Source organism: Hemitrygon akajei, chromosome 25, assembly GCF_048418815.1.
Source record: "Hemitrygon akajei chromosome 25, sHemAka1.3, whole genome shotgun sequence".
NCBI classification, from domain to species: Eukaryota; Metazoa; Chordata; class Chondrichthyes; order Myliobatiformes; family Dasyatidae; genus Hemitrygon; species Hemitrygon akajei.
The window spans coordinates 33,120,407-33,192,495 of NC_133148.1; the positions used below are offsets into that span (position 1 = coordinate 33,120,407).

A 72,089-nucleotide genomic window follows, 5' to 3' on the forward strand; every position below is an offset into this window, starting at 1 on the left:
GTGACCGTCCTGCACGTTTCCTACGCTGAATCATTGACTGCATTGCTGCTGCTTCCTGCACCCGTGCTGAACTCGCCGACTTCATCCACTTTGCCTCCAACTTCCAACCTGCCCTCAAATTTATCGGGTCCACTTCTGACACCTCCCTCCCCTTTCTCAATCCCTCTGTCTCTGTCTCCGGAGACAGCTCATCTACTGATGTCTATTATAAACCCATGGACCCGCCCAGGTACCCGGACTATCGCACACTGCTACTTGTAAAAAAACTCCATCCCCTTATCTCAACTCCTCCATCTCCACCGCATCTGCTCTCAGGATGAGGCTTTTCATTCTAGAATGAAGGAGGTGAGCTTCTTCTTCAAAGAAAGGGGCTTCCCTTCCTCCATCGTCAACTCTGTCCTCAACTGTATCTCTTCTATTTCACGCACGTCTGCTCTTACCCCGTCCTCCCGCCACCCTACCAGGGATAGGGTTACTCGTCTTCACCTACCACCCCTCCAGCCTCCGCATCCAGCACATAATTCTCTGAAACGACCATCTCCAATGGGATCCCATCACCAAGCACATCCTTGCCTGCCCCCCACTTGCTGCTCTCCGCAGGGATCGCTCCCTATGCGACTCCCTTGTCCACTCGTCCCACCCCACTGAACAAGCAGAACGAGTGTTACACCTGCCCCTCCACCTTCTCCCTCACTACCATTCAGGGCCCCAAACAGTCCTCCCAGGTGAGGCGACACTTCACCTGTGAGTCTGTCGGGGTCATCTACTGTGGCCGGTGCTCCTGGTGTGGCCTCCTGAATATCGGTGAGGCCCGGCGTAGATTGGGAGACTGCTTTGCCGAGCATCTGTGCTCTGTCTGCCAGAATAAGCTGGATCTGAATAAGCGGCCACCCATTTTAATTCCACTTCCCATTCCCATTCTGATATGTCCATCCATGGCCTCCTCCACTGTCAGGATGAGGCCACACTCAGGTTGGAGGAACAACATCAGGGCAGCCTCCAACCTGATGGCATGGACATCGATTTCTCCAACTTCCGGTAATGCCCCCCTCCATCCCCTTGTCCCTCTCTCACCTTCTTGCCCACCCATCGCCTCCCTCTGGTGCTCCTCCTGACTTTTTCTTTCTTCCATGGCCTTCTGTGTCTCTCACCAATCAACGTCCCAGCTCTTTACTTCATCCCTCCCCCTCCAGGTTTCACCTATCGCCCGGTGTTTCTCTCCCCCCTCCCCCCACCTTTTAAATCTGCTCCTCAGCTTTTCACCTCCAGTCCTGCCGAAGGGTCTCGGCCCGAAACGTCGACCGTACTTTTTCCCACAGATGCTGCCCGGCCTGAATGTGTGTTGCCTTGTCAAAATGCCTTTCTTCATAAGATTCGAGATTCAAGATATTTTGTTGTCATTTCCCCTTAACCATTGTAAAGGAAAATCAAGATGATTGTTACTCCTGATCAGAGGCACAAAAAAAATGTCAAAAACCAATAGATATAAATGTAAAATTTAATTATCGCTTGTTAGGCCGCTGGCATCTGGGGCAGCAGTGAAGGTCCTCCATCCCTGGGCTTCGTTCATCTTGTCTGTATCTTCCTCTCAGCTTTCACTCCCGTCAGCCACGTAAATCCCGAGTGGAGACTCAGGAATACCGTCACACTCGGATGTAGAAGGATTCTTCATTGTTTCCATAACGGTTTTGCTTGACCGGTCAGGGTTGCTAGCCCTGAGCTCAACCCCTGAACCTGGAGGACCGGTGGGCCTCTATGTGGTGAACTACGTATACCTGTCTGGACACGCCCCCCCCCCCCCCCCCTGCTGACTGCTCCTGTGGCTCCTCCCACTGACCCCGGTATGAAGGCGATTGGAGACACAGCCCCGGCCTCAGTCTCCAGGATGTAGTGTGGCGGTCACTTGCTGCTTGTTCTTTCTTCCAGCCAATAAAAGCCTATATCTCGCCTCACATCTCCGAGAGTTATTGATGGTACATCACACTCTTAGTCTGGCCTCTACCCTTTGACCTCTTTGGCATGGGTGACCCTACCAAGAGCCAAAGCACAAAGCCCTGACTCCAGCCAACATAGCTCTCATTGAGGCATGTAAACCTCCAAACCACGACAAGGGCGCGGTCCTCTTGAAAGCTGAATATAAAAACCATCTGATAACAGACAATGTGTACACACACAGACTGGTTGTACGTGACACTGGGTGATGTGATTAGATGGGTTAGTGGGTGGAGGTGTTGATCAGCTTGACAGACTCGGGAAGGTTCACAAACAGAAGTCTGCAGATGCTGGAAATCCAAAGCAACACACACACACAAAATGCTGGAGGGACTCAGCAGGCTGGGCAGCATCTGTGGAAAAGAGTCAACAGACGACGTTTCAGGCCGAGACCCTTCATCAGGGGTTTTTGAGCCTGGAGGTCCAGGAGTGGATGCAGCCTGTTGGGAGCAGGCCAAACAGTCCGTGGGCAGGGTGGGTGAGATCCTCCATGATTTTACTGGCTTTTTCCCCACACATTCCTGTATATATGTCCTTAATGGCAGGTAGGCTTGTAGAGCCCTCCTGCCTCACCGATTCCGAGTATTGAACCGGACTGCAATACATCTAATCCTTTCATCCACATCCCCAGTACAGTTCGTCAGTCTGACTCATCCCCTCTGAAACTGAAACAGGACAGGAAACGACTGATATCCTGGTCCCTCACGAGATGTCTGTTCCCCAAATGTGAAACAGGAACCATGCAGAACTGGGGCTAACAAAGTTCACTTTAATCGTTCATCACTGGCCGACTCAGTGACAGCAGACCGTGAACTACACACGCGGAACCCTCGACCAGTTTCACTGGGAAGTTGGTGTTGATGGCGGAGTGAATGGCACGAGTGCCACCTGCTGGTTGGATGTCTGCGGAACAGTTTACTGTTGGTCCCGTGTACAGGCTGTCCCTGAGCTACCAGCCCCATACACAGGTGCCAGCTCCCATAAGATTATTAAAGTCAAAACTTAGATGTATGTCCCTAGGAACAGCAGATTAAGTCTCTCTCTCTCTCTATGTCTCTCACAGACTCTCTCTCTCTGTCTGTCTCTGTCCCTCTCTCTCCCTCTCACTCTCTCTCTGTTCCTCTCTCCCTCACTCTCTCTCTCTGTCCCTCTGATGCTCTCTGTCCCTCTCACTCTCTATCTGTTCCTCTCTCTCGCTCTCTCCCTCTCTTCTCTCTCTGTCCCTTACTGCCTTCCTCCTCTCTCTCTTTCTCTCTCTGTTCCTCTCTCTCTCTGTCCCTCACTCTGTCTGTCTCTGTTCCTCTCTCTCTCTCACCCTCTCTCTCTATCCCCCCTCTGTCTCTGTCCCTCTCTCTCCCTCTCACTCTCCCTCTCTCTGTTCCTCTCTCCCTCACTCTCTCCCTCACTCTCTCTCTCTGTCCCTGTTGCTCTCTGTCCCTCTCCCTCTCTCTCTGTTCCTCTTTTTCGTTCTCTCCCTCTCTTCTCGTTCTCTGTTCTTAATTCTCTGTCTCTCACTCCCTTCCTCCTCTCTCTCTCACTGTGGTGAACTACATATACCTGTCTGGACTGCTCCTGTGGCTCCTCCCACAGACCCCTGTATAAAGGCGATTGAGGCCTGATGCCCAGCCTCATTCCCCAGGATGTAGTGTTGTTCATTCTTCCAGTCAATAAAAGCCGATACCTCGCTTCCTACATCTCAGCGTGAGTTATTGAAGGTGCATCACTCTCTCTCTCTGTCCCTCACTCTCTTCCCCCCTCTCTCTTCTCTTTGTCTGTCTGTTCCCCTCTGTCTCTCTCTCTCTCCCCCCCCCTTCTCTCTCTGTTCCTCTCTCCCTCTCTTTGTCTGACTCTCTCTCTCTTTCTTGTCTGTTTGTCGGTCTCTCTGTCTGTCTCTCCTCACTTTAAAACCACAAGATATAGGAGCAGAATGAGGCCATTCGGCCCATCAAGTCTGCTCCGCCATTTCATCATGGCTGATCCAATTTTCCCTCAGCCCCAATCTCCTGCCTTCTCCCCGTATCCCTTCATGCCCTGACCAACCAAGACCTTATCAACCTCTGCTGTAAATATACACAATGACTTGGCCTCCACAGATGTCCGTGGCAAAGAATTCCACAGATTCACCACCCTCTGGCTAAAGAAATTCCTCCTCATCTCCATTCTAAAATGACACCTCTCTATTCTGAGGCCGTGTCCCCTGGTCTAAGACTCTCCCACCACAGGAAACATCCTCTCCACATCCACTCTATCGAGGCCTTTCACCATTCGATAGGTTTCAATGAGGTCACCCCTCATTCTTCTGAATTCCAGCGAGTAGAGGTCCAGAGCCATTAAACACTTCATGTGACAAGCCCTTCAATGACTTTAAGTAATCGTTATTATCAGTCTTGCATGCTTGTGTTGCTCTCAGTACGTGGCCGTAGTGAGGGAGAGGGGTTAAATATCTGAAAGGACCTCCTCAGGATTCGGTGGCAGTTCAGCCCCCGTGCTGATATCCGGGCACTCATTTGGTGGGGGAGTAGGCCTAGAGGATCTGCTGCTGGGCTTGATCCTGGGCCTCCCCAAAATGGACCTTCGAAGGTCCAGGCACAGGCAGTCGAGGGCTCTGCCTGGGCCAACTGCTTGCCCCTCCTTTGGGGAAGCGTCCATGTCCAGCTCTCCTTGGGGAGGGAGCATGGGTACAGTGGGGGGATTTCTGGGAATGGTGGGCCCCCTCAAGCAAATTAACCATTTTATAGACAGTGATAGTCGTATTTTAACTTCAATTTGTTCACCGTCTTGATGTTTGTGTTTTGTGTGAATGAACTTTTGTAGTTTTGGGGGGAGAAAACCATTTTGAGGTATTGTCGTGAATTTTGCATGTTGTACTGGAGTCCTGTGCTTGTTGGGCGCTGGAAAGTGAGGCAACAATTTGCAGGCTGCCCCCAGCACACCCTCGGAGGCAAGAGAGAGTCTGCAGATGCTGGAAATCCGAGCAACACACAGAGAAATGCCGGAGGAACTCAGCAGGCCAGGCAGCGTCTGTGGAGAAGAGTACAGTTGATGTTTCAGGCCGAGACCCTTCAACAGGACTGGAGAAAAAAAAAGCTGAGGGGTAGATTTAAAAGGTGGGGGGAGGAGAGAAAGAAATACGAGGTGAGAGCTGAAACCTGGAGGGGGAGGAATGAAGCAAAGAGCTGGGAAGTTGATTGGTGAAAGACACAGAAAGACCATCAAGTCAAGTCAAGTCACTTTTTATTGTCATTTCGACCATAACTGCTGGTACTGTACACAGTGAAAATGAGACAACATTTTTTCAGGACCATGGTGTTACATAACACAGTCCAAAAACTAGACTGAACTATGTAAAAAACAACACAGAAAAAAAACTACACTAGACTACAGACCTACCCAGGACTGCATAAAGTGCACAAAACAGTGCAAACATTACTATAAATAATAAACAAGACAATAGGGCAGTAAGGTGTCAGTCCAGGCTCTGGGTATTGAGAAGTCTGATAGCTTGGGGGAAGAAACTGTTGCACAGTCTGGTTGTGAGAGCCCGAATGCTTCGGAGCCTTTTCCCAGACGGCAGGAGGGAGAAGAGTTTGTATGAGGGGTGCATGGGGTCCTTCATAATGCTGTTTTGCGGATGCAGCGTGTAGTGTAAATGTCCGTGATGGCGGGAAGAGAGACCCCGATGATCTTCCCAGCTGACCTCACTATCTGCTGCAGAGTCTTGCGATCCGAGACGGTGCAATTCCCAAACCGGGCAGTGATGCAGCTGCTCAGGACGCTCTCAATACAACCCCTGTAGAATGTGATGAGGATGGAGGGGTGGGAGATGGACTTTCCTCAGCCTTCGCAGAAAGTAGAGACGCTGCTGGGCTTTCTTTGCTATGGAGCTGGTGTTGAGGGACCAGGTGAGATTCTCCGCCGGGTGAACACCAAGAAATTTGGTGCTCTTAATAATCTCTACCGAGAAGCCATCAATGTTCAGCGGGGAGTGGTCGCTCCGTGCCCTCCTGAAACCAACAACCATCTCTTTTGTTTTGTTCACATTCATGGAGATGAGGTGAGAGAGAGAGAAAAATGGTGAAGGAAAGGTGGGGGGTATTGCTGGAAGTTTGAGAAATCAATGCTCATGCCATCAGGTTGGAGGCTACCCAAACGGAATATAAAGTGTTTTTCTTCCAGCCTGAGTGTGGCCTCATCCCGACAGTGGAGGAAGCCATGGATGGACATATGGGAATGGGAATTGGGAGTGGAATTAAAATGGATGGCCACTGGGAGATCCTGCTTTCTCTGGCGGATGGAGCGTAGGTTCTCGGTGAAGCGATCTATGTCGGAGCCATTTATTTATTTGTTTGTCGACACGGCGTGAAATAAGCCCTTCCGGCCTTCGAGTCGTGCCTCCCCAGCGATCTCCTACAACCCCGATTTAACCCTGACCTAATCTCGGGACAAACCGCAGTTCCAGTTAACCTGCCAACCGGTATGTCTTTGGACTGCGGGAGGACACCGGAGCACCCGGAGGAAACCCACGCGGTCCACAGGAAGGACGGACGGACGGAGACTCCTTACGGAATGGCGCCAGAGTTGAACTTCGAACTCTGGGAGGTCCAAAGCTGTAATCGTGCTGTGTGGCTTGTTAACACAAGTGACACCTCTCACTGTACGTCTTGATGCACTCCACATGTGATGGATAGATCTGAAACTAGTTTTGGGCTTACAGACACATGATCAGAATCAGGTTTCATATCACCAGCGTACGTCGTGAAATTCATTAACTTTACTGCAGCAGTAGAGTGAAATAATCTATAAATTACAGTAAGAGTAAATATGTATATATGTTAAGTATATAATTTTATATATATTATATATCAAGTTATGTTGAGTAAGTAATGCAAAAAGAGAAAAAATGTGGTGAGATATTGTTCATGGGTTCAATATCCATTTAGGAATCGAATGGCAGAGGGGAAGAAGCTGTTCCTGAATCGCTGAGTGTGTGTCTTCAGGCTTCTGTACCTCCTTCCTGATGGTAGCAATGAGAAGAGGGCATGTCCTGGGCGATTCGGGTCCTTAATGATGGACGCTGCCTTTTTGAGGCATCGTTCCCTTAAGACATCCTGGACACTACGGAGGCTAGTTTACAGCTGACTGAGTTTACAACTCTCTGCAGATTACTTCTGTGGGAACTTCTACTTTACAAAAAGACGACTCGACAATTGATGGCAAAAGAGCATCTATATCGGGGACGGCAAATGATATTTACAATACAGAGGCTTCCCGGTACCTCGTACGGCCTGGGTGGAGGAACTATATACAATTGGGGGGGGGGGGGCTTCTTCACACAGAGAGTGGTGGGAGTGTGGAATGAGCTGCCAGATGAAGTGGTAAATGCGGGCTCACTTTTAACATTTAAGAAAAACTTGGACAGGTACATGGATGAGAGGGGTTTGGAGGGATATGGGTCAGGTGCAGGTCAGTGGGACCAGGCAGAAAAATGGTTCGGCACAGCCAAGAAGGGCTGAAGGGCCTGTTTCTGTGCTGTAATGTTCTATGGCTCTATGTTCTATAATGGGATGCTTTGTGATGTTTGCCTGGCTCCATGCTGAACTGAGGCCGTGGTCCGCTCCGGCCACTGTGACGCCTGGCTTCGCGTCTCCGGTCCCACAACGTTTACTCGACTCTGCGCTGAACTGAGGCCGTGGCTCGCTCCGGCCGCTGTGACGCCTGGCTTCGCGTCTCCGGTCCCACAACGTTTACTCGACTCTGCGCTGAACTGAGGCCGTGGTCCGCTCCGGCCGCTGTGACGCCTGGCTTCGCGTCTCCGGTCCCACAACGTTTACTCGACTCTGCGCTGAACTGAGGCCGTGGCTCACTCCGGCCGCTGTGACGCCCGGCTTCGCGTCTCCCGTCCCACAACGTTTACTCGACTCTGCGCTGAACTGAGGCCGTGGCCCGCTCCGGCCGCTGTGACGCCCGGCTTCGCGTCTCCCGTCCCACAACGTTTACTCGACTCTGCGCTGAACTGAGGCCGTGGCCCGCTCCGGCCGCTGTGACGCCCGGCTTCGCGTCTCCGGTCCCACAACGTTTACTCGACTCTGCGCTGAACTGAGGCCGTGGCCCGCTCCGGCCGCTGTGACGCCCGGCTTCGCGTCTCCGGTCCCACAACGTTTACTCGACTCTGCGCTGAACTGAGGCCGTGGTCCGCTCCGGCCGCTGTGACGCCCCGGCTTCGCGTCTCCGGTCCCACAACGTTTACTCGACTCTGCGCTGAACTGAGGCCGTGGTCCGCTCCGGCCCGCTGTGACGCCTGGCTTCGCGTCTCCGGTCCCACAACGTTTACTCGACTCTGCGCTGAACTGAGGCCGTGGCTCGCTCCGGCCGCTGTGACGCCCGGCTTCGCGTCTCCGGTCCCACAACGTTTACTCGACTCTGCGCTGAACTGAGGCCGTGGCTCGCTCCGGCCGCTGTGACGCCCGGCTTCGCGTCTCCGGTCCCACAACGTTTACTCGACTCTGCGCTGAACTGAGGCCGTGGTCCGCTCCGGCCGCTGTGACGCCCGGCTTCGCGTCTCCGGTCCCACAACGTTTACTCGACTCTGCGCTGAACTGAGGCCGTGGTCCGCTCCGGCCGCTGTGACGCCTGGCTTCGCGTCTCCGGTCCCACAACGTTTACTCGACTCTGCGCTGAACTGAGGCCGTGGCCCGCTCCGGCCGCTGTGACGCCCGGCTTCGCGTCTCCGGTCCCACAACGTTTACTCGACTCTGCGCTGAACTGAGGCCGTGGTCCGCTCCGGCCGCTGTGACGCCCGGCTTCGCGTCTCCGGTCCCACAACGTTTACTCGACTCTGCGCTGAACTGAGGCCGTGGCCCGCTCCGGCCGCTGTGACGCCCGGCTTCGCGTCTCCGGTCCCACAACGTTTACTCGACTCTGCGCTGAACTGAGGCCGTGGCTCGCTCCGGCCGCTGTGACGCCCGGCTTCGCGTCTCCGGTCCCACAACGTTTACTCGACTCTGTGCTGAACTGAGGCCGTGGCCCGCTCCGGCCGCTGTGACGCCCGGCTTCGCGTCTCCGGTCCCACAACGTTTACTCGACTCTGTGCTGAACTGAGGCCGTGGCCCGCTCCGGCCGCTGTGACGCCCGGCTTCGCGTCTCCGGTCCCACAACGTTTACTCGACTCTGTGCTGAACTGAGGCCGTGGCCCGCTCCGGCCGCTGTGACGCCCGGCTTCGCGTCTCCGGTCCCACAACGTTTACTCGACTCTGTGCTGAACTGAGGCCGTGGCCCGCTCCGGCCGCTGTGACGCCCGGCTTCGCGTCTCCGGTCCCACAACGTTTACTCGACTCCGTGCTGAACTGAGGCCGTGGCCCACTCCGGCCGCTGTGACGCCCGGCTTCGCGTCTCCGGTCCCACAACGTTTACTCGACTCCGTGCTGAACTGAGGCCGTGGCCCACTCCGGCCGCTGTGACGCCTGGCTTCGCGTCTCCGGTCCCACAACGTTTACTTGACTCCGTGCTGAACTGAGGCCGTGGCCCACTCCGGCCGCTGTGACGCCTGGCTTCGCGTCTCCGGTCCCACAACGTTTACTCGACTCCGCGCTGAACTGAGGCCGTGGCCCACTCTGGCCGCTGTGACGCCTGGCTTCGCGTCTCCGGTCCCACAACGTTTACTTGACTCCGTGCTGAACTGAGGCCGTGGCCCACTCTGGCCGCTGTGACGCCTGGCTTCGCGTCTCCGGTCCCACAACGTTTACTTGACTCCGTGCTGAACTGAGGCCATCGCCTGCTCCAGCCACAGTGATGCCCGGCTTCGCGGTCTTTCATAAAACTTCATTTCTGAACACTCACTTTTATTGCTGGCGGAGTTTGTTTTTCTGTGGCACATTGGGTGTTTGACCACTTCCTCCTTTTAAATGTGTTCTGTTGGGGTTTATTGTTTCATGGCTGCCTGTAAGAAGACCTCTCTCTTGTATACGTACTTTGATAATAAATATACTTCGAACTTTTGAAATTCCAGGGATGAGATCAGGAAATGAAACAACTGGCCTGGTGATGGGAGGCGGATGGATGTCTGCCGCCAGCGGTGTACCGCGGAGAGCGGTGACGGAACCTTGGTTCGTTGACGTGGATGTAAACGAGTTGGGCGAAAGGCAGGCGGTCCGACCAGCAAGCCTGCAGACGGCACGGAAATCCGCAGAGCCACAGACGGCGAAGAAGATTGTCCAAAGATAGAGCGGCTCGGAGAGTCGGTGAAACTTCATCCAGACGAGTGTGAGGTGGGGCAGTCCAGAAGGCCAAGTTCTGACGGCAACACTGCACGCACAGCTAGAAAATAATCTTAGCACAGTGGCCTGAAGATTGAGAATGCTTGGGATGTCGTCCTGGGGCCACGTTTCTGCAAAAACGAGCATGGAGCAGTTCCTCATCTGAAGACACACACTCAGCGATTCCGGAACAGCTTCTTCCCCTCTGCCATCCGATTCCTAAACGGACGTGGAATCTTTGGACACTACCTCACTTTTTTTTCAATATACAGTATTTCTATTTTTGCACGTAATTTTTAATCTAGTTGCTATACGTAATTGATTTACTCGTTTGTTTGTTATTATTATTTTTCTCTCTCTGCTAGATTATGTATGGCATTGAACTGCTGCTGCTAAGTTAACAGATTTCACGCCGCATGCCGGTGATTCTTGGTCAGCCCGGATGAGGGCTCTCCAGCTTACCTTCCCGGGAGCAGACACTGGCAGGAGAGTCAGCCCCCGACCCAGTGAGGGTTTCCCTGTGCCCACCACGCCCCGTTCTCTCTCGCACCTCCTCTGATGCCCCCTGCCCCGGGAGGCTGCAACAGGCCGTGCAGCCGCGGGGGTGGGAGGGGGGACTTCCTGCGCAACAACCATTGTCGATGGTGCAACGGTTCATCATCGCCGGGCCTGAGCCGTGGAACGCCCTCCTCAGAAGCGCCTTCGCCACCCGGCGTTTAAGGCTGTTTAAGGAGGCAGCGCCCCGCTACCTTCTTGTGAGCAATTAGCCTCTGACAATTAACAACAACGAGAGGCCGAACAAACCATAAATTCATATGTCAGATACCTGGAATGCAAACTACTTTAATATGGTTTATTTAATGATTCAGAATACCAACAAATATTCAAAATAATTTACACAGGCACCAACATAAATGACATTATTTCACAGGTGATTATCTATTAACTATAAAGGCGCAGGTAATTATGTTCATTAACATGGTTGAGTAAGTTTGCTTATACAAAACAATGAATACTTTGGAATTAAACAGTGTCTGCCTCCAGCTGCCCCACCCTGTCTCTTTCCAGCAGCTGTCTCAGAAACCAACCAGCTGGCTAAGGTGAAGGTGCACTGGGAATGGGTGGGAGCACCTGGAAAATAGGAGGGAGAAGGTGCATTTGGGAAAGGCATGGGTACAATGGGAAAGAGTTCGCTGCCGCTGTAGGTTTTCGCAAATAAAACAACGTGAGGCGTTTTATGTTTAAGAAAAACCGTAACAAGCAGATTATTGTACTCCAAAACGTGAAGTGACCAAACTTCACGTAACTATGTCGTCACGTCAGGTCGGTCTCTTAAAGTGACGTAACTCCGTGACGGTGGTTGTGAATTTTGTACATTTCCACCGACTACATTACCCTACGTGACCACATGGGAAAGGCGAGGCTACATTGGGAATGGGTACACTGGGAACACTTGGGAAAGGCGAGGATACATTGGGAATGGGTACACTGGGAACACTTGGGAAAGGCAAGGATACATTGGGAATATGGGCTACATTGGGAATGGGTACACTGGGAACACTTGGGAAAGGCAAGGATACATTGGGAATATGGGCTACATTGGGAATGGGTACACTGGGAACACTTGGGAAAGGCAAGGATACATTGGGAATATGGGCTACATTGGGTATTGGTACACTGGGAACACTTGGGAAAGGCGAAACTACATTGGGAATTGGTACACTGGGAACACTTGGGAAAGGCGAAACTACATTGGGAATTGGTACACTGGGAACACTTGGGAAAGGCGAAACTACATTGGGAATTGGTACACTGGGAACACTTGGGAAAGGCAAGGATACATTGGGAATATGGGCTACATTGGGAATGGGTACACTGGGAACACTTGGGAAAGGCAAGGATACATTGGGAATATGGGCTACATTGGGAATGGGGACACTGGGAACACTTGGGAAAGGCAAGGATACATTGGGAATGAGTACACAGGGAACACTTGGGAAAGGCAAGGATACATTGGGAATATGGGCTACATTGGGAATGGGTACACTGGGAACACTTGGGAAAGGCAAGGATACATTGGGAATATGGGCTACATTGGGTATTGGTACACTGGGAACACTTGGGAAAGGCGAAACTACATTGGGAATTGGTACACTGGGAACACTTGGGAAAGGCGAAACTACATTGGGAATGGGTACACTGGGAACACTTGGGAAAGGCGAGGATACATTGGGAATGGGTACACTGGGAACACTTGGGAAAGGCAAGGATACATTGGGAATGGGTACACTGGGAACACTTGGGAAAGGCAAGGATACATTGGGAATATGGGCTACATTGGGAATGGGTACACTGGGAACACTTGGGAAAGGCAAGGATACATTGGGAATATGGGCTACATTGGGTATTGGTACACTGGGAACACTTGGGAAAGGCGAAACTACATTGGGAATTGGTACACTGGGAACACTTGGGAAAGGCGAAACTACATTGGGAATTGGTACACTGGGAACACTTGGGAAAGGCAAGGATACATTGGGAATATGGGCTACATTGGGAATGGGTACACTGGGAACACTTGGGAAAGGCAAGGATACATTGGGAATATGGGCTACATTGGGAATGGGGACACTGGGAACACTTGGGAAAGGCAAGGATACATTGGGAATGAGTACACTGGGAACACTTGGGAAAGGCAAGGATACATTGGGAATATGGGCTACATTGGGAATGGGTACACTGGGAACACTTGGGAAAGGCAAGGATACATTGGGAATATGGGCTACATTGGGTATTGGTACACTGGGAACACTTGGGAAAGGCGAAACTACATTGGGAATTGGTACACTGGGAACACTTGGGAAAGGCGAAACTACATTGGGAATTGGTACACTGGGAACACTTGGGAAAGGCAAGGATACATTGGGAATATGGGCTACATTGGGAATGGGGACACTGGGAACACTTGGGAAAGGCAAGGATACATTGGGAATGGGTACACTGGGAACACTTGGGAAAGGCAAGGATACATTGGGAATATGGGCTACATTGGGAATGGGTACACTGGGAACACTTGGGAAAGGCAAGGATACATTGGGAATATGGGCTACATTGGGTATTGGTACACTGGGAACACTTGGGAAAGGCAAGGATACATTGGGAATATGGGCTACATTGGGAATGGGTACACTGGGAACACTTGGGAAAGGCAAGGATACATTGGGAATGGGTACACTGGGAACACTTGGGAAAGGCAAGGATACATTGGGAATATGGGCTACATTGGGAATGGGTACACTGGGAACACTTGGGAAAGGCAAGGATACATTGGGAATATGGGCTACATTGGGAATGGGGACACTGGGAACACTTGGGAAAGGCAAGGATACATTGGGAATATGGGCTACATTGGGTATTGGTACACTGGGAACACTTGGGAAAGGCGAAACTACATTGGGAATTGGTACACTGGGAACACTTGGGAAAGGCGAAACTACATTGGGAATTGGTACACTGGGAACACTTGGGAAAGGCAAGGATACATTGGGAATATGGGCTACATTGGGAATGGGTACACTGGGAACACTTGGGAAAGGCAAGGATACATTGGGAATATGGGCTACATTGGGAATGGGGACACTGGGAACACTTGGGAAAGGCAAGGATACATTGGGAATATGGGCTACATTGGGAATGGGTACACTGGGAACACTTGGGAAAGGCAAGGATACATTGGGAATATGGGCTACATTGGGAATGGGTACACTGGGAACACTTGGGAAAGGCAAGGATACATTGGGAATATGGGCTACATTGGGTATTGGTACACTGGGAACACTTGGGAAAGGCGAAACTACATTGGGAATTGGTACACTGGGAACACTTGGGAAAGGCGAAACTACATTGGGAATTGGTACACTGGGAACACTTGGGAAAGGCAAGGATACATTGGGAATATGGGCTACATTGGGAATGGGTACACTGGGAACACTTGGGAAAGGCAAGGATACATTGGGAATATGTGCTACATTGGGAATGGGGACACTGGGAACACTTGGGAAAGGCAAGGATACATTGGGAATGAGTACACTGGGAACACTTGGGAAAGGCAAGGATACATTGGGAATATGGGCTACATTGGGTATTGGTACACTGGGAACACTTGGGAAAGGCGAAACTACATTGGGAATTGGTACACTGGGAACACTTGGGAAAGGCGAAACTACATTGGGAATTGGTACACTGGGAACACTTGGGAAAGGCGAAACTACATTGGGAATTGGTACACTGGGAACACTTGGGAAAGGCAAGGATACATTGGGAATATGGGCTACATTGGGAATGGGTACACTGGGAACACTTGGGAAAGGCAAGGATACATTGGGAATATGGGCTACATTGGGAATGGGGACACTGGGAACACTTGGGAAAGGCAAGGATACATTGGGAATATGGGCTACATTGGGAATTGGTACACTGGGAACACTTGGGAAAGGCGAAACTACATTGGGAATTGGTACACTGGGAACACTTGGGAAAGGCAAGGATACATTGGGAATGGGTACACTGGGAACACTTGGGAAAGGCAAGGATACATTGGGAATATGGGCTACATTGGGAATGGGTACACTGGGAACACTTGGGAAAGGCAAGGATACATTGGGAATGGGTACACTGGGAACACTTGGGAAAGGCAAGGATACATTGGGAATATGGGCTACATTGGGAATGGGTACACTGGGAACACTTGGGAAAGGCAAGGATACATTGGGAATATGGGCTACATTGGGTATTGGTACACTGGGAACACTTGGGAAAGGCGAAACTACATTGGGAATTGGTACACTGGGAACACTTGGGAAAGGCGAAACTACATTGGGAATTGGTACACTGGGAACACTTGGGAAAGGCGAAACTACATTGGGAATTGGTACACTGGGAACACTTGGGAAAGGCGAAACTACATTGGGAATGGGGACACTGGGAACACTTGGGAAAGGCAAGGATACATTGGGAATATGGGCTACATTGGGAATGGGTACACTGGGAACACTTGGGAAAGGCAAGGATACACTGGCAATAGTTACAAAGGAAGGGGGTATGGGAGAACCTGTGGAAAAAGCAAGGGTACATTAGCGCCGGAAGTGTGGAAACACTTTCAAGAGACCGCCCAGCCCAGCCATAGCTGTTCTCTTCGATGCAAGTGATGCATTTTTCTGTACAGTTCAACATCCATGTAACAAATCTTCGACTTACCTCAATCTTTAACTTTTTAATATTAATCTTTAACTTTTAACTTTTCAGTTCTGAGGTACAGTATACTCAATTCTCGTTTATCCAGTATCCTCACACAACTAGCTGGAGCGTTTTATTTGAAAATAAGCTTAAACTAAGTTTATATGAAATTATGCTGAATCTGTGGCCTTGTTGCCAGGTTACGGATATGACTGTTGCCCGGTAACTTGCCCAGGTAGTGGATGTTCTCCTTGTGTGGGGAAGTTTGTGAAGTTGATAAAGGGTTGGTGAGTAAAGAGAGTGAATGTAAATTCTTAAAGTTCTGTTACTGAGAGCAACCAGAGTCCCACATGTCGCCTTGTATCCATAATAGCACAGGGGGAGTTTTGGGGGAGCTGCGTTCACTGTCCACCGAGTGAATATTGCGCTTAAGGTGGAGGGAAATTTCATATCGATCTCGGTAGCTTTGTTAGACCTAACCTATCCGAGAAACTGAGGGCACAGGAGACCAGCCATGGTCTGGTGAGGTTTGAGGGGCACCAAAAGGGAGCTCACATGGTCATAGGGAGACATCTAAACTCCTTACTGACAGCAGCCGGAATCGAAACCGATCGCTCATTGCTGGCGTTGTAAGGCACCCCGCTGACTGCTCTGCCTCTGCTCAATGCCACCATGGAGTGCGAGAGGATTTTTTTTTTAAGGAAACAATATCCGCGCTCTCAAAAGCATTCACCACCACTGTCCCGGGACTTTCTTGTGCTGAGAGTCCCGGGAAGGGTCAATGAATTTTGCCTCCGATATGATTTGCTAGCCCAGTCTGGTGCTGTGGGTAACACCCATATCCCCGGGTACTTGTGAGTTTTACGGGTTAACTGGGGTGCGGCTGTTTCCTTCTGAGATACCCTGGTTGATGCTCGTTGGTACATTTAGATTATTCCAGCACAGTGGCCACTTCATTAGGTACGCCTGCTCGTTAATGCAAACATCCAATCAGCCAATCACGTGGCGGCAACTCAATGCATAAAGCATGCAGACACGGTCAAGAGGTTCAGTTGTTGTCTAGACCAAACGTCAGAATAGGGGAAGGAATGTGATCTAAGTGACTTTGACTGTGGAATGATTGTCGGTGTCAGATGGGGTGTTTTGAGTATCTCAGAAACTGCTGATTTCCTGGGATTTTCATGCACGACAGTCTGTAGAGTTTTCAGAGAATAGCGCTGAAAATGAAAACCAAACATCCAGTGAGCGGCAGTTCTGTGGGCGAAGACACTTCGTTAATGAGAGAGAGGTCAGAGGAGAATGGCCAAACTGGTTCAAGCTGACAGGAAGGTGACAGTAACTCCAGTAACCACACGTTACAACATCTCTGAACGCACAACATGTCGAACCTCGAAGTGGACGGGCTACTTCCATAAACATACAGTCAGCGGCCATTTTATTAGAGTACGTTCCTCGGCATCGAACCCAGGATCGCCGACCTCCAGGCCTGAAACTCTGGGCCCTGAGCCCTAAGCCTCATACTCCAGAATTGGACCCAGACGACGGGACCTGCGAGGCAGAAGCTCAAACCAGCTGCGAGACCTTCCGACGGCGTGCAAGTAATCTTTCATCAGCTGAACTCCCGGCGGCCAATCATTTTAATTCCCATCCCAATGCAGAAGGAATCTTCATTGCTGTTTCCGTAACAATTTTGTTTTACCGGTCAGGGTTGTGAACCTCCCGAACCTGGAGGACCGATGGACCACACTTAGTCTGTCCTAACTCGTTGGTCCATGGCCTCCTCTTGTGCCAAGATGATGCCACCCTCAGGGTGGAGGATCTTATGCTCCATCGGGGAAGTCTCCAGACTGAGCGCATAAATATTGATTCCTCCTTCCGACAAACAAATTCCACACCCCCCCCTACCTCTATAACCCAATTGCCTTCTGTCCCTTCCCATTTGGCTACTGCTTCCTCTCGCGGGTCCCCTTCTCCTCTGGTCCACTCTCCTCTCCAATCAGATTCCTTCCTCTCCAGCCCTTGACCTTTCCCACCCACCTGGCTTCACCTATCACCTTCCGGCCACCCTCCTTCCCCTCTCCCCACCTTTTTATTCTGGCTTCTTCCCCCTTCCTTCCCGGTCCTGGTGAAGGGTCTTGGCCCGAAACGTCGACTGTTTATTCGACGCCGCCTGACCTGCTGCGTTCCTCCAGTGTTTCGTGTGTGTTGCTCTGGACTTCCAGCGTCTGCAGAATCTCTTGTGGTTACGATCAACTGAATCTGTTTGTGGAGCGACATTGTACTCAGTAGTTGGAAATGTTTATGTCCTTGTAAGATTTAGCTCTGATTATGTGAGTGCAGACAAGCTGAATGAATGGTCAAGACAATGGCAGGTAGAACGCGGAGAAAAACGTCCAGTTCGGTGCATAAAACAGAAACAGAGAGTGCTCTTAGAAGATAACGTATTGGGAAACTGAACTTACCGCTCGGAACGCCGCTGGCGTTAGGGCAGCAATGAAGGTCCGCCATCTCTGGTGGTGTTCACGGATTCCTTCACCATGTCAGGAGCTTCCTCTCGGTTTTCACTACTGTCAGTCACTCAGGTCCCGGGTGGAGACTCAGGAATACTGTCACACTCGGATGTAGAAGGAATCTTCATTGCTGTTTCCGTAACAATTTTGTTTTACGAGTCAGGGTTGTGAACCCCCCCCCCGAACCTGGAGGACCGGTGGACCACTCTTAGTCTGACCTCTACCCTTTGACCTGTTTGGCATGGGTGACCCTACCAAGAGCCAAAGCATAAAGTCCTGACCCCAGCCAACATCGCTCTCTGGGTCACTGAGGCAAGTGGGCCCCCACACCCTAGGACAAGGCTGTGGTCCTCTGGGAGGGTATTAGGAAACATTGTTTTGTCCAAAGAGGCCCAGGTGGTGCTTGTACTCAAATTGTTGATAGTGAGTGATTAGGAAGGCAAATAGCACCACAGTTTTCATTACAAAAGGATGTGAATATGAGGTGCCCTCGTATTCGAGCTAATATGAGGTGATTGTATAAATATACTATCGTATACTTATTTTTAAATTTAGAGATACAGGTGTAGAAACTTCCAGCCACGCTGCCCAGTAACCCCCGATTTAACCCTATCCCAATCACAGGACAATTCACAATGACCAACTAACCTACCAACCGAACGTCTTTGGACTGTGGGAGGAAACCGGAGCACCCGGAGGAAACCCACGCATTCTGTGGGGAGGAGTGTAGAACAGTACAGCCCGGGAGCAGGCCATTCAGCCCACAGCATTGTGCTGAACCAGCTACCAAGTAAATCAAAAAACCAATCCCTCCTCCCTACACAATGCGCACATATCCCTCCATCGTCCTCACCTCCATTTGCCTATCCAAACATCTCTTAAAATCCTCTGAAGTATTTGGCTCTGCCACCACATCAGGCATTCCGGGCATCCACCATTCTCTGAGTCAAAAACTTACCCCTCTGACCCTCAATGCATGAGCTCTGGTATTAAATAAACAGACGCCATACAGAGGATGCTGGGATTGAACTCTGAACTTTGAACTCCGTAATACTGTTGCGCTAGCCGCTGCTCTACTGTAGCGCCTTATAGACCGCTGGTCTCCAGACTTACCGAAAAGTATACTTACTACAAAGGAAGTTCAACATCAGAATCGTCCGAGAGCCGCGGACGCAGCTCGGCACGTCACGTAAACCCGCCTCTCCTCGCTTCCTCGAGGGTGGGGCGGTGGGGGGGGAGAGGTGGCGGTACGACGGCGCAGTGGCTGACACGACGCCTTACAGCGCTAGCGCTCGTGCTTCGATTCGCGCCGCCGTCCGCGAGGAGCTGATACGTCCTCCCTGCGACCGCGCAGGTTTCCTCCGGGTCCTCCGGTTCCCTCCCACGGTCCGAGGTCCTGCCCGTCGGTCAGGGTCAGCGAGTCGTGGGCACGCTACGTTGGCACCGGAAGTGTAGTGAGACTCACGGGCTGCCCCCCCAGCACATCCTCGGGCCGCGTTGGTCATCGACGCCAAACGACGCATTTCACCGGACGTGTTGATGTACTCATAACAAGTAAATCTTTATCTCATATTTAACCTATCACGGATCCTACCCCACCCCCGGGACATTTTCTCTTCCTCCCTCTCCCATTGGGACACAAATGCCTAAAAACAAGTTATCAGCAGGTTTAAGGACAGCTTCTGTCCCCCGTTATAGAAATAGACCTCTCGTAAGATGACTCTTGACCTCACAATTGACCTCATTATGGCCTTTGACCTTATGTATATATACACGTCACCATTTTATCCTGTACTCCCCTTTTTCATTCGGAGTTTGAGGAGATTTGGTCTGACACCACAAAACACTTGAAAATTTCTACTGATGTACCGTGGAGAGCATTCTGACTGGCTCCATCACCGTCCGGTATGGGGAGGGGGCAGAAGGGGCTACTGCACAGGATCGATATCGAAGTAAGCTGCAGAGAGTTGTAAGTTCAGTCAGCTCCATCATGGGCACTCGTGAGGAAAGCAATCAGCATAACCAGAGACACCACACACCCCGGCCACTCCCTGTTTGACCTGCTGCCATCCAGCAAAAGGTTCCGGACACTAAAAGCCAGAACAAATAGACTGAGGAACAGCTTCTACCCCAGAGCTGTGGCCTCCATCACACCACTCCCACAGAACAATGACTGAAACTGTGAGCACACACAAGGACTCAAATACTCGCACCAACGGCACTTTGTGCATTACTGTGATATTCTGGAGCTGCTGCAACTTATTTTCTGCTACTTCTCTTCAAGGAGTGATGCCTCAGAAAGGCAGTCTACGTCATTAAGGACCCCCACCACCCCAGAACATGCCCTCTTCTCATTACTACCATCAGGGAGGAGGTACAGGAGCCTGAAGACACACACTCAGTGATTCAGGAACAGCTTCTTCCCCTCTGCCATCTGATTCCTAAATGGACATTGACCCATGAACACCACCTCACTACTTTTTAAAAAATTTCTATTTTACTCTACTTACATAATTATTTATATACATATTTACTGAAATTCACAGGGTTATTTTTCTATTATTACGTATTGCTTTATACTGGTGCCACGTTATAACGAATCTCATGACGTACACATGCTGGTGATATTAATCCTGATTCTGATTCTCCTCTATGTTTTCTTGTAGTGGACACCAACAGAATCAACAAACTCATTCGTAAGGCCAGTGATGTTGTGGGGGTGGAACTGGACTCTCTGACGGTGGTGTCTGAAAAGAGGATGCTGTCCAAGTTGCATGCCATCCTGGACAATGACTCCCATCCACTCCATAATGTACTGGTTAGGCACAGGAGTACGTTCAGCCAGAGACTCATTCCACTGAGATGTAACACTGAGCGTCATAGGAAGTCATTCCTGCCTGTGGCCATCAAACTTTACAACTCCTCCCTCGGAGTGTCAGACACCCTGAGCCAATAGGCTGGTCCTGGACTTATTTCCACTTGGAATAATTTACTTATTATTATTTAATTACTTATGGCTTTATATTGCTATATTTCTTGGTTGGTGCGACTGTAACAAAACCCAATTACCCTCGGGATCAATAAAGTATGTCTGTCTGTCTGTAGCACTGGAATGAAACGACGTGGGTGAAATGATCGTTAAGGACTGCATGGAAAGCAATGATTTTCCCTGTACTTTGGTGCACCTGAAAAGATGCTGTAAACCCAAAGCAGGGAGTGGGCAGTGCTGTTAACTGCAGGTCAGTGTCCACTGTCCAAGACCCCCACCGCCCAGGCCAGCCTCTTTCCTCGTTACTGCCATCAGGCAGAAGGTACAGTAGCCTCAGGATTTGCACCACCAGGTTCAGGAACAGTTACCACCCCTTAACCATCAGGCTCTGGAACCAAAGGGGATAACTTCACTCACTTGCCCAACCATTGAGATAGAACCATAGAACCATAGAACATTACGGCACAGAAACAGGCCTTTTGGCCCTTCTTGCCTGTGCCGAACCATTTTTCCGCCTAGTCCCAGTGACCTGCACCTTGGCCATATCCCTCCAAACCCCTCTCATCCATGTACCTATCCAAGTTTTTCTTAAATGTCAAAAGTGAGCCCGCATTCACCACTTCATCTGGCAGCTCATTCCACACTCCCACCACTCTCTGTGTGAAGAAGCCCCCCCCCCCAAATGTTCCCTTTAAACTTTTCCCCCTTCACCCTTAACCCATGACCTCTGGTTTTTTTTTCTCCCCTAGCCTCAGTGGAAAAAGATGTTCCAAAAAACAAAGATTTAACTTTAAGGATTCTTTATCTCATGTTCTCGTTCTTTATTGCTATTTATTTACAGCTGCATTTTCACAGTACAGCTGCAAGCACTCCCAGAGAGAAACACCAACAACTGCTCACCGAGGACATCACCTTGACTGGTGATGAAACGTCTACAAGTTAATTGCCAAGCTCGGCAAACACAGCAATATCAAACTCCTCAACCAGAGCTGCCAACATTCACCACCATCCTAAACTCATAATGAATTACCTAAACAATAAAGTGCTTATTCAAACTATATATGTATACTATTACTCAAATATTAAAAACACAACAGGCCCGAAACATCAATTCCTCTCCACAGATGCGGCCCGACCTGCTGATTTCGTGTGTGTGTTGCCCTGATCTGCAGAATTGCAGAATTTCAACTTTTTTTTGAGAGATCAAGAGTTCATATTTATTACCCAAGAAGTTTGTGAAGAGTCTTATGACAGCAGGATAGGATCTGTCCTTCATCCAGGTGGTAGGCCGGCTGGTGGCGTAGTGGCATCAGTGCTGGACTTTGGAGCGAAGGCTCCCGAGTTCGAATCCAGCCGGCTCCCTCCCTTGCTGGGTTGAGTGTCGAACAAGCAACTCGGACTGCCAAAAAAAAGTCACAATGGCGTCCCGATTACCCATTTTGTTCGTCTTCGTCCTCTTCATTCTGCTTGATGGAAGAGAGGTGAAGAGAGTAGATTGTGTTCCAGAGGCAGTGGGATATGCAAACAGGAGGGGGCATTGATTAGCCTGATCATATAAACGCATGGACACACTACATCAAAAACTTCCCCAAGTTTTTCCCACACTGGGTTGGCGTAGGGACACATTCCTCCTCCCAGCCTCTAGGTGGCGCACAAGAGGCGCCGGATTGGCACCACCATTGACCAGCAACTCTTATTGGTTAAAGGCCATTAGCGCTAGTAGCCAATGGCTGAGGATGTTGTTGGGTTGTCCTGGTTTCTGACGGCGTGGAAGGAGCGGTGGGTTAAGAAGTGAGGAGAATACGCCGGAAGAACTCAGCAGGCCAGGCAGCATCCGTGAGAAAAGAGTAGCCAACGTTTCGGGCCGAGACCCTTCATCAGGAATGTGTTTTGTGTTTTGTGTTAAGAAGTGAGGAGGACGAGTTAAGGAGAAGAGCGGTGGGAGGCAAACCAGCAAATTGCCCTCATCTCCTGCCGCTGTGGAACCGTAACCCGACCGGGAACGGGGCGAAGAGACCGACGGGCGCAACGTTGGAGCCTGCGGTCGGGCCTCGCCCTCCGGTGCTGATTGGCCGATCAGGTGAGAGTCCCGCTCTTGATCGGTTTTTCAGCCTGTCAATTATGTTCGTGGTCCCGCCCCCGGGCCATTGTTTGAATTATATTTTTATATTATTGTGTATTTCAAAGTAAATTTATTATCAAATTACAGATATGTAATCATATACAACCCTAAAATCGATTTTCCTGCGGGAATTCTCAATAAATCCATTAACCACACTAGACTCAATGAAAGACCTCACCAAGAGGGCGGATGACTAGTGTTCAAAAGGCAACAAACTGTGCAAGTGTAAACAAAGGGGAAAATAATAAATTAATAAGCAACAAATATCGAGAACGTGAGATGAATACCATAAGTTGTAGGGAGAGTTCAATGATACGACCTTTAAATATTCCAGAAATACGTAAATACAGAACTTTCAAGTCAACATTTTATAACAAGTACTATTTCTTACATGACCTTAGCGTTAATACATCACTTATTCTTTTACAAACTTACCCCTCCTTTTTATTCTGGCGTCTCCCCCCTTCCTTTCCAGGCTGAACTGTCGACTGTTCACTCTTTTCCATAGACGCTGCCTGACCTGCTGAGTTCCTCCGGCATTTTGTGATGTGTGGCTTTGGAGTGCTAGCATCTGCAGAATTTTTCTTGTGTTTAAAAGTTAATTCTGTAGTTCATCGTTTATTTTACACAAATTTTAACTAATTTGCGTCCGACGGAAGGTGGAATCTGAACTGAGACCCTTTCCCACAGAGCCTTCAGGTTTTTGTCTTAAATGTTGTTATTCACAAAAATTGTAGATTTAAATCTTTCCTATCCAGGATGCACTTCAGTCTTTGAAGCACGCACTTGACCCTGAAAGCCTCTAGAGAGCCATCAGACACTGAGGCATGGACAGGGGGACGGACAGACAGACATACTTTATTGATCCCGAGGGAAATTGGGTTTCGTTACAGTCGCACCAACCAAGAATAGTGTAGAAATATAGCAATATAAAACCATAAATAAATAATATTAAGTAAATTATTCCAAGTGGAAATAAGTCCAGAACCAGCCTATTGGCTCAAGGTGTCTGACACTCCGAGGGAGGAGTTGTAAAGTTTGATGGCCACAGGCAGGAATGACTTCCTATGACGCTCAGTGTTGCATCTCGGTGGAATGAGTCTCTGGCTGAACGTACTCCTGTGCCTAACCAGTACATTATGGAGTGGATGGGAGTCATTGTCCAAGATGGCATGCAACTTGGACAGCATCCTCTTTTCAGACACCACCGTCAGAGAGTCCAGTTCCACCCCCACAACATCACTGGCCTTACAAATGAGTTTGTTGATTCTGTTGGTGTCTGCTACCCTCAGCCTGCTGCCCCAGCACACAACAGCAAACATGATAGCATTGGCCACCACAGCCTCGTAGAACATCCTCAGCATCATCCGGCAGATGTTAAAGGGCCTCAGTCTCCTCAGGAAGTAGAGACGGCTCTGACCCTTCTTGTAGACAGCCTCAGTGTTCTTTGACCAGTCCAGTTTATTGTCAATTCGTATCCTCAGGTATTTGTAATCCTCCACCATGTCCACACTGATCCCTTGGATGGAAAGGGGGGTCACCGATGCCTTAGCCCTCCTGAGATCCACCACCAGCTCCTTAGTCTTTTTCACATTAAGCTGCAGATGATTCTGCTCACACCATGTGACAAAGTTTCCCACCGTAGCCTTATACTCCGCCTCATCTCCCTTGCTGATGCTTCCAACGGCTGAGGCCAACCGTGGTGGCAGGACTTGTGAAAGGTCACATCAAATAGACCAACCAAATGGTCCCCAACTGACCTGCCACCCCTCCCCTTCTCTCTGCCTGGAACACACAAGGGTGAGGAGAGTGAGGCAGAAATCAGAATCGGGTTTAATATCAGTGGCATATGTTGTGAAATTTGTTGTCTTCACTGCAGCAGTGCAATGCCATACGTAATAAATATAGAGGGGAAAACTGAGTTATTATGTAATATATATATAAAATTAAGTTAAAATAAGAAGTGCAAAAAAAAAATTTAAAACGTAGTGAGGTAGTGTTCACGGGTTCCACGTCCATTTAGGAATTGGATGGCAGAGGGGAAGAAGCTGTTCCTGAATCACTGAGTGTGTGTCTTCAGGCTCCTGTACCTCCTTCCCGACAGTAGCAGTGTGAAGAGGGTGTGCTCTGGGTGGTGGGGATACTTAACGATGACGCTGCCTTCCTTGAAGATGCCTTGGATACTACGGAGGCTAGTACCCATGATGGAGCTGACTAGTTTTACAAGTTTCTACGACTTACCTTGATCCTGTGCAGTAGCCACCTCCATACCAGATGGAGATGCAGCCAGTCAGAATGCTCTCCACAGTATATTTGTAGAAGTTTTCAAGTGTTTTAGGTTACAAACCAAATCTCCTCAAACTCCTAATGAAATATAGCCACTGTATTGCCTTCTTTACAGCTGCATCGCTACGTTGGGACCAGGTTAGATCTTCAGAGATCTTGACACCCAGGAACTTGAAATTGTTCACTCTCTCTACTTCTGATCCCTCTATGAGGATTGGTATGTGTTCCCTCATCTTGAAGCTCTTTTGTTTTGCTGACTTTGAGCGTAAGTTTGTTGCTGCAACGCCACTCGACTAGCTGGTATATCTCGCTCCTACTAGAACATGAGGAGTATCCCTTTGAAATAGTCAGACTGCAATTTCTTACCGTCCATGTAAATGTGCGAACACAGACTCCTCACAGCCCAGGAGACCGTGAACCAAATTAAAAACCTGTTATCTAGCAGAGCTCTATAGAACATTCCAACACTCTCTATCTCAGGTCCCTGATGTAAAGGGGAGGGGGGGGGGGGGGTTTACCAGAGGTGGAGACAAACACTGGGAACTCCCTGCCCGGTAGCAGAAGAACTACCTTGCCTTGTCTGAATGGCAGACGAGAGAAAGGAAATGTGCAGGAGCAGCGTGGAATGGCATGGAGCGCGGTTCCAAGAGACCAATCACGTTGGAACGTAGAACAGTACAGCTCAGGAACAGGTCCTTGGCCGACAATGTCGCGCCGAGCCGAGTAACTTAGTCGTCAAATGGCCAACTAAACTAATCTCTTGTGCCTGCACAAATCCTTCCATTTTCTTCATATTCACGTGTCTGTCTAGACGTTTTGGCCGTCACCCCAGCGAGCGAATTCCACTGCTCTCTGTGTGAAAATACCTGCCTTACATCTCCTTCGAAATTACAGTGATTTCTGTTTAATTGGGACACATCGGGGCCAGTACATTTTGGACCAATTAAGCGGCTGCCCCGATCAGCTGAAGTTTCATGGATGTAGTCAAAAAGGTATTTTAAATACCGTTTAACTGAGTACCAATTACTGAATTTAAATGAAATACAAAACAAATTGGATTCTTGAGGTTATTATAGCTGAGAGTGATACTGGAGACAATCTCCTCAAATAGCCTCTGACAATCAAGTCCAGCTCCTGGCCTTCACGTGTGGCTTAGCTACTAAGCCCAGCAGGACTGTTTTGATTGACAGGAGAAAGGGGCAAAGGTGGATTACTGATGCCTTAAAACCAGCCGCTTTGGGCATATGGGGCTCATCAGCTGCGGTTGGCAGCTCGACTAGGAGAAGGAAAACTCTGATCTCAAACCTCTGCTGCCTCGCAGCTGTACCCACTCACGGGGAAGGACTTGGGAGTAAACCTCGAGGGGAAAAATCCGGAGCTGGAGTTCCTAAGGCAGTCCTACGTTGAGCTCAATGCTAACTGGCAACTCCTGCGACTCTACTGGTACCAAACTGTTTCAGTCTTTGCCGTTCCTTTGGGCTCATCAGATGCATGCAGAGGGGGAGCTTGCTACATGGGCAACAGCTGCTCTCCATATCGTACTGCGCTAGCTTTGCATATCTAGACAGCGAGGACGCAACATCCATGGTCAACTCTGACCCACTGAGGCCCTCCTCACAGAACAAATTAAAACTCTACTAACAGTACCACAGTACTATAAAACTGTATTAGTTCCTAATAGTTATTGATGGAGGAATTCATCCAGTGTTTGCAGTGAACAAAGTCAGCACAGGAAGCTTATGTAGATAATGAACTGCCTTCATATAACACTATTAATGATTGGATTTCCCCCCCAATTCTTCACTTTCATTGTAAAATTCAAGATGATTGTCAAAACCTTAATTCTTCGCAGTGCCTAACTTGTTGAAGTAATAAAATCATTTCATTTTCACTCCTGGTCGTTTCTGGCACCTCCAAGCCTGAATGCTTGAAACCGCAGAGAGCAAAACTGTTCCAGATTGTCGTACTGTTTATAACTCGCAAGCGACCAGCGACAAAAATCACTGCTTTTTGAAAACAAACACGTAAGTGACGCTGTTTAAAAACGGCTCACTTGAAGTCTGGTGTAGTGTCGAGTGGCCACACAACATACACGCTGCTGATGCTAGTTAGAAAATGTTTGGTGATAGTCTTCTGCCCCAATTAAGTGGCATAGTGGAATCCTGGTTCTTTTCTTGTTTTGTTTTTGTTCTTTAAGAGTTATCCCAAATAAATGGCTTCCCTGATTCACTAATGGGCCAATTAACTGGAATCCACTGTAGTTTTCAAGCAACACACACAAAATGCTGGTGGAATGCAGCAAGTCAGGCAGCATCTATAGGAAGAAGTACAGTCGACATTTTGTCCCGAGACCCTTCGTCAGGACACATAGTTTTGGCTGGTGAGGAGAGGAGAGTTTCTGTAGCATGCATGCTCGTAAATCTAAATGATCAAAGACTGAAGTTAGTTCTCACTTCTACCTTCTAAAGAGTTCTATTAGTGTTCGATGGCTTTCTCTGGAGGGAAAATGTATTTGTCTAAGTCTTTTGGGTTATTTGCCAAGGTAAAATACTCTGAATCAACTGATTTGGTGTCAGTGGGTCCACACGTTAGAGCATATTCTGAATTTGGGGTGTATGGCAAAATACTAACTTTAGCAACCAATCTTCAGACCTGAACGTGGACTGTAGATTAAGTTTAAAGTGCAGCTCTGGACAATAGGTTCCTAGAGCTGTTAATTGAAGAACCAGACAATACTGATTAACAACAACACACACAAAATGCTGGTGGAACACAGCAGGCCAGGCAGCATCTATAAGGAGAAGCACTGTCGACATTTTGGGCCGAGACCCTTCGTCAGGACTAACCCTAACCCTAATACTGATTAACATTCTTTTTGGGTGTCTGGAGTGTGGGTGCGAAGAAGGAGGTGTGAAAGCTACAAAGAAAGCATTGTAGGTACAGTGTAAATATAGAATTCTCCTTTGATCTTTAGCATATAAAATGTCACGTAATGTTGGGTTGAGCAGGTCTCTTCCTGTGAAAGGGTCTCAATGCGGTGGCTGTGCCTCATTTTGTGGAATAAAAGACTACTTCATACCTACCAGCTGCATCTCTTGGGTGACTTGGGTTACAGCACCAGAGACGGTTTGTTTGTGTTCCGTCGGGCTGAGCTGGGTCTGTATTTAAAAGACCGATATTGTTTTTGAGCAGGACGATGGCTGAGCTACACATCATCGGACAGCTCGTCGGAGCAAGCGGCTTCCCCCAGCACAGCCTCTTCTGCAAATGGGGACTGCACGCAGGTAAGGCTTTCAATGGCTAACGTAACGGATGCTGTTTAGTGTTGATGCACGATTTATTGATAACACACCTCCAAGTTCAAGTTTATTATCATTTAACCATACCACGTATAGCGCCAAACGAGATGACGTCCCTCTGGACCAAGGTGCACAACGCAGTCCCTATAACTCATACACACAACACGTAAAGTACACCACCAAATGAAACAACATTCCTCTGGACCATGATTCACAACACTGTATGTATAACTCACTCACAACACTTAAAGTAATATTACCACAACTAAATTAACAAATAATAAGGTGCATATACGATACAAGTTTAAAAATTATAACGCTACTGGTGCTTCATATGTGATGAGACCTGGGTGATAGCAGGGAGTCCAGTAGTCTTTCAGTCTGGTGTAAGAAACAGTTTCCCATCCTAACAGTCCTTTCCCTAATGCTACGGGACCTCCTGCCTGATGATGGGGGGGGGGGGGGGGGTGTCGAAGAGATTGTTGGACAGATGGGAGGGATTATTGACAATACGAAGCAACCTGCATATGCAGCACTCCTGATAAATATCTCTAAAGAGTGAAAGAGAGACCCTGATGATCATTTCTTCTTTTTAATGAAGAAAGATAATAATTTCATTTCTTATAGTCTCTTTGGGTGGTGGGGTGGAGATGCATCTCTACCAAAGGAGGTGTAAGGCACTCCTTCCCTCCGCTAGCCTGCAGCATGTAGCACCTGCTTAGCCTCACACCCCCCCCCCCCCCCCCGCCCCCGATCAGGGTCACGTGAAACCATGGGAGCAGGTGGTGGATGGTCGTACGAGCAGCCGGTGCAGATCACAAGTCCTGGTTATGCGACCACTGACGCCAGGCAGACAATCTCTGAAGAGTATTGATAACAGCTTGTAAGGTCTTGTAAAGACACTGCCCAGAAGAAGGCAATGGCAAATCACTTCTGTAGAAAAATTTGTCAAGAACAATCAGGTCAAAGACTGTGATTACCCACATCATGCAACACAGCACTTGATGAAAGCTTGTGACAACCTTGGGTCAACAAAATTTCTTGTCAGTGAAGTAACTTTGGAGATGTGCAGTTGTTAAAGCAAACTGCAAAGCCTCACACTTACATTTCTCAACTGGGTATTCTATCTAGTTCTTTCAGAACCTCTCCCCTCTCTTGCTCTTTGCAACGGACCACCTCAAGAACTACACTGCTCCAGTTCAAACTGCCTGCACTCTCTGCTCAAATATGAGGACAGCTTTTGTCTTTGGAGAGGACGACGATGAGGACTGACTTCACAGAGGTTTACAGGGCGGACAGGTTGTGGCGTACAGGGCGGACAGGTTGTGGCGTACAGGGCGGACAGGTCGTGGCGATACAGGGCGGACAGGTCGTGGCGATACAGGGCGGACAGGTCGTGGCGATACAGGGCGGACAGGTCGTGGCGATACAGGGCGGACAGGTCGTGGCGTACAGGGCGGACAGGTCGTGGCGTACAGGGCGGACAGGTCGTGGCGTACAGGGCGGACAGGTCGTGGCGTACAGGGCGGACAGGTCGTGGCGTACAGGGCGGACAGGTCGTGGCGATACAGGGCGGACAGGTCGTGGCGATACAGGGCGGACAGGTCGTGGCGATACAGGGCGGACAGGTCGGGGCGATACAGGGCGGACAGGTCGGGGCGATACAGGGCGGACAGGTCGGGGCGATACAGGGCGGTCAGGTCGGGGCGATACAGGGCGGTCAGGTCGGGGCGATACAGGGCGGTCAGGTCGGGGCGATACAGGGCGGTCAGGTCGGGGCGATACAGGGCGGACAGGTCGTGGCGATACAGGGCGGACAGGTCGTGGCGCACAGGGCGGACAGGTCGTGGCGCACAGGGCGGACATGTTGGGGTGATACAGGGCGGACAGGTTGGGGTGATACAGGGCGGACAGGTTGGGGTGATACAGGGCGGACAGGTTGTGGTGATACAGGGCGGACAGGTCGGGGCGGACAGGTTGTGGTGATACATGGCGGACAGGTTGTGGTGATACATGGCGGACAGGTTGTGGTGATACAGGGCGGACAGGTTGTGGTGATACAGGGCGGACAGGTTGTGGTGATACATGGCGGACAGGTTGTGGTGATACATGGCGGACAGGTTGTGGTGATACATGGCGGACAGGTTGTGGTGATACATGGCGGACAGGTTGTGGTGATACAGGGCGGACAGGTTGTGGTGATACAGGGCGGACAGGTTGTGGTGATACAGGGCGGACAGGTTGTGGTGATACGGGGCGGACAGGTTGTGGTGATACGGGGCGGACAGGTTGTGGTGATACGGGGCGGACAGGTTGTGGTGATACGGGGCGGACAGGTTGTGGTGATACGGGGCGGACAGGTTGTGGTGATACAGGGCGGACAGGTTGTGGTGATACAGGGCGGACAGGTTGTGGTGATACATGGCGGACAGGTTGTGGTGATACATGGCGGACAGGTTGTGGTGATACAGGGCGGACAGGTTGTGGTGATACAGGGCGGACAGGTTGTGGTGATACGGGGCGGACAGGTTGTGGTGATACGGGGCGGACAGGTTGTGGTGATACGGGGCGGACAGGTTGTGGTGATACGGGGCGGACAGGTTGTGGTGATACGGGGCGGACAGGTTGTGGTGATACGGGGCGGACAGGTTGTGGTGATACAGGGCGGACAGGTTGTGGTGATACAGGGCGGACAGGTTGTGGTGATACAGGGCGGACAGGTTGTGGTGATACAGGGCGGACAGGTTGTGGTGATACGGGGCGGACAGGTTGTGGTGATACGGGGCGGACAGGTTGTGGTGATACGGGGCGGACAGGTTGTGGTGATACATGGCGGACAGGTTGTGGTGATACAGGGCGGACAGGTTGTGGTGATACAGGGCGGACAGGTTGTGGTGATACATGGCGGACAGGTTGTGGTGATACGGGGCGGACAGGTTGTGGTGATACGGGGCGGACAGGTTGTGGTGATACGGGGCGGACAGGTTGTGGTGATACAGGGCGGACAGGTTGTGGTGATACAGGGCGGACAGGTTGTGGTGATACAGGGCGGACAGGTTGTGGTGATACAGGGCGGACAGGTTGTGGTGATACAGGGCGGACAGGTTGTGGTGATACAGGGCGGACAGGTTGTGGTGATACAGGGCGGACAGGTTGTGGTGATACAGGGCGGACAGGTTGTGGTGATACAGGGCGGACAGGTTGTGGTGATACAGGGCGGACAGGTTGTGGTGATACAGGGCGGACAGGTTGTGGTGATACAGGGCGGACAGGTTGTGGTGATACAGGGCGGACAGGTTGTGGTGATACAGGGCGGACAGGTTGTGGTGATACAGGGCGGACAGGTTGTGGTGATACAGGGCGGACAGGTTGTGGTGATACAGGGCGGACAGGTTGTGGTGATACAGGGCGGACAGGTTGTGGTGATACAGGGCGGACAGGTCGGGGCGGACAGGTTGTGGCGATACATGGCGGACAGGTTGGGGCGATACAGGGCGGACAGGTTGGGGCGATACAGGGCGGACAGGTTGGGGCGATACAGGGCGGACAGGTTGGGGCGATACAGGGCGGACAGGTCGGGGCGATACAGGGCGGACAGGTCGGGGCGATACAGGGCGGACAGGTTGGGGCGATACAGGGCGGACAGGTTGGGGCGATACAGGGCGGACAGGTCGGGGCGATACAGGGCGGACAGGTCGGGGCGATACAGGGCGGACAGGTCGGGGCGATACAGGGCGGACAGGTCGTGGCGATACAGGGCGGACAGGTCGGGGCGATACAGGGCGGACAGGTTGGGGCGATACAGGGCGGACAGGTCGGGGCGATACAGGGCGGACAGGTCGGGGCGATACAGGGCGGACAGGTCGGGGCGATACAGGGCGGACAGGTTGTGGTGATACAGGGCGGACAGGTCGGGGCGGACAGGTTGTGGTGATACATGGCGGACAGGTTGGGGCGATACAGGGCGGACAGGTTGGGGCGATACAGGGCGGACAGGTTGGGGCGATACAGGGCGGACAGGTTGGGGCGATACAGGGCGGACAGGTTGGGGCGATACAGGGCGGACAGGTCGGGGCGATACAGGGCGGACAGGTTGGGGCGATACAGGGCGGACAGGTTGGGGCGATACAGGGCGGACAGGTTGGGGCGATACAGGGCGGACAGGTCGGGGCGATACAGGGCGGACAGGTTGGGGCGATACAGGGTGGACAGGTCGTGGCGATACAGGGCGGACAGGTTGGGGCGATACAGGGCGGACAGGTTGGGGCGATACAGGGCGGACAGGTTGGGGCGATACAGGGCGGACAGGTCGGGGCGATACAGGGCGGACAGGTCGGGGCGATACAGGGCGGACAGGTTGGGGCGATACAGGGCGGACAGGTTGGGGCGATACATGGCGGACAGGTCGGGGCGATACAGGGCGGACAGGTCGTGGCGATACAGGGCGGACAGGTCGGGGCGATACAGGGCGGACAGGTCGTGGCGATACAGGGCGGACAGGTCGGGGCGATACAGGGCGGACAGGTCGTGGCGATACAGGGCGGACAGGTCGTGGCGATACAGGGCGGACAGGTCGGGGCGATACAGGGCGGACAGGTTGTGGTGATACAGGGCGGACAGGTCGGGGCGATACAGGGCGGACAGGTCGGGGCGATACAGGGCGGACAGGTCGGGGCGATACAGGGCGGACAGGTTGTGGTGATACAGGGCGGACAGGTCGGGGCGATACAGGGCGGACAGGTCGGGGTGATACAGGGCGGACAGGTCGGGGCGATACAGGGCGGACAGGTCGGGGCGATACAGGGCGGACAGGTTGTGGTGATACAGGGCGGACAGGTCGGGGCGATACAGGGCGGACAGGTCGTGGCGATACAGGGCGGACAGGTCGTGGCGATACAGGGCGGACAGGTCGGGGCGATACAGGGCGGACAGGTTGTGGTGATACAGGGCGGACAGGTCGGGGCGGACAGGTTGGGGCGATACAGGGCGGACAGGTCGGGGCGATACAGGGCGGACAGGTTGGGGCGATACAGGGCGGACAGGTTGGGGCGATACAGGGCGGACAGGTTGGGGCGATACAGGGCGGACAGGTTGGGGCGATACAGGGCGGACAGGTTGGGGCGATACAGGGCGGACAGGTCGGGGCGATACAGGGCGGACAGGTCGGGGCGATACAGGGCGGACAGGTCGGGGCGGACAGGTCGGGGCGATACAGGGCGGACAGGTCGGGGCGATACAGGGCGGACAGGTAGGGGCGATACAGGGCGGACAGGTTGTGGCGATACAGGGCGGTCAGGTTGTGGCGATACAGGGTGTACAGGTTGGTGTGTACAGGGTGGACAGGTTGTGCCGGACAGGTTGGGGTGTACAGGGTGGACAGATGAACGAACTTCAGCTTTTCTGTTTGGAGAGTTCGAGGATGAGAGGTGACTTCATGGAGGTGTACAAGGTGATAAGAGGCACAGATTGAGTGGACTTTTCCCCGGGGTGGAAATGGCTACTCCGAGGGGGCATAATTTTAAGAAAAGTATAGGAGGGGATCTCAGTGGTTATTTTTATTACACAATGTGGTGGGTGCATGGAATGCACTTCCAGGAGCGGTGGTAGAAGCAGATACATTAAGGGATGTTTAGAGATTCTTTGATAGGTGCATGGATGAAAGAAAATGGAGGGCTATGTAGGAGGGAAGGGTTGGATTGGCATTCGGGTAGGTTAACAGATCGGTACGGTATCCTGGGCTGAAGAGCCTGTGCTGTATTGTTCTATGTTCTAAAGACTGTGGTACAGTGGCAAACCTGCATCCAACCCTAGAGAAGCATCTTGGACAGATGGGAAGCTTGGAGTGAGTGCAGAGAGAATTTACTGGAACATCCTGTGTTAGTTCTACTTCAAAGGCATAAAGTTCAGGGAAAACAGTCCGTTCATGGTGATCATGGTCAAAGTTGTTCTTGGCAACTTCTTCCACAGAACTGGTTTGCCGTTGCCACCTTCTGGGCAGTGTCTTTACAAGATGGGTGACCCCAGGCATTATCAATACTCTTCAGGGATTGTCTGCCTGGTGTCTAGAGTTCTCAAAACCAGAACTTGTATGACCATCCACCACCTGCCCCCGTGGTTTCACGTGACCCTGATCGGGGGCTGAGCAGGTGCTACACCTTGTCCAAGGGTGACCTGCAGGCTAGCGGAGGGAAGGAGCACCTTACACCTCCTTTGGTAGGGACATATCTCCACCCCACCATCCACTAAGTAAGTTCATGAAAAACATTTCAATGAGGTTTGGAGGAGAAGCTGGAAAGGTAAATGCAGCTGGGGTAAGAGGAGTTACATTGTGAAATTGTCCAGCTCACCATCACCATCATCATACCATGCCTTGACATAGACAATCATGATCTTTGGTAGTTTTTTCTTTCTATTATCATGTATTGCATTGAACTGCTGCTGCAAAGTTAACAAATTTCATGGCATATGCTGGTGATATTAGAGCTGATTTTGATTTGGAAATTATTAACTCACTGCAACGCACCTTGGGTTGTTTCTCAGGGCACAGAAGACTATATAAATGTGAGCCATAACATCCCACGGTCTGCACCTTGCGGTGCGGAAGCATTATCATTAAACAACAGAACAAAGTGTTCATTGTCCACGGGAGTGCAACAGCTATTCTGAGCAGAGATTTTATGACTTGGCCAAGCCGTCAGCCGTGAAGAGTGGATTGAGAGATGACAGCGATTACTGCTTTTTTTTTAAGGAATTTGGAGGGACTTGGACTGTGTACTGACAAGTTGCTTTACCTACTGCAGAAACAGGGACATGCCCGTGCCTGAAGTTGAGCAATTTCAAAGCTATTCTGCACAAATACTACTTTGTGCCAATCTACAGAGCAGGCTGCCTTAGAGATGCTGGCAGCAGTTAACCATGATTCTTGTAAAAATGCAAATTAAGGTTCGGGAGAACGCATGCTCTGGGATGCAGCACACAAATACGATAAATTTCAGGCACATACTATGAGGAATGCTGCATTTGGGAGATTCGTTAAGCTCTGTCTTTTCTCCCACAGTCCGGGTCTGTTGCACACCAACTGCAAAGTGATCCAGGATCATTAGGGAATATTCTGAGGGATAGAATTAACCTACATTTGCAAAAGCAGGGAACAATCAGGGGGAGGTGCTGTCTGATTAATTTGACTTTTTTTTTGCAAAGGTAACTAGTTTATATTGCTAGCCTTCAGTTTTCTGCATTTTCTTTCTTGTTTCCAATTGGCGGGTTGGGGTTCTGGGTGGGCGATATGTTTTTGTGCGAGGGAAGGGTTGGGGATTTGTGTCTGATGTTATTGTTTTTTTCTGTGTGGGCGATCTGTCAGTTTTTGTGGGGTTTGGGGCTTTTGATGCTATTGTCACTGATTTATTTTTGCGAGGGAAGGGGTTAAGGGTTTGATGTTGTCACATATTTTTGCTAGGGACAGGATTAGGAGTTTGATGTTATCATCAGTAACCACAAAGTACACTGCAGATGCTGGGGTCAAATCACCACATACAAACAAGCTGGAGGAACTCAGCAGGTCGGGCAGCATCCATGGAAACGAACAGTCAACTTTTCAGGCCAAGACCCTTCGTCAGGACTGAAGAGGGAGGGGGCCGAAACCTTGACTGTTCGTTTCCACAGATGCTGCCCGACCTGCTGAGTTCCTCCAGCTTGTTTGTACGTGTTGATGTTATCATCACTTTTATTTTGCGAGGGAGGGGTTCGGAGGTTTAGGGTTTAATGTTCCATCCTCCATTTTCCGTGTTGGCGATCTGTTAATTTTTGTGCGAGGTGGGCGGGTGGTTTGGGGTTTGCGATTTTACTTTCTTTTTCCTTTTCATGCTGGGAGGGGGTTGATGTCCTCTTTTCTGGATTTCTTGGCTATTTGGAGAAGACAAATATCAGAGTTGTACATACATACTTTGACAGTGAAATAAACCTTTGAATGTTTAAGAAAATAGAAGTTCATAAGACACTGGGGCAGAATTAGGCCATTCTGCCCTTTGAGTCTAGTCCGCCATTCCATCATGGCTGATTTGTTACCTCCCTCAACCCCAATCCCCTGCCTTCTCCCTCATCTTTGACACCCTGACTAATCAAGAACCTTTAAACCTCCACTTTTAAAAATACCCAATGACTTGGCCTCCATTGTCATCTGTGGCAATGAATTCTGCAGATTCCCTCCACTCTGGCTAAAGAAATTCCTCCTCATCTCTGTTCTGAAGGGATGCCCCTCTATTCTAAGGTTGCTGTGTCCTCTGTTCCCTGACTTCCCCCTCTATATGAAACTATCGATGAGGGCAGTGCAGTTGATGTAGTCTACATGGACTCCAGTGAGGCCTTTGGCAAATTGGATCTAAAGGTGGCTTTGTGATGGGAGGTAGGGTGGTGATGGTAGTTTACGCTTGTGATTAGAAGCCTAAAATTAGTGGTGTACCACAGGGATTGGTGCTTGAATTATTACTGTTTGTCTTGTGTAATAATGATCCGGATATGAACTTAGGAGGCATGATTATAAAGTCTGCAGATGATAGAAAAATTGGTATTGTCAATAGTGAGGTGGATAGCCTGGGGTTACAGAACGATTTTGATAATCTGGTCAGCTGGGTGGAGCAGTGGCAGAAGGAATTTAAAACACAAAATTCTGCAGATGCTGGAAATCCAGAGCAACACCCACAAAATGCTGGAGGAACTCAGCAGGTCAGGCAGCATCTATGGAAAGGAATAAACAGTCGACCTTTCAGGCCAAAACCCTTTTTGGGGGAGGACGGCAGAATAAAAAGGTCAGGGAGGGGGAGGAAGAGGAGGAGGGCAAGCTAGAAGGTGATAGATGAAGCCAGGTGGGTCGGAAAGGTAACGGGTTGAAGGAGAAGGAACCTGATAGGAGAGCAGACCATGGGAGAAAGCGAAGGTGGAAGGGCATCAAGGAGAGGTGATAGGTAGGTGAGGAGAAGAGGTAAGAGGCCAGAGTGGGATTGGAAAAAGAGGGAAGTAGGAGGGGAAAGGGGGGTGGGGAGAGAGAAAGCAGAATTACTAGAAAGAGAAATTGATATTCATGCCATCAGGTTAGAGGCTACCTAAGAGGGACTTCATCTTGGGGGAAGAGAAGACCATGGACCAACATGTTGGAATGGGAATGACGATATGAATTAAAATGGTTGGCCAGAAGGAAATTCCACTTTTGGCAGATGGAGCGGAGGTGCTCGACAAAGCGGTCCATCCTGATAATTGTGAGGCGGTGCACTGTAGGAGGTCTACAATGTATTTTGTGAAAGGCAGGTCCGAGGTATTGATGGAAAAAGAGACCTGTGTGGGTTTATCCTTAAAAGTGGCAGCACAGATACACAAGATGGTCAATAAGGTTTGTTGAGAGTTCATTAACATGGGAATAGAATATAAGACCATGGGAGTATTGGTTAATGCAATTACTTTATAGCACCAGTGATCACTGATCAGCATTTAATTCCCACAGATGTTTGCATCTTCTCCCTGTGATTGTGTGGACTCCCTCTGATTACTCCGGTTTCCTCTCAACGATATTCCAAAGTCGTATGGTTAGAGTCAGTAAGTGGTTGGCACCGGAAGCATGGGGCGACACATGCAGATCACCCCTGGCATAATCCTTGCTGATCTGATTTGACACAAATAATATTTGCTCGATTTCGTCTAGGCCGGCTGGTGGCGTAGTGGCATCAGCGCCGGACTTTGGAGCGAAGGCTCCCGAGTTTCGAACCCAACTGGCCCCCTCCCTTGCACGTTTTTCATCCGTGCTTGGCCTCGTAAAAATAAGAAAGCCTGCTACAAAAATGCCGTCACAACAGCGTCCCGATGACTCCACTCGGAGTTACAGGCTTTCTTCTTCTCTTCTATATCACTTACATGAGACAATTAAAGATAATATTTAAATCTTTAATCTTTAGAAAAGTGAATACCACGTCTGGTCATCGTGTTATAGGGAGAATGTGAATGCTCAGGGTGCTTCCTGGGATGGAGTGTTTCCGTTCTGAGGAGGGACGGGGTAGACTGCTTTTGGAGTGGAGAAGGCCGAGAAGAGATCTAATGAAAGTATACTGAATTGTGAAAGGTGGATGGAGAAACCTTTCTTCAAGACAGATATCTAAGCTTTGCTTTAAGGTAGGGGTCCCCAACCATGGACCTCTCACCTAATGGTATTGGTCCATGCCTTTCTTTAAAAATAAAGGCTGTGAACTCCTGTTTCAAGATGAGGCATAAGAGGGCATCTGGAGAAATTTCTTTGCACCCAGAGGGTGTCTTACAGTCTGGACACACTGCCTGAGAAGGTGCTGGAGGCAGATGCTCTTATAACACTCGTAAAATATTGGAACAAGCACCTGATTAATGAATTGGAGATACAGCATGGAATAGGCCCTCCCAGCTCTTCAAGCCCCACCGCCCAGCAACCCCTGACAACCCCAATTTACCCCCAACCTAATCACGGGACAATTTACAACAGGGGCTCCCCACCTTTTCTGTGCCATGGAGCCTTACCATTAACTGAGGGGTCCGTGGACCCCAGGTTGGGAACTCACTGAGTAACCTGCTATCTGGTACATGTTTTGGACCTTGGGAGGAAACTGGGGGAAAATCCACACATTCCGCAGGGAGGACATACAGAGGCTCCTTGTAGAGGATGCCAGGATCGAACTCGGAACTCTTTGGCGCCCGAGCTGGGATAGTGTCGAGAAACTGCTACTCCTCAGTGGCACCCGCACTTGAATTGCAAAGAGCTGGCAGGCTGTGGACTAAGTGCTGCTGGACTGGACTAGTAGAGATGTACACTCGGTTGTAAGCCTGGTGTACAGTTAGGCCTGCTACATTCAGCGTCGTTGCCAATAATATGCCTGCCTGACCCATTCAGTACTTAAAGCAGCGTTTCTAAATTCATTTTGTACAGGAAGGGCCTGTTACTTTCCAATTGACTCTGTGGTTCTGCTAACAAGATAGTGAAAGGAATGTGAAATAATAGTGAAATGTTTGCTGTTTTTGTTTACTCCCTCTGACAATCCCCATGCTAACAGAGTAACCAAGTCCAAATTCTGGGTGCTGTATTTACGATCGACTTCCTTCTCCCTGTAGGGTGTGCTTGGAAGCTCCTGTCTGGTTTAAAGGAAGGGCAAACACAGGTGGACAACCCAGTTAACAAAGAAATGACTTACTGGTCCCATCCTATTGATGTGCACTATGCAACCAAAGGTCTTCAAGGTAAGTTGCTTTTCCCCCCCAGTTGAATTTTGTTTATGTCTTGTTAACTCTGGGATTATCAGAGAGCACTCCAGGAGGCTATTAAGCCTTTCTTTCTGCTTATCTCAGAGGTGAGACCTTTACTAAGGTGGTCACACCCAGAGTGCAGGCTTCAAAAGTTCAAAATAAAGTTTATCATCAGAGTACATGCATGTCGCCACATTTTCCTGTGGGCATAATAAGCAACAGTGACCGTAAACAGGATCAATGAACAACAAACTGTGCAAATGCAAATATATAATTAGCAATAAGTAACGAGAACATGAGATAATGAGATAGAGACCTTAAAGTGAGATCATCAGTAGTAGCTACGCCAGAAATAGAATGAGTGTAATTATCCGCTTTTGTTCAAGAGCCTGATGGTTGAGGGGTAGTAACTGTTCTTGAACCTGGTGGTGCAAGTCCTGAGGCTCCTGTACTTTGTACCTGATGGCAGCAGCGAGAAAAGTGCACGGCCTGGATGGAGAGGATCTTTGATGATGGATGCTGCTTTTCTACGGTGATGAGACCCTTCATCAGGACTAACTGAAAAGAAAGATAGTAAGAGATTTGAAAGTAGGAGGGGGAGGGGGAAATGCAAAACGATAGGCAGCAGAATAGGGTTGAGAGGAATAATAGATCAGCCATGATGGTGAAGAGAGTCAATGGGTGGAATGCCCTAATTTTGCTCATATTTCTTATGGTTATATCCTCCTCCAAGAGGATCACAACCATGTTGGGTTTGGAGGCTTGCATGCCTCGGTGACCCGGGGAGCTATGTTGGCTGGAGTCGGGACTTTATACCTTGGCTCTTGGTAGGGTCACCCACACCAAACAGGTCAAAGGGTAGAGGCCAGGCTAAGAGTGGTCCAGATTCAGGGGATGAGCTCGGGGCTAACAACCCTGACCAGTAAAACAAAATTGTTAGGAAACCAGCAATGAAGAATCCTTCTATATCTGTGTGCAACATTTTTCCTGAATCTCCACCTGGGACTTGTGTGACTGAGTAGTGAAAACCGAGAGGAAGTGACTGAAGTCCCCCAGAAATGGAGGACCTTCATTACTGCCCTAAATGGCAGTGGTGTAATGGAAAGTAATAATGGTTATATCATACCTATAGAAATATAGTCACACAGAATGGAGACAGACCCTTTGGGCTTCCATCTCCATCTCCACCATACATTTACCACCACTTGTTCTGTAACCTTCTGTTCCCTGGTGATTTAACTGTGCATGTAGTTACTTCTCAGCTGTTGTCTCCATCACCAACCTCAGGATGTTCCAGGTTCCAGCCATCTTCTTCCTGAGATCCCTTCTAATGTTATTTACCAGATCCCAATTTCTCCTGCCCCAAACCTCTCCCCTCTACTTTAGGCACCTCTGTTGGGGTCAGAAGACCCTGATGGGAGTTATTTACAAGCTCCCTAACCTTAACCCATATGTCTTTGGAACGTGGGAGTAAACACCTGGAGGAAATCCATGTGGTCACAGGGAGAAAGTACTTCCAGCGGCAGGAATGGAACCAGGATGTGGTCTACAAATTGCAGTGGGAGATGGAAAAAGCATGTTGAAAAAGCCAATGTTACGTTAGTCGTGGGAGATTTCAATATACAATTAGATTGCAGAAAATCAAGTTAATACTGGTTACGGGGAGAAGGGAGGAGATCAGGGCTGAGAGGGAAATGGATCAGCCATAGTAAAATGGCAGAGCAGACTCGATGGGCCAAATGGTCTATTTCTGCTCCTATTATCTTGTGGCTAGCTCTCCTACTAACTCCCTATCCGGGACGGCACAGTAACATGGCAGAAGTGCAATGGTTTTACAGCGCCAGCAATCACTGATTAGGGTTTCATTCCTGCCGCCACTGTAAGTACGTTCTCCCCGTCACCCCATGGGTTTCCTCCACATTCCAAAGACACATGAGTTAGGGTCAGCAAGTTGGAAGTGTGGCGACTCTTGCGGGCTGCTCTCTGATTTAATTTACATTTCACTGTGTGTTTCATTATGCATGTGACAAATAAAGCTAATTTAATCGAATCTATGATCAACATTCTCCACGAGGACCACAACCTTGTCATGGGGTTTGGAGGCTTGCGTGCCTCAATGACCCATCATCTAGAGTCTTGGTAGGGTCAACCATGCCAAACAGGCCGAAGGGTAAAGGACAGGCTAAGAGTGGTCCACCGGTCTTCCAGGTTCAGGGGTTCAGCTCAGGGGGTACAGGGATTCCATAACAAAATTGTTACCGAAACAGTAATGAAGAATCCTTCAATATCTGAGTGTGGTGGTATTCCTGAGTCTCTACCTGACTGTAGTGAAAATCGAGAGGAAGCTACTGACACGATGAATGAAGCCTGAACACCGCCAGAGATGGAGGATCTTCATTGCTGCCCTAAACACCAGTGGAGTAACAGGCAGTAATAAAAAAAGCTCCACATAATTTTGTGCATCCCTATTACAATTACCCCTTCCAGGGATTTCTCCAGTCCCACTTTTAAAGTATATGGTGAATTTACTTCAGGTGGTATTTTATTGACCGTAATTCGCTGTCAAATGAATTCTCTCCTTCACCCCTTTGTTTCCTTGGAGAATTAAGTTTGTATTGTTGAAACGCTGACCATCCCATCATTGAAAACTTTTCTCTCGATTTACACCCTTGGTAATTTGCATAGGGGTGGCAGGGTGGAGATGGGTCTCTACCAAAGGTGCTCCTTCCCTCCACTACCATGCAGGTCACCCTTGGGCAAGGTGTAGCACCTGCACAGCAACTGTCCCCCTCCCCGCTCCAAATCAGGGTCACGTGAAGCTGTGGGAGCAGTGGATGGCCGGTGCATACCACAAGTTCTAGTTATGTGATCATTGCCGGCGAGCAGACAATCTTTTGAAGAGTATTGATAATGGTTGGGAGGGGGTCATCCATTTTGTGAAGACACTGCCCAGCAGAAGGCAGTAGCAAGCCACTTCTGTAGAAAAATTTTCCAAGAACAATCACGGTCAAGACCAGAATCACCCACGTCATATGGCACATAATGATGATGGTGATGATGTAATTTGTATGTCTCTCTTGGGCAGCACATTGGCACGGTTTGATATTGACTCTGGTGGAGTTTGAACTTCTCCCTGTGACTGTGCGTGTTTCTCCTACGTCCCAAATTGGCAGGAGAATCAAGGTGGCGTTGATGGGCATGCGAGAGGGAGAGGGAAAGGGATGGGAATGTTCAGAGAGCTGGCAAAGACTCAATGGACTGACTGGGTTCATACTTCATAAGTTAAAATCTCCCCTTTCTCCTTTGTACTTGGGTCTAGATTTGTGGCTGGACATGGCTGGGCCTCCACTCCACTTTCCACTATTCCCTGTAACTCTCAACTTCCTTACAGACTAACAATCTATCTTGGCTGTAAACGTATCTGTTCTTGATCTGTTCTCTACAGCTCTTGGAGTAGAAAATTTCAAAGACGTAAACATTTGAGGGAAGAACTTCCTCTCATCTCAGTCTTAAGACCATAAGATATAGAAGAAGAATTAGACCATTCAGCCCATTAATTCTGCTCCACCATTTCATCATGGCCAATCTATTTCCCCCTCAACCCAAATCTCCTGCCTTCTCCCCATATCCTTTCATGTCCTGACCAATCCTAATCTATCAATCTCTGCCTTAAATATACCCAATGACTCAGCCTCCACAGCTGCCTATGGCAAGGAATTCCACAGATTCACCACTATCTGGCTAAAGAAATGCCTCCTCATCTCCATTCTAAAAGAACGCCCTTCTACTCTGAGGCAGTGTCCCCTGGTCTTAGACTCTCCCACCATAGGAAACATCCTCTCCACATCCACTCACTCAAGGCCTTTCATCGTTCGATAGGTTTCAATGAGGTCACCCCTGATTCTTCTGAATTCCAGTGAGTAGAGGTCCAGAGCCATTAAACACTGGGTGAACTCTAATTTAATTTAAGTATTCCACTTGATTCCCTCACAGCACAGAACTGTTCTCAGCAATGAGTTGTGCTCAAATCTGTCAAAGGGACTAATTGGATAATGAAAACAAAATCTAACTTGTAGCTTTTTTTTTGCAGCTACTGCTTTGCCAAATACAGCAGTCTGCTGGAAAATTTGTCCCTATTCCCCTTATTCACACAGTGCTACATAGCTCGTTGTAGGTTCAATTAAACTGATTGAATTATGTAATTGATTAGTGGTTAATGAGCTGTTGTCCAGACAGGCCTGAGGGAAAGTTTGCAATCTTGTTTCCCATTCTGACAGAACAAAACCAGCAGAGAGAAAAGGTTAATTGAATAAGACAAAGCAAGTGAAGCTTTTGCCAAGTCATGAGTTTTGAAGTTCAGGTCTTTCTGCTTGTCAGAGCCAGAACAAGGGAGGAGAGAATGGGAAGGATTGTTGGAGAAAGGGAAGAAGGGAGCTTGCTGTTTGGAAAGGAAAACCTTGTGGCAGTTAATAAGGGAAAATCACTGCAGGCGCCTCATAGAATTGTAAAAATGCAGCTGGAGGCCATTGGGCCCATCACAGCCATGCCAACAGTTCAAAGAGCCACTGCAAATCCCATTCTGCTGGCCACTCTGTCTGTTCCTTTCTGTGCCCTGTGGTACATCGGGTGGCAACCTTGCCATCTCTTCAGCACTTTTGTCTTTTTTTTAAATGAAGCCGAGTTGTTAGATCAACAGAGCCAGCCGGATTTGAACCCAGGACCACTCTCCTCGAAGTCCGGTGTGGATGCCGCTACACTGGTCAACTGCTGACCACTGTGTACACATTTTTATTTTAAACAGGGGTTCAGTTCCTCTTTTGGAAAATTTCATTGAATCTGTTCATAGAGTCATTAAAAAAAGTACAACACAGAAACAGGCCATGCCAACCCATTTAAACTGCCTACTCCCATCAACCTGCACCAGGACCATAGCCCTCCATACCCCTACCATCCATGCCCCTATCTAAATTTCTCTTGTGTTGAAATCGAGCTCACGTGCACCACTTGCGCTGGCAGCTTGTTCCACGCTCTCACGAGTGAAGAAGTTTCCCTTTATGTTCCCCTTAAACTTTTCACCTTTCACCCTTAACCCGTGATCTCTGGTTGTAGTCCTACCCGACCTCAGTAGGAAAAGCCTGCTTGCATTTCCTCTATCTATATCCCTCATAATTTTGTATACCTCTCATCACGAAAGACCTTGAATCATTTCCTCTACATCGTATTGTGAAAGAAAATCAGTGTCCTTACTACTTTCCCCTTTCTATTGGGATCTGATTTGGTGTAGAAGTTACCCAGTGCTTATTGTTCTGATGTACAGCTCCTGACTGGCGGTATTCTTTCTCAGACAGGAACCACCTGAGACCATCGGTGCCTTGAGCCTGCTTTTAAGATCATCCCTGCTCCACACTTAACACCTTTAGTCCAAACCCCTGAACACCAGTTGGTAGACAAAAATCTCCCAATCTTAATTTTTGAAATTATCATAAGACCCAAGTGTTCCAAACTGGGTGTTTCCTAATTTCACCTCAGAAGGGACCTGTTTTCAATGCTTCCACTCAATGTCCCGTTCCTAGACTCTGCCACCAGTCGAAAGGATTCCTCGCCATTTGTCTTCTAACTTGAATTCAATTAAAGTTTAACTGTCATTCAACCATACATGAATAGAGCCAAACGAGACATTGTTACTCTGGGGTCAAGGTGCAAAACACAGTACCAACAGTTACTCGCAGCACAAGGTGCACATGTAATATCGCAAGCACAAATGGTATCACAATCACGTCTGAAACTCGCGCCATCTATCTGCAGTTGACCACAATAGGGTTTGTCTTCTGCCAAGCGACGACTGGGGGCAGCACCGACTCCAGCCTAGATGCTACGCCGTGCCGCACCGCCCCCGGTGGAGCGCACCGTCTTCCACACCTTCCTCACATCTGCAAGAATTTAGCAATTTGCTACTGCTTGGCTTCCTGCATTCGAAAGATGGCCTGGGCTTGTTCCTGCTCTGCTTTGGAACACAACAATGGAAGAGGTCACCTGGCCTTTCAAGTCTGTTTTGCCTTTCAACAAGGCCATAACTGGTCTGTGATCTAACTGTAGCTCTCCAGCTTAAGTTTCACTATTGTTGGTTATCAATTAGATTTAAACTTACTGCCTGTTACACCACTAGGGCAGCAATGAATGTCCTCCATCTCTGGCGGTGTTCAGGGCTTCCTTCATCGTGTCAGTAGCTTCCTCTCGGTTCTCACTGTAAGTCATGCAAGTCCCGGCTGGAGACTTGGGAATACAATCTCACATTCCAAAGCAGAAGGATTCTTCATTGCTGTTTCCGTAACAATTCTGTTTTACCAGTCAGAATTGTTATACCACAGCTGATCCCCTGAACCTGGAGGACCGGTGGACCACTCTTAGCTTGGCCTCTACCCTTTGACCTGTTTGGCCGGGGTGACCCTGCCAAGAGCCAAAGCGTAAAGCCCTGACTCCAGCCAACATTGAGGTATGCAAGCCTCCAAACCCAACAACAAGGTTGTTGTCCGCTTGGGGGATTCGATTTAAGATTTATGAATGAAGTGTCCATTCATTAGGGAACTTGTTATGTAAATGAGCTAAGGGGAGGGACCTAGCGGGTAAGAGGTGCTGTATTGTGGATGCCGACTTCCCCATAAGTATAGTGGGCAATGTGGATGCACGGCCACACCCTTCCCCAAAAAGCAGTCAGATTTCTGTGCGCGTCTCTTGTGTGACAGGAGAGGGTAATGATTGACCTAGGGTGCCTCCTTTCCTGGTTGAAAGCTCACTGTGGCATTGTTTTGAGTGGGTAGGGAAGAGGGTGCCTGAGGTTCTGTGTCTCAGCAGCGGTTGGTACGTTTTGGAGGGGAGGGAGCCATAAGACGAGGAAGGAGGAATCGTCACCTCAGACAGCAGACTGACTCTGTTTCTCCCGCAGGCTGGCCCAAGCTCTTCCTGCAAGTGTGGCATCAGGACTCCTTTGGCCGGAACGAGCTCTACGGCTACGGTTTCTGCCACATTCCCAGCAGCCCGGGCTTCCACCAGCTGGACTGCGTCACCTGGCGGCCCCTGGGCACCTGGCAGGAGCAGCTGTCCCAGATGTTTGTTGGCGGCGGCCCCCAGCTGAAACACAGCGACCTGATCTACACCGGGGCCGACCGCTACCGGCTCCACACTGTGGCCATGGGCAAGGTCCACCTCCAGCTCAATATCATCCTCCGCAACTTTGACCGGTACGGGGTGGAGTACTGAGCGGCGAGCTGGTGCCATCGCAGGGTGAGGATGTTGACCGGGCGCGAGGGGGGTTCTCCGTATGTTTCTCCTGATGCCTCTTGTCTGCCTCGTGTGCAAGACCCTCCTGCCAAACATGGCACACAGGCACGAAATAACAGCGAGTACAGGCCATTTGGCCCTTCTAGTCTGCTCCGTCATTCAGGAAGATCGGGGCTTGTCGGATCTAGTCTCGTCTCTGCTACCGTCTGATTGCCAACTCTGCTTTAAAGGTTTGCCCACCTCAAAATCCACAGCTCTCTTGGATCGATAATTCCTGATTCATGATCCTGAGAGAAGGACTTCCTTTTCCAAGACACAGGAGCAGCATTAGACCATTTAGCCCGTTGAGTCCTTTCCACCATTCAATCGTGGCTGATTTATTTTCCCTCTCAACCCCATCCTCCTGCCTTCTCCCCGTAACCTTTGACGCCCTTACTAATCAAGAACTTATCAAGCTCTGCTTTAAATATACCCAATGACTTGACCCCCACAGCCGTCTGTGGCAATGAGTTCTGCAGATTCACCGCCCTCTGACTAAAGCAATTCCTCTTCTTCTCTGTTAGGGGATGATTTCTATTCTGAGGCTGTGCTCTATGGACCTAGACTCTCCCACTATCGGAAACATCCTCTCTCCATGCACTCTATCTAACCTTGCAATGTTTGGCATGTTTCAACGAAATCCCCCCACTCATTCTTTGAAACTCCAGCGAGTACAAGCCCAGAGCCATCAAACACTCCTCACGTGTAACCCTTTAGTTCCCGTCATCATTCTTGTAAATCCCCCCTCTGACCCTCTCCAGTGGCAGCACATCCTTTCTCAAATACAGGGCCCAAAACCGCTCACAGTACTCCAAATATGGTCTGCCCAATGTCTTAAGAGGCCTTAGCACTACATCTTTGCTTTTATAATTGAGTCCCCGGGAAATGAATGCTAATATTGCATTTGTCTTCCAACTTCACGTAAGGGGGAATTCCTTACTCTGAAACTACGCTCCCGCACTCCAATTCTAGACTTTGCTACCGCAAATTACATGTCACGTACGATAGTGAGAACAAACCTGATTCCAATCGTAAACATGAGAATTCTCTGGATAATTACAAGTTCAGGATGATGAAAATCTTGAGCCACACACACAAAAGGCTGGAGGAGCTCGGGGCAGCACAGTAGCGTAATGGTTAGCGCGACGCTTTATAGTGCAGACGACCCTGGTTCAATTCCCGCCGCTGCCTGTAAGGAATTTGCATGTTCTCTCTGTGATCGCGTGGGTTTCCACCGGGTGCTCAGGTTTCCTCCCACAATTAACAGAGGGTTAATTGGTCATTGTAAATTGTCCCCATGTTCAGGGGAAGGGTCTGTTCTGCACTGTATCTCGATAAATGAATAATAAATCAGACAGCACAATAAGTAAGCAGTTGTCGTTTCAGGCCGAGATCCTGAAACGTCATGACCCAAGACGTTGACTGTCTATTCTTCTTCATAGATGCTGCCTGACCTGCTGAGTTCCTCCAGCAATTTGTGTGTGTTGAATCTGATTGTGGTTCTCCTCAAGATAAAATATCCTCTTGTCCTTCTCTGAATATTGTACATATCATTCAGAGGACCACTCTTAGTCTAGCCTCTACCTTTTGACCTGTTTGGCATGGGTGGCCCTACCAAAGCACGAGGCCCTGACTCCAGCCAACACTGAGGCACGCAAGCCTCCAAACCCAATTACAAGGCTGTGGTCCTCTTAGAGGATTCGATTTAAGATGTAAAAAAGAAGCATCCATTAAGATTGACTCTCCTCACAAACTCCAGTGGGTGAAGCTCGCTCTATTCCTCAAATGTCTTCCTTGAGCTTCCTGCAGTACAAGGATATCCCTCCTTGAGAAAGGATACAAAATGAAAATTAAAAAAAGATGCTGGGAATCCTTAAATGAAGGGAACACTCAACTGATCAGGCAGCATCTGTTGAGAACAAACCATAGAGCTCATGTTTCAAGTTGAATTTAAAAACTTGTAACTAACTTTTGTTTTCTCTAGTTCGGATGAAGGATATTTGATCTGATATATTAATTCTGTTACCCTTTCTGCGGAGGCTGAGTGTTTCCCGCATTTTTTTTGCTTTTGTGTGCGGTCTCATTATTGTAAATTTACAGACAGACTCTCTACTCCTTGCAATAAAAGTTTTTGCCTTGCTGAAATGGGCATTGATGAGCCTGTGCCCAGCATACCAACCATTGCTGTGGGCTGGGACACTTGGCGTTAAACTGACACCAGTTCGGCTCCCGTCTGCTTGTTGCACTTGTAACTGCAGGTTGGAATGCTTCGTGTCAAATCCTCCCAAGTTGCTGAGTGATCATATCGCCTGTTTGGAATATCGTAGGCTTTGTGACTGACCCCAGCAGAGTTGGTAGCCGGACTGGATGCAGATGTTGGAGGAACATCACCAGGTGTTGCTTTGCATGGCTCCGTGATCTCAGCTAGGGGCTTTGTGAGTTGTGGCCAACTCATGTTATTGACAATTCCGAAGCCAAACAAGCAGCTGTGTGATTTTTTTTTTTGTTTTTTTAAATCCTCCCCAGTGATGTAATCGAACTGAGGATGACTCTTCCCACCAGCTGGCACAGGTGGAAGACATCCTTTGAGGTGAGCTGCATGAATGGTGCCCGGGGGCTTCATTGAGAGGTGTGTCTGTGGACATGTACCCCCTTGTCTGTGGGTCCACAATTAATTTCTGCAGTGGAAGTAAATACCAGAGGACAAGTAACACGGTAACATTACTTTACCACACACAGTCAGGCTCTGACCATGATATCATTCAGAAAAACAATCAATATTGTGACCAAATAAGTGGCAAGGAATGATTTTGCACTCAAAGCAACCAAGTTCTTTTCTTCCCTTCTGATTTCTTCCCCTCTCTCGCTCACACTCTCCTTCCTCTCTCTGTCGCTCAGATACACTGGTGCCCCCTTCCCCTCGGTCTCCTCCTTGCCCGCGCTCCCTCCTCCCTTTGTTTTGGGCAGCACCAGGCTCATTGTCTCTATCTGTGACTGATCTGTGCAGTACAACCGTATACCATTTTATACTAGAAATTTATTCCTCTGTATAAATGTATTTTATAAAATATGAGATTGATATCTGCATTGTATTGTGTGTAACTAAATAAATACTGAGTCTTTTTTTAAAACATGGATTTGTTTGAAGGGTTGAAGGACTTGTGAAAGACTGCGGGGCACTGTTCAGTTTTTAGTGTGAGAACCTCGTTAAAATCCAAACTCAAGCCAGAGCTCTCATCCCAGAAATGGGTTTACCGTGATGTCGCAGTTGTAGGAATGCCAGGGAACAATAGTTACCTGCTTTACTCTTTCTATTCCAGTTATGGCCTTTATTCACGTCTCCAGTTTGCAAGTATTTTTTTGTTTTAAAAAATGACATTTTTATTAAAAGTAGCAGAAAAAGAATTCTCCTTAGTAACACCCACAAAATGCTGGGGAACTCAGAGGTCAGGCAGGCATCAATGAAGAAGAACAAACAGTCAATGTTTTGGGCCGAGGCCCTTCATCAGGACTGGAGGTTGGCCAGACATGCCAGTGCCCACCTTTTTCAAAGTTCAAGGTACATTTTATTATCAAAGTATCTCTACCATATACAACCTTGAGATTTGTTGTCTTGCAGACAGCCTCAAACCAACGGCTGCGGGGCAACTTCTGTTCCTGAACCTGGCAGCGTGGCACTGAAGCCCCCTGCACTTCCCGCCCAGTGGTAGTGGCGAAAAGAGAGGGAGCCGGTCAAACCCAGCTCGATTGTCATTGCTGAAGACAATGAGACTGTGATACTACTCCAGATATTTCCAATGCATGCAGTACGGCTTAGTTTAAAAAAAGTTAATAACACTCCATACCACTCAAAGGCCATTGGCAAGCCGGGGTGTGGGATTATTCAGCTGCACAGCAGCCCTCGGGAAGAAGCTGTTTCTCAGTCTTACTGTCTTGGCCAAGATGTTTCTGGATCTCCTGTCAGATGGCAGGAGATTGGACAGAGGGTGTCCGGCATGGGATGGGTCTTTAATGATGTTACAAGCATGCTGTAGGCATTGAGAGTTGTTGATTGTCTCCAGTTCCGGTATTAAAGTGCTGAGCTGCCCTAATCACTCCTGGCAGTGTTTGGCCACTGAGTAAATCTCCATAAAGCTTTCCGATCTTGCTGTTTACAAATTTGGAGCCTGCTGAGACAAAAGAAAGCCAGCTAATGCAGCCTTTGGTCTGAACTAAGTGGGACAGTTGCAATTGGTCTCCCGTGGATCTATGTTGGCTGGAGTCAAGGCCTTGAGCTTAGGCTCTTGGTAGGATCAACCATGCCAAGCAGGACTAAGGGTAGAGGCCAGGCTAAGAGTCCTTTGGATGGGGGTTAAGCTCAGGGCTAACAACCCTGACTGCTAAAACAAAGTTGTTATGGAAACAGCGGTGAAGAATCCTTCTGTATCTGTGTACGACGGTGGAGGACCTTCGCACTGCCCCAAACGCAAGAGGCGTAATGGGCAGTAAGTAAGTAAAAAGGAAAAGACCATTGAATGTTTGTGTGAATACGGCTGCATTTCTAAAAACAAAACACCAAGGCCAGCATTCTCCTGGGAGATTCCCGGAAAGGATCCTACTTCTGTGCAAAGAACTTGAAAAAAATGATAAGATTATTTCCTGTTTGTATCCCTGCAGTTATCGGTTCCATCGGCACTGATCTGCTATCACCAATCACACTGCGTTGCACGGTCAAAAGTTCTGGCCCAGACTATGTTTACACTCAGAGACCAGGTGCAGCAAGTCCCCACGGAAGCACTAGGGGGCAGTCACACACCACGAACCAGGACGAGCCACAAACCTCAGCGCAAGGAGAGATTCTGCGGATGCTGGGAATACAAAGCAACACACACACACACGCGCGCAAAACGCTGGAGGACCTCAGCCGGTCAGGCAGCATCTGTGGAAATGAATAAACAGTCGAGGTTTCGGGCCGAGGCCCTTCCTCAGGACGGGAAAGGAAGTGGGAAGACGCCAGAAAAAAGAAAAGGTGGGAGGAGGGGAAGGAGGCTAGCTGGAAGTCGGGTGGTGAAGCCAGGTAGAGGAAGGAATCTGATCTGAGAAAGGGAAGAAGGAGAAGGAGCACCAGGGGTAGGTGATACACTGGTGAGGAGAAGAGGTAAGAGGCTAGAGTGGGGAATAGGAGAGTGATTTTTACTGGAAGGAGAAATCAATGTTCATGCCGTCAGGTTGGAGGCTACCCAGATGGAATATAAGGTGTTGTTCCTCCACCCTGAGAGTGGCCTAATCTTGGCATGAGAGGAGGCTGTGGAATAGGAATTGAAATGATTGGCCACTGAGAAATCCACTTTTGGCAAATGGAGCAAAGTTGCTCAACGCAGCGGCCCCCCCAGGTTAAGTCGGGGTCTCACCAACGTAGAGGAGGCCGCATGGGGGGGGGGGGGGGCAGTGGATACAGTATATATTCCCAACTGGTTTGCAGTGAAGTGCTGCCTCACCGGGAATGACCTGAATGGAGGTGAGTGGGCAGGTGGAGTACTTTGGCCACTTGCAGAGGTAAAAGCCGGTAGGGAGGGACGCAAGAACAAGAAGATCCCAGATCTAAGGAGTGATCCCTACGGAAAGCAGAGTGGGGCGGGGGGGGGGAATTAAAGATGCTTTTGGTGATAGGATCCCATTAGAGATGGCAGAGGTTGCGGAGAATGATGGGTTAAATGCAGAGGCTCGTGGGGTCGTAGGTGAGGACAAGTGGAACTCCATGTTAAGGCAGCGGGATGATTGGGTCAGCTCAGATGTTTGGGAAATGGAGGAGATGTGGGTGTGGGCAGCGTTGATAGTGGAGGAAGGGAAGCCCCAATCTTTGAAGAAGGAGAACATTTCCTGTGTCCCGGAAAGGAAAGTCTCATCCTGGGAACAGATGCAGTGGAGGCGAAGGGGGATAGCATTTTTACATGAGACAGGGTGGGAAGAGGTATAGACAAGATAGCTGTGGCAGTCAGTAGGTTTAGAAAAGATGTCGGTTGACAGTTTTTTATTGCCAGAGATGGAGAAAGGGCAGGGAGATGTCAGAAATGGCAGGGAGATGGAGAAAGGGCAGGGAGATGTCAGAAATGGGCTGAGCGAACTTGAGAGCAGAGCGGAAGCTGATAAAATCGACGAGCTCAGCACGGGTGCTTGAAGCAGCACCGATATACAGTCGTCCATGTAGCGTAGGAAGAGTTGGGGAGCATTACCAGGGAGACTGTTGTACGTGTCCAGCAGAAAGGCAGGCATAGCCGGGACCCATGGCTACCCTTCGAGTCTGGAGGTAGTGGGAGGAACCAGAGGAAACAATTGTTGAGGGCGAGGACCAGTTTTATCAGATGGAGGAGGGTGAATTGGGTGGTTTTGAAGTGGAGAGATTTGAGGCTTTTTGATACCACTGAACATCAATGGTGAAGATGAGGCGAGGGAATTGAAAGTGACAGCATGAGACACATTGCAGGTGTAGTTTAGGGCAACTGGTTGGTTCTTTTGTGGAGAAAGCGGCAGAGAGCTTTAAAGTCTTTTTGATGGGGGCGGGGCAGAAGTGTATAGGCACTGAACGTTCATGGTGAAGATGAGGCGGCCAATGCCAGAGAACTGAAAGTTACTGAGGAGATCGACAGCATGTGCAGTGTTGCAGATGTAGGGAAGGGACTGAACCAGGAGAACACGAGTTCAGTGGGGCAGGAGCGGGCAGAGGCAATAGGCCTACCCCGAGAGTCCAGTTTGTGGATCTTGGGTTGGAGGTAAAAGTGAGCAGGGTGGCGTAAGGGAACAATGAGTTTGGCGGCAGTGGATAGGAGTTCTCCAGAGTGGATGAGGTCGGAGATAGTGTTGGAGACAGTTTTCTGACAGTCCCGAACGGGGTCCTCTTCAAGCAGTAGGTATGAGGAGGTGGCTGAGAGTTGCTGCCGGACCTCAGCTAGGTAGAGGTCAATGTGATACTTTTTAACAGCACCCCCTTTGTCTGTGAGTTTGATGGTGAGGTTGGGATTGGTGCAGAGAGAGTGGAAGGCCGTGCGTTCAGAGGGGGTAAAGTTCGAGGACGAGTGAGGAGCCCTGAAGTCAAGACGTTGATGTCTCATTGCCTGTTCGAGATGTAAAGATCCAGGGCAGGCAGAGAACCAGAGTGGGGTGTCCAAGAAGAGGAGGAGGGTTGGAGGCAGGAGAAGGGATCATCGGTACAGGAGGGGGAATTCTTACCAAAGAAGAGGGCTCGGAGACGGAGGCAATGGAAGAAGATTTCACCATCCTGGTGGGCACAGAACTCACCGAGGTGCAGGCACAAGGGGGGACAAAGGTAAGGCTTTGCTGGTCAGAACATTTTGCCCCAGAGAGAGGAAGGTCAGAAGAAATGCCGAAGATCTGGGGGGGGGGAGGGGTGGAGAGTTGGTGATTTCAGAGGAATGGGAAAGGTTTGGGGGTGTTCAGGGAAGGTAGAGGGAGAGAAGATGGAGTCTGAGAGAGCTGGTTGGAGAGCCCAGGGGCCCAGCAGCAGCAAGGAAGGTCTCGGCCTGGGGGTGCTGGCAGCCGAGAGCCAGGTGGAGCCAGAGACATAGGCTGTGCAATTTTCAGCCTTCCTCTTGAGCCCAACAGGGAAGAAACTTTAAACATTCGAGTAAGCAGGGTACAGTAACCCACAAAGGCCTGATGGTTTCACTGTCAACCAGCTGGTCTCTATCAATACACTTCGGTATTCAATGAAATATGAGGAGCCAGTGAAATTTAGGTTTCAGGCCTCAGAATTCCGAGTTTGATCATTAAACAGCACGCACACAAACACTAGAGAAACTCCGCAAGTCAGGCAGTGTCTCTGGAAAGGAATAGTCAGGCGATATTCTGGGCGGAGGGTTTCATCAGGACCGGAAATGAAGGCGTCTCCAGAATCTCCTGTGTTTATGATCGTTGGTCGATTAAGCAACAGAGAAATCCTGTGCAACACACAAAAAATACTGGAGGAGCCCAGTAAATCCATGGAGAGGAATAAAAAGAAAGATAAATTCTGTCACTCCCTCTTGTCGTAGAGTCATAGATCACTACAGCACAGAAACAGGCCCTTTGGCCCATCTGGTCTGTCTATTCCCATTCACCAGTACCTAGACTAGACCATACCCTCCCCATGCATGGTACTTATCCAAATGTCTTTTAAACGTTGAAATCAAACCCGCATCCGTCACTTCCACTTGTTGCTCGTTCCACCCTCCGAGTGAAGAAGTCCCACCTCAAGGTCCCCTTAACCATTTCACCTTTCACCCTTAACCCGTGACCTCTAGTTCTAGTCTCAGTGGGGGGAAAAGCCTGCTTGCATTTACCCTGTCTATACCACGCATAATTTTGTAGACCTCTATCAAATCGCTTCTCAATCTTCTACATTCCAAGGAATAAAATCCTAACCTATCCAACCTTTCCTCACGTACAAACAAGCTGGATGAACTCAGCAGGTCGGGCAGCATCCGTTGAAACGAGCGGTCAACGTTTCAGGCCGAGACCCTTCGTCAGGTCTCGGCCTGAAACGTTGACTGCTTGTTTCAACGGATGCTGTCCGACCTGCTGAGTTCATCCAGCTTGTTTCTATGTGTTGATTTGACCACAGCATCTGCAGTGTACTTTGTGTTTACAACCTTTCCTCATCCTCCAGCCCTGGCAAGTTCCCTGTAAACTTTCTCTGCGCACTTTGAATCTTATTGACAGCTTTCCTGTAGGTAGGTGACCAAAACTGCGCACAATACTCCAAATTAGGTCTCACCAATGTCTAACACAACTTCAACATAACACCTTGCCTCCTGTACTCAATGCATTGATATACGAAGGCCAATGTGCCAAAAGCTTTCTTTGCGACCCTGTCTACCTGTGACGCCACTTTCAATGAATTATGGTCCTGTATTCCCAGGTCTCTTTGTTCTACCACACTCCTCAGGGCCCTATCGTTCACTGTGTAGGACCTACCCTGGTTGGTCCTATCAAAGTGCAATACCTCTTTCTTGTCTGCATTAAATTCCATTTTTCCAGTTGGTCAAAATCCCTCTGCAAACCATGACAGCCCCCTCACTGTCCACTACACCCCCAGTCTTGGTGTCATCCGCAAATCTGCCAAACCAGTTAACCAAATTATCATCCAGATGACAACAACAGACCCAACTCCGACCCGCTGTGGCACACCACTAGTGACAGGCCTCCAAATCAGAGAGTCAACCCTCTAGTAATGCTCTCTGACTTCTCTTGTAAAGCCAGTGTCTAACTCGGGGGTTCACAATGCCTTGCTTAATGGCATAAAAAAGTTTGGGAACCCCTGGTCTGGCCCAATTTACTATCTCATCTTGAATACCACTGAACTGAACTTTCTTGACCAACCTCTCATGTAGGACGTAGTCAAAGCCTTTTGTGTTTGATCTGGCTATTGGTCATAATTCCAATGCAGAGCGAGTTGCAGAGTGTAGTGGACTCAGTGCAGTACAGCAGCAGCATTGCCTGGTACACCGCTGCCGTTTAGAGCAGTAATAGGGGTCCTCCATCTCTGGCGGTGTTCAGGGCTTCCTTCGTCCTATCAGTAGCATCCTCTCCGTTTTCACTGTCAGTCATGCAAGTCCCGGGTGGAGACTCAGGAATACAGTCACACTCCGATGTAGAAGGATTCTTCATTGCTATTTCCATAACAGTTTTACCAGTCAGGGTTGTGAACCCTGATATGAAGCCTTGAACCTGGAGGACCAGTGGACCACTCTTAGTCTGGCCTCTACCCTTTGACCTGTTTGGCATGGGTGACCCTACTCAGAGCTAGAGGGTAAAGCCCTGACTCCAGCCAACATAGCTCTCCGGGTCATTGAGACACGCAAGCCTCCAAACCCTAAGACAAGTTTGTGGTTCTCTTGGAGCCCAGTACATCACCAGTATATCACCAGTATATCCCTCCCACCATCAGTATTATGTACAGGAAGCACGGCTTCCACGTCCCTACCATCCAGCCTGTACCATTTTATGACAAGTTCCATGGGGCAGGAGGTACAGAAGCCCGAAATCCCATAGCATCAGATTAACCTACCATACCGTTCAAAAGTCTGAGGTGCATGTAAAAAAATACCTGTAGAGCAAAGATCCTTTCAAAAAAATGAAATGTAAAGTTTCTAAATATCAAAAAAATTACAATAAAGGGCAGCAACCAGTAAAAATCCAAATCAATTATTTGGTGTGACCATTAAAACTTCACCGGCACTCTGAGGTACACTGTCATGCAGATTTATAAACCGGCTGGTAGGTGGTTCCGAGCATCTTGGAGAACTTGCCATGGTTCCTCTGCAGACTTTGGCTGTCTCTCTGGGTAATCCCAGATAGCCTCGATAATGTTGAGATTGGGGATCTGTAGAGGCCATACCCTCTAAAACCAGATAAAGCAGGGGTTCCTAGTCTGCGATCTATGCACCCCTCGGATAACGATCGGGCTCCATGGCATGAAAAAGGTTGGGGACCCCTGATATAAGGAAGCCAGGGTGCCTAAGACTTTTGCACCTCCCTTCAATCATTTGGTTCTTAAACCAACCTGCAGAGTCCTAATCATTATGGTTTAGGGACACTATGACCACTTTGCATAGCGATAGATTTTACTTCCTTATTTTTGGTCTAATTGTGTTCTTTCTTTTATAAATTAATTTATGCATGGTGTGTGTCTGATATGCCTATGATTCATTTGTTTATTATGTGCTGTGCCATATGACATCATCATTATGTGCCATGTCATATGACATCATCATTATGTGCCATGTTGTACAACGTGGCCAATCATGGTTTCATCCATGACCATGATTGTTCTTGGCAATTTTTTCCACAGAAGTGGTTTGCCATTGCCTTCTTCTGGGCAGTGTCTTTACAAGACAGGTTCTCCTCCAGCCATTATCAACACTCTTCAGAGATTGTCTGCCTGGAATCAGTGGTTGCATAACCAGGACTTGTGATCTGCACCGGCTGCTCATACAACCATCCACCACCAGTTCCCATGGCTTCTCATGACGCTGATCCATCATTAAGGGTCGAACCCCACCACCCAGGACATGCCCCCTTCTCATTACTACCATCAGGAACCTGAAGGCACACACTCAATGATTCAGGAACAGCTTCTTCCCCTCTGCCATCCAATTTCTGAATGGACATTGAACCCATGATCTCTACCTCACTTCTTTTTTATTATTTCTATTTTTGCACTACTTATTTAATTTAACTATATGTATTTACTGTAATTTACAGTTTTATCATATTTTGCAATGTACTGCTGCTGCAAACCAAGTTTCACAACATATGCCTGTGATATTAAACCTGATTCTGATTCACAATGCATTACAAACTATTATTTGTAATTTCTACTAAGCTATTACAGTCCCAGTTTACAACAGCCCTTTGTATTATTACAGCCCTGTTTGTAACACAGCTCATCATAACCCATATTTGTACTGTGCAAAAGTTTTAGGAAAATACTGTATATATAGCTAGGGTGTCTAAGACTTTTTACACAATGCTGTAGTAATTTTATGTATTGCACTGTACTGCTGCCACGAAGAAAACAAACTTCATGACATATGTGAGTGATGATAAACCTGATTCTGATCTGGGTCTCTATTGTGGACTGAGAGTGGGAAGGGGACAGGGAGAGGGGAATCATGGCTGGGAAAAGGGGGAGGGAGCGGGAAGCACCAGAGAGACATTCTGTAATGATCAATAAACCAATTGTTTGGAATCAAATGACTTTGCCCACACCACCCCCTGCCCCAGGCACTCCTTCTCTGCCACCTGTCCCACACCCCTCCCATGACGCTGCACCCTTGCCATTCCCAACATCCTTTTCGCCCACCAGATTGACAAACTCGCTGTCCACTCCACGTTGACAAATAAAGTACTGTGCACTGCTTTCTGAACTATTGCAGTCCTTGCTCACGACAAAAACAAACATTTTGGAAATGTTCAGCAGGTCAGTCAGCATCTATGAGAAGAGAAGCAGGTGGGAAGGTTGGGGAGAGATGGGGGATAGGACAGAAAGGGTTGGGGAGAGGGGGAGAATGGGGGGTAGGGGGAGAGGGTGGAGGCAGGACCAAAGGCCCACCGTGGTTTGGACTGCAGATCACGGACTCTGACAGAACCCCAGCCACCTTGAAAAGAAAAGGTGGACATAAGAGAGGAGGAAGAAGCTGTTTTGTGGTCCTGCAATGGTGGAAGCCCTTCCCTGTCAAAGGAGAGACGGGCGACCGATGGATCAGTCCTCTGGGACGTGATTGGTCTGTGGAGCTGGTCAGAGTGGCTCACCTGGGCCCAGGTGGTGGACTGGGCCCAAATAAATGTCTCGCGCTCCACGCAGGGGAGGGAGACCAGATGCCAGTTTCGGAAAAGCCTGGCATTGCCCTTGGTAGGCAGAGGGATGCTTTCTACCCCGCACTATGCGAGGAGCTTCTCCCCACCGTCTGACTTTAGTGCAGGACCTGTGTGTTCATCGGAATGTCCAAGAAAGCCCTGAGGAAATCCACAGTCAGCCCGGCCAGACCCAGGCGGCTGTTGGAGGGTATCGGTCAGCCCCGCTAACGTCAGCAACCACCATCAACCGGCAACTCCAGAGCCGATCCTGGGACGTTCCAGCCTCCATCCCCCAGAATTCTCCATTGGATGCTGGAAGAATCCGAAGAGAATTGAAGCGGATGAAATGGAAGGTACGGCCCAGAAACAGGTCAGGATCCGTCCAGCAGTCTTATCACAGTTGGAAAGAAGCTGTTCCCAAATCTGGCCGTACGAGTCTTCAAGCTCCTGAACCTTCTCCCGGAGGGAAGAGGGACAAAAAGTGTGTTGGCTGGGTGGGTTGTGTCCTTGATTATCCTGGCAGCACTGCTCTGACAGTGTGCGGTGTAAAGTGAGTCCAAGGATGGAAGATTGGTTTGTGTGATGTGCTGGGCTGTGTTCACGATCTTCTGCAGCTTCTTCCGGTCTTGGACAGGACAACTTCCATACCAGGTTGTGATGCACCCTAGAAGAATGCTTTCTCGTTCATTCTATTGTAGTTACTATGAATGCCTACAAGTAGATAACTCTCAGGATACTGCATTGGATTCCCGTTAATTGGGACATTGGTTAAATCGGGACAGCTGCTTATCTGGGACAACTATTAAACAACAAAAACGAATCGAGAAAAGAGCCGGGATTCCCTTCGTTTATTTGGGACACACTGCTGCTTAATTGGGACAGGGGACTGTTGTCGAGCAGCTTCTAACCCAGTGTCAGTCGTGGGCACTTGTGTGGCCATTTTGTTTTTATAAAACGTACTAAACTTTATCCAGATACAGAAGACATACGAAGGTCAGGGGTTACAGTACAGCTAGCGGATTAAAATTAAAACACAGTTATTACTGTGGGCGCCATTCCCGGAAATCACTCACAGTACCCATAATGGCCACCTGCTCCCTCTCTAAGGACCCCCAGACATGAACGTACCCTGGAAGAGGGGCAGGCAGTCGGCTCGGGTGGTCTGCGACCTGGAATGGCTGTCTTGGCCAGGCCCAAGAGCAAGCCTGACCCTGACCTGACCCACCCGCACACTCCCCCACCTGACTGACCGTTGGACACTGCACCACGCTCAGAGCGAGCAGTTTTTTAAAAAGCATCAGTTACATGCATTTGTGTTCAAAAAGCAGAGATTTTTGTCACCGATGAGGCCTCCGATAGTCGGGGTCAACCACGGATGTTGCGTCCCAGCTGTCTAGATATGGAAGCCAGGACAGTAGGATATGGAGGGTAGACTGTCTCTCTTGCAGCAGGCTCCCCCTCTCCACGCAGCTGATGAACCCAAAGGAACGGCAGAGACCGACGCAGTTTGGCACCAGCGGTGTCGCAGGAGTTGCCAGTCAACGTTGAACTCAACGCAGGACTGCCATGGGGAGTCCAGCTCCGGATGTTCCAAAGGATTTCAAAGTGCAATTATTGTCGGAGAATGTATCAATGTGGAGTGTGTATGAATGTGGAAACTCTTACAGGCAGCCGCAAAACAAGAAACCCGAAAGAGCCCAGTTTAAAAAAAAATCAAATAAAGACCAACACCCAACGCATAGAGAAAGAAAAAAAAAACAAATCACGCAAATGACAAAAGTGATGAATAACATTCCAAGCGGAAATGAGTCCGTAGATCTGAACACTCTGGAGCAGTCCCGAAGCCTCAGTATCATATTAGCAGGCACGGAGCTCAACAGCCAGATGCTGCTGGAGGTTTACTCCTAAAACCTTCCCATGAGTAGGTATAGCCGCAAGGCAGTGGAGCTTTGAAATCAGAGTTTCTTAAGGTTCCTTAACATTGTCACAAATTAAGGGGACAAGCTCCCACTGCCTATTAAATGCTCCCAATGGCGTGCGTCTCAAACAGCCTCTGACAACCAAACCAGCTCCTGGCCTTCATACGTAGCTCAGCTACAGAGCCAGCGGAAGTGTTTCTACCGACAGAAGGGGCTGGTCGCTGGCACTTTAAAACCAGTCGCTTCCGACAGATGGGGCTTGTCAGCCGCGCTTAGCAGCTCATCTAGGAGAAGGAAAAATCTGCCACTGATAGTTGGCAAGAAGTAAGCAGCAAGACAATTCAGAGCTGTTTTGCTCACTGCAGTTTCAAGCATTCGGGGCTGGAGATGCCAGAAACAGCCGGCAGTGAAAACGAAACAACTTCATGACTTCAACAAGTTAGGAACTACGAAGAATTTGATGGTATCAACAACCGTCTTGAATGTTACAATGACAATGAAGATTTGGAGGAAGCAATCGTCGATAGCACTGTAAGAAGACAGTCTATTATTTGCCCTTGGGGTCTGCCCTGGTTTTGTTCATCAAAAAAGAACATGCCAACTGTCACTGGATGAATTCCTCTGTCGATAACTATTAGGAACTAATGCACAGTTTTATGGTGCTGTAGTAGTTTTGGCAGTGATCTAATCTGTTCTGCATTTCACTTGAAGACATAATTTGTTACTCAGTTGAATGGTAGTTTGATTTCTTATAGCTTCTTGGCCATTTCCATGAATCTTTGATTAATTGTGGCAGCTGCTTAAATGCGCCAGAGTGTGCTGGTGCCGGTGTGCCCCAATTACCTGGATAAGGTGACAGACAGTACTGCGCAAAAGTCTGAGGTGCACGTGAAAAATTTCTGTAAAGTGAAGATCCTTTCAAAACTAATGAAAAGTTTCTAAATATCAGAAAATTACTGTAAAGAACAGGAACGCAGTAAAAAAAAACTCCTAAATCAAATCAATACTTGGTGTGACCACCCTTTTGTCCTTAAAAAATGTATCAATTCTCTGAGGTACACTGTCATGCAGTTTTATAAGAAAATCGGCTAGTAGGTTGTCCAAGCACCTTGGGAATTTGCCACAGTTCCTCTGCAGACTTTGGCTGTCTCGCTCGCTTCTGTCTCCCTGGATAATCCCAGACATCCTCCGTGACGTTGAGATCAGGCCTCTGCAGAGGCCACACCATCGGAAACCAGATAAAAAATCTGGCTTGCCTGAGACACGGGACTGTATATGCACTTTGATAATAAATTATTATGACTGATCTGTTATGACAGATAGGACAATCTGTAATAACTGGAGGGATATAATATTACAGGTTAAACAAGCAAGAAAAACTTAATTAATTCATTTATTGATATGCAGCGTGGAATAGGCCCAAAACGTGCTACCCAGGAACCCCCGACTTAACTCTAGAATGACCGATTAACTGGTGCCTCTTCGGACTGTGGGAGGAAACTGGATGAAACCCACTCGGTTGCGGGGAGAACGTACAAACTCCTCACAGGCAGCGGCGGGAATTGAACCGGGGTCGCCTGCACTGTGAAGCGTCGTGCTCACCAATACGCTACTGCGCCACCTCAGAACATCGTGTGGTCCCCCCAAGATACTCCAAACACACATATCATACAGAAATCATTAAGTGAATAATACCAGAAACATGCTGAACTAAAAAGAGGAAATTGAAGGACTATGGAACATGAACGGGATGGATACATTGTCCCGATAGTAATATCTACAACAGTATCATCCCACAGTTTCTACACAATAACATTAAACAATTAGGCCTACGCAGTAAAATTTATGTCAATCTCCAGAAAGCCTCAATACTAAACACTACCGGAATAGTCTGAAAGCTCCTAGTGATTGAGAAATGAGTGTGCTCGGCTGTGCCTGTACCTCAGGTTTTATTTTTACAAATAAAAATCCAACAATCAATCATTGAGCATGCAATAAGCATCGATAGCATGAGATGAAGAGCCCTTGAAAGTGAGTCCATCGGTTGTGGGCACAGTTCAGTGATGGGACAAGGGAGGTTGAGTGAAGTTATCCCCTCTGGTTCAAGAGCCTGATGGTTGAGGGGTAGTAACTGTTCGGGAACCCGGTGGTGTGAGTCCTGGGGGCATGTCCTGGGTGGTGGCGGGGGTCCCTGATGATGGATGCTGCTTTCCTGGGACGGCGCTTCACGCAGATGTACTCACTGGTGGGGAGGGTTCACGCCTTTCCTTTCAGGGTCCTTGGCGCCCTCCAGAGCAAGGTTTCCGTTGACTGCGGGCGCTACAGCAATGCAAGTCGCCTGCTCGGTTTCCAGCCTCGCGTGTGTTTTTTTCTCTCTCAGGTCTGAAAGGAAATGATTTGTACAGACAACTGATGGCCACGGCATATGAGTACCCACCCATTTCCTGGGGGAGGAGCGCCGACTGCCGGTTTATAAATTCTCCAACACCAAGTCTCCAACCTTCAAAGACCCGGGGAGGAATTCTCTGCCGAACCCAGCACTCCCAGAGGAGCAGCAGACGGGTGCTAAATGACGCTTCCTTCAGGACGCCGGCAGACTGACAGAATCCTGTGCTGGGATCGGCGAGCAGTTCGACCGGGCGTGTGAGCGGCAGAAAAAAAGTTTTCATTGCACTTACTGAACTTAACAGCCAACTCCGGGCTCTGCCGGTGCTGACAGCATTATTGCTGCTGTTAAATGCGATTAACACAGCCGGCCACCGAGTGAAAGAGCGGCTCCCCTTGTTAGTACCATCCGCAATATCCCGGGCGAGGATGCAGCTCCGGGTCCTGCTCAGTCTCGTCCTACTGTTCGACTCCTTCCCTGTTATCTTCTCCCTGTCCACATGCAAGACGATTGACATGGAGCAGATTCGCAAGAAGAGAATCGAGGCCATCCGGGGTCAGATCCTGAGCAAGCTCAAGCTCACCAGCACCCCGAAGGTCGAGCAGGTAACGGTCACGAACGAGGTGCTGGCCCTGTACAACTCCACCATGGAGCTGCGAGTGGACAAGGGGGAGCAGCCGGACGCTGAGACCCCAGCGGACTACTACGCCAAAGAAGTGAACCGATTCGACGCTTTGAAGCCTGACTCAGGGAACACCGGTGAGTAACGCCGCTCGGTCCTAATGCCCTCCCGCTTTAACCGCCTGGGGTCCCTCGACTCAGGCGCTCCGTTCAAATCGCGAGTGGTTCACTTTTGCTGGGTTTTGACTGAATTATCTGCGCCCGTTGTCCAGGCAAAATTCAGCCCTTATTCCCAACCACCCCCGTCTTCCTCTCCACCCCACCACCGCAGACATTCCCTGATCCTCGCAGTCTCACCTCCCTCCCTCCGTTCTGTTGCCGGAGAGGGTCCCGTATTTGCAAAATACCTTCAAAGCCCCTTCCCCAGATCTGGCGAGATAAAATCCCTGTGGACCAGAGGCGCGACCCCTGTGTCAGAGCGAGGGGCGTGTGTGTGTACGCGAATCCTCCCGGGCTGGGGTCCCAAATGGGCATTTGGACCCCTCTCTGGGTCCACCTCCGGTGCTTTGGACTCTGAACCCCAGCGTTAAGTATCTGGGGGCTGGTCGACTGCAGGAGGCTTCACACCTCCACTGTTTTCGTGGAGGGGAGGGGCACAGGGATCATCTCCTGTTGAATCTCTGAAGTCTGGCTGTTCCATACAATGGTGGGGGTACCAGTTCTTCAGACAGACAGGCTCGTTTAGAATAGCGCGACGCTTTTGTAGCTCGGTGGTGGTGAGGGGAGGGGGGCAGTCAGAGTTGAGAGTTCAAACCCGGCGTCCTCTGTAAGTCGTCTGTACGACCTCCCTTTGGAATGCCTGTGTTTCCTCCAAGTGCTCTGGTTTCCTCCCACAGCCTGAAAGAAAACGTATCGTTTCGTAGCTTAATTGCTCATTTCAAATTGTCCCGTAACTTGTTGGGGGGGGGGGGTTACTGGGGCCGGAGGGGCCTATTCTGCACTGTATCCCAAATAAGGGAAGTTACACCGCCCTGTTCCCATGTACCCCGGGATCAAGTTGTCCAGAATCTACAACTGCTGTTCCATTGCTTAATCTATAACTGGAAAGAAATATAGAATGTTATCTGAAAATATCCCCCTTGTAATTAGAGCCAACACCCCCCCCCCGTTAAAAGGTGATGTTATCTAACAAGGAATGTGCTGGTCTTGGAAAGGGTCCAGGGAAAGCTAATGAGAATGATCCCAGGGATGAAGGGGTTAACCTCTGGGCTCACTGGAGTTGGGGGGGGGGGTGTTTGATTTCATTGAAACCTTTCGAACATTGATAGAGTGGGCATCCGGAGGATGTTCCCAGTAGATGGAGGGTCTAGGGGCAGAGGGCACAGCCTCGGAAGGGAAGTACGTCCCTTTGGGAACGGAGATGAGGAGGAATTTCTTTAGCCAGAGGGTGGAATCTGTGGAATTCATTGCCACCGACAGCAATGGAGGCCAAGTCACTAAAGCGGAGGCTGACAGGTTCTTGATTAGCCAGGCTGTCAAAGCTTATGGGGGGGGGGGGGGAGGCGGGAGAATGAGAGGGAACAGTACAGTCATGGTGGAACTGTACAGCAGACTTCATGGGCCGAGTGGCCTAATTCTGCTCCTGCGCCATTTTTAAAAACAAAAGTTGTCCAAGGCCAGTACAAGACGCGCAGCCTTTAAGAAATTTGTGTCAGCTGCTTGTGAAGTGATGGGTGTAATTAGGAGCCGCACAAGCTGGGCATTGTTCTGCACTGGCCTCCACATACCTGTAATCCCTGAGCTGGGCACCTCAGCTTGGCCCGGGTGCTTGCGTGAGGAGTAGAGGAGCAAGACTTCCCCCGGTGGTCCAGGCTTCTGCTCCTTCCTCTCCTTCCCCACTGACCCCAAGAGTCCTGGTAGGGTCCTCGTTTGACCTTTTCCTTCCTCACCAAAGTTGGTGATCCCTTCCCAAACGTTCCAGGAAATCGCGACCCCTTTCCAGCATTTATTCCCCACCCATCTCTCACCCTTGCTGATTGATCGGGGCTGACAGAGTGCTCCCCTCCAGGCTGAGGGGCTGGAACACCTCATGGCTACTTTAAGGGGTGTTTTGCACAAGTGTCCGGTATAAGATTTAAATGGTTTCTTATGCTGTTCTGTTGTGGCACCGTGATTATGTTCCTGGGATTTAGCTTAATGACCTAACGTTCATACCCTTTCAGTTTTGCTAACTGCGTTCGTCAGAAATTGAAATGTTAAGTCGTGCTACCGGTGATAAGAAACTACTGCGTTGAAAATTCAGGATTAGGTCAATTATCACTGGCATCTGCTGTGAAATGTGTTGTTTTGAGGCTACGTTGCAGTGCAAAAGGCAAAAATTTACTTGTTTGTTTGTTACGTGCCGTGCCGTATGATGTGGGCGATCATGATCTTTCCGTGATTGTTCTGGGCAAATTTTTTTCTGCTGAAGTGGTTTGCCATTGTCGTCTTCTGGGCAGTGTCTTTCCGAGACGGGTGACCCTGCCCCAGCCATTATCAATACTCTTCAGAGATTGTCTGCCTGGTGTCAGTGGTTGCATAACCAGGACTTGTCATCTGCACCGGCTGCTCGTACGACCGTCCACGTGACCCTGATTTGGTGGAGGGGGGGATACTACACCTTGCCTAAGGGTGAGCTGCAGGCTAGTGAAGGGAAGGAGCACCTTACACCTCTGGTAGAGACGTATCTCCACCCTGTCACCCTGGGGGATAAAATTACTGTAAGTCATAAAGATAATTAAATAATGCAAAGGAGCAGTAGTGAGGAAGTGTTCATGGGTTCGACGTCCATTCAGAAATCAGATGGCAGAGGGGAAGCAGTTGTTCCTGAATCGTTGAGTGTGTGTCTTCTGGCTCCTGTACCTCCTCCTTGACAGTAGCAATGAGAAGAGGGTGTGTTCTGGGTTTCGGATTCAGATGTAACCATCTCTGAGGATCTAACCTGGGCCCAATGTATCAGTGCAGCTACAAAGAAGGCAAGACAGCGGCTGTGACAGGGGATGTCACCAAAGGCACTCGCAAATCTTTACAGATGTACCGAGGGGAGCAGTCTGGGGCTGGTATGGTGGGGTGGGAGGAAGCTACAGCACAGGATCGAAGCAATCTGCAGAGAGTTGTAAACTCGAGTCAGCCCCATCACGGGTGCTAGCCTCCATCGTATCCAGGACATCTTCAAGGACCGATGCCTCAGAAAGGCAACGTCCATCATTAAGGACCCCCATCACCCAGGACATGCCCTCTTCTCATTGTTACCATCGGGAAGGAGGTACAGAAGCCCGAAGTGATTCAGGAACAGCTTCTTTCCCTCTGCCATCAGATTTCTGAATGGACATTGAACCCATGAACACTACCTCACTACTTTTTTATTTCTATTTTTGCACCTCTTATTTGATATATGAGGCGCGTGGCCAAGTGGTTAAGGCATTGGACTAGTGATCTGAAGGTTGTGATTTCGAGCCCCAGCCGGGGCAACGTGTTGTGTCCTTGAGGCACTTAACCACACACTCCTCCAGTCCACCCAGCTGAAAATGGGTACTGGCAAAATGCTGGGGGTTAACCTGGCGATAGACTGGCATCCTATCGGGGGGGGGGGTAGTTGCCATAGAAACCGGCATAAGCACCAGACTGATAAGCCTATGAGGCTCAGGACAGACATTATTTTTTAAAATTTTATTTAATATATACTGTAATTCAGTATTTTTTCCCTATTATTACTGGTGCTGGAAAGACAACAAATTTCAAAATGTATGCTGGTGATTTTAAACCTGATTCTGAAAGGCTGGACACAAGTGCTGCTACATCCCAGCTCTGCTTATAAATGGTTTACGGTTGTTAGTGAGGCTTGAACTAGCATCGCGCTTCAGGATGGGGAATCAAGACAAGAGGGGCACATATCTTGTCACTCTGCCCCGGACAGCCCCAAGCCCGGCTACGAAAGGAGGAGGGTGGGGCCTGGGGCTGGCAAACCCATCGCATAAAAGCCCAGAGCTAGAGAAACGCCAGCAGAAGCTCCAAAGACCTCCTGCCCGGGAGAGGAAGATGAAGCCCATATCACAGGAGGGATGTATTGTCATTGGAGAGAGTTTGGAGGAGGCTCAAGGAATGATTCCGGCAATGAGGGGGTTAACATATGAGGAGTGTTTGGCAGCTTTGGGCCTGTACTCACTGGAATTTAGAAGAATGTGGGGGAATCTCATTGAAACCTACCAAATGTTGAAAGGACTAGATAGGGTGGGTGTGGAGAGGATGTTTCCTGTGGTGGGGGTATCCAGAACTAGAAGGCACAGCTTCAAAACTGAGGGGGTGACCTTTTTAGACCAGAGGTAAGGAGGGCTTTTTTTTAATAGCCAGAGCGTATTGAATCTATGGAATGGTCTGCAACAGACTGCAGCGGAATCCAAGTCCGTGGGTATATTTAAGGCGGAAGTTGATCATTTCCTGATCAGTCAGGACATCGAAGGAAATGGCGAGAAGGCAGGTGTATGGGGTTTGATCCAGGATCAGCCATGATGGAGTGCTGGAGCAGACTCGATGGGCTGAATGGCCTAATTCTGCTCCTATACACCTGGGAAAATCAGAATCAGGTTCAATATCACTGGCCTGGGGCAAGAGATTTGCTGTTTTGTGGCAGCAGTACATCACAAAACATAATAATAGAGAAAAGATGTGAATTACTGTAATAAGACTGTAAATTACAGTAAGAAGTAAAATATGTATTTAAAAAGTTTTTTAAAGTCTGACCCAGGACTGAGGATTCTGGTCAGCTGCTATTAGCGGCCTTTGCCCCAGCAGGGGTGATGGACTTAAGGAAAAGACTTGCCTTGTGCATGAATTGCAACCCAGCAGGCCGCTCGGCCTGTCTGTTTCCTTCCTATCCGTGTCCCACCCCCACCCCACCCGGCGCATTTTATCGGAGCGTTAACAAAGGTGCTGGGCGTAGCAGAGGATGAAAGACGTGCAGTCGACGAGGCTGAGACCGCCAAAGCTGCGGAGTGTGATCACAGCCGAGGCTAAAGGGTGGGGAAGCTGGTGAGCGTGTGCAGCGAGCTGCCAGCAGACGCAGGTTCGACTTCGACGTTTAACAGGAGTTCAGATAGGTGCGTGAATGGGACCAGGCAGAGTAATAGTTGGGCATGGACTAGATGGGCCAAAGGGCCTGTTTCCTTGCTGTGACCCTACAGTGGAGCTGATGTCTTGTAACTCCAGCAACCCGGTTTGCATCCTGAACTCTGGTGCCCTCTGCGTGAAGTTTGTATGCCCCTGCCGAGACTGCCTGGGGCTCGCCCGTAGCGGTGAGTCAATTGGCTGTTGTAAGTTGCTTTGCTATTCTCACGTGCCGGGGCATGGCGTGGCGCCTGCCCCGTGAACAGAGTGGGATTGAAACAACAGCTTCTGCCTTCGGCGACACCTTCTGCGTTCGTTCTTTTCTCTCGGCTTCGCCGAGCGCCTCCACTCCTTTCGCCGCGAGGGGGACTTCCCGGTGGCCAAGCATTCTGATTCCCATTCCCATTCCAACATGTCGATCCACGGCCTCCTCTTGTGCCAAGATGAGGCCCCCCTCAGGGTGGAGGAGCAACACCTCCTATTCCATCTGGGTAGCCTCCAACCTGATGGCATGAACATCGATTTCTCCTTTTCCGATGAACAAATTTCCCCCCCCCCCCCCATCTATTCCCCACTCTGACCTTTTACCTCGTCTCACCTGCCTATCACCTCCCCCTGGGTCCCCTCCTTCCCTTTCTCCTGGAGTTCACTCTCCTCTCCTATCAGACTCTTAACTCTCCAGCCCTTGACCTTTCCCACCCACCTGGCTTCACCTATCACCTTCCAGCCAACCTCCATCCCCTCCATCCACTTTCTAATTCAGTCATTCCCCGTCCCACCCCCGGCTCCCAGTCTTGAAGAAGGGTCTGGGCCTGAAAAATCGTGTTGTGTTGCTCAGGATTTCCAAAATCCACTGCCTCTCTTGCCTTTACGATTAACACTGGCAATCTTGGTTGTCAGTCTAGAACCAAGTCAGTCAGTCTTGGTTCTAGTTTATCAGTGAATTCTACTGTATTCCCTTGATCTGCTATGAATGCCCGCAAGAAACTCAATCTCAGGGGCCGTTTACGGCGACGCCTTTGGCCCTGGATAACAAATTTACTTCGAACTTCAACTTGTGCCAGTTCACGTGGCCAACCCTCAGCGGGTTTCGGGGTGGGAGGGGGAGAGATTTGGGGATGGGCATTGCAGAGATTGGGACCCGGCCGCATGGCTGCCGGGAATGGGGGGGGATGAGCCGTAAGAGCACGGCAATCCTGGGGGGAGGAGGGTGGGACCGGGCGGTGGCGGGCAAAAACCGGGGAATGGAATCTGCAAGCTCCTCCTCCAGGAAGCTTCTGATTGACCGCGGCCCCTGCTCATGCATTACATCATCCACTCAGCTATAGTCGGGAATAATCAGTTGAAAAATATTTGGATACTCCTGTCATGACATTCCAAGCGCTCCGTGGCTGTTCCTTGCCAATTCCGGAGAGAAAGCTGCACCCTCTGTGGGTGTGTGTGTGTGTGTGTGAGAGACTGGGATCAGCACATGTTCAATTGCGGCGGTGTCTGTGCGAATGGGAGTTCCACATCAGCGCGACGTGCACGTTTGCTCTCGGTGGCTCTGTTCCTGCAGATGCAGTGGTGTTTATTTGTGCGTTTGCATGCTGCGGTTTCCCTGTGGGATTAGTTTGGGATTTGTGCAGGGCCCAGAGGAGCTGGGAGCTCTGGCTGCTACTGCAGAGGACAGGGACTCCTCTCCAATCAGATCCCCTCTTCCTCAGCCCGTTGCCCTATCCACCTGTCACCTCACGGCTTCTTGCTTTTCCTCCCTCTTCCCCGTCCGCCCTCCTTCCCCCTCACCTGGGTTCACCTGACAGCTTGTTCTCCCTCCCCTCCTCCCCCCTTCCCTTCCAGTCCTGATGAAAGGCCTCAGCCCAAAAAACTGACCGTTTATTCCCCTCTGTAGCTGCTGCCTGACTTGCCGAGCCCCTCCGACTTTCAGCCTGCCCCTCTCGTGCGATGGACTCTCATTTTCGTGGGTCGGGCTGCTGTGTCCTGCAAGCCAATGAGACAGGCTGACATGGAGTTTCACAAAGTACACTGCAGCTGCTGGGGTCAAATCAACACGTACAACAAGCTGGAGGAACTCAGCAGGTCGGACAGCATCCGTGCAAACGAGCAGTCAACGTTTTGGGCCGAGACGTCGACTGCTCGTTTCCACAGATGCTGCCCGACCTGCTGAGTTCCTCCAGCTTGTTGATTTAGTCGGTATCAAGTTCCTTATGCTCCTGCCCTGGGAGGATTTGACACGACAGTTCAGAGGGAGGTCTACCCTATATCTAACCCCAACTGTCCCTGCCCTGGGAGGGTCTGACGGGGCAGTTCTGAGGGAGATCTGCTTTCCTGTGGCAGCGCGCTGTGTTGATGTGATCAGTGGTGGGGAGGGCTTTACCCGTGATGGACTGGGCCCTATCCACCCCTTCTTTTCTGAGATGCCCTCACTGTGGTAAA

The 72,089-nt window shown here is 49.6% G+C and overlaps 2 protein-coding genes across 2 annotated transcripts in view; both read left to right on the forward strand.

The window, feature by feature from the left end:
- The first annotated feature begins 22,501 nt into the window (after positions 1–22,501).
- b9d2 (B9 domain containing 2) lies at positions 22,502–50,383 on the forward strand. The gene is made up of 5 exons (XM_073029293.1): positions 22,502–23,058; positions 28,579–28,670; positions 39,804–39,929; positions 46,879–47,216; positions 49,779–50,383. Exons 2-4 carry the CDS (start codon positions 28,583–28,585, stop codon positions 47,190–47,192), a joined length of 528 nt encoding a protein of 175 aa, XP_072885394.1. The 5' UTR covers positions 22,502–23,058; positions 28,579–28,582; the 3' UTR covers positions 47,193–47,216; positions 49,779–50,383.
- A 13,599-nt stretch (positions 50,384–63,982) lies between these two features.
- The window catches only part of LOC140716500 (transforming growth factor beta-3 proprotein-like), an 81,530-nt gene continuing 73,423 nt past the window's right edge, over positions 63,983–72,089 (forward strand). The window contains exon 1 of the mRNA XM_073029292.1: positions 63,983–64,649. Within this exon, the coding sequence (XP_072885393.1) occupies positions 64,319–64,649 (331 nt within the window). The 5' untranslated portion in view covers positions 63,983–64,318. The remainder of the gene's footprint in view (positions 64,650–72,089) is intronic.

Coding starts and splice junctions, on each gene's coding strand:
- b9d2 (XM_073029293.1), top strand. CDS start 28,583: ATGGCTGAGCTACACATCATCGGACAGCTCGTCGGAGCAAGCGGCTTC. Junction 28,671..39,803: donor CAAATGGGGACTGCACGCAG/GTAAGGCTTTCA, acceptor TTCTCCCTGTAG/GGTGTGCTTGGAAGCTCCTG. Junction 39,930..46,878: donor TGCAACCAAAGGTCTTCAAG/GTAAGTTGCTTT, acceptor TTTCTCCCGCAG/GCTGGCCCAAGCTCTTCCTG.